Genomic DNA, 61772 nt, shown 5'->3' with positions numbered 1-61772 from the left:
GCTGCCATGGTGTCCCTGTTCCTAGAGTGTCCCTGTTCCTACAGTGTCCCTGCTGCCACGGTGTCCCCATGCCATGGTGTCCCTGTTCCCACAGTGTCCCCAGTGTCCTGTTACCACAGTGTCCCCACTGCCACAGTGTCCCCACTGCCACAGTGTCCCTGCTGCCATGGTGTCGCTGTTCCTACAGTGTCCTCATGCCACAGTGTCCCTGATCCCACAGTGTCCCCATGCCATTGTGTCCCTGCTGCCATCGTGTCCCCACTGCCGCGGTGTCCCTATTCCCATGATGTCCCCATGCTGCAGTGTCCCTGCTGCCGTGGTTTCCCAAATGCTGTGGTGTCCCTGCTGCCATGGTGTCCCTGTTCCCACAACGTCCCCATGCCACAGTGTCTGTTCCCACGGTGTCCCTGTTCCTACAGTGTCCCTGTTCCCACTGCCACGGTGTCCCTGTTCCTACAGTGTCCCTATTCCCACAATGTCCCCGCTGCCATGGTGTCCCCGTTCCCATGGCGCCGGTATCCGGCAGAGGCTGTTTTGCTGTTTTGCTGTTTTTGTGCCGCCGCTGGCAATAAAGCCGGGAGTGTGTCATGGCCGCGGTGCCCGGCAGCCCCTGGCAGGGGCGAGGCCGTGGGAGCAGCTCAGAGACCCCAAATCCTCCCCATCCCTGGGCTCGGGGCGTGGGAGAGCCCCCACAGCCACCCATGGGTGCGGGATTTGGGGGGGAACTCCCAGGGGACCTCGGGGAGGGGGGACCTGGCAGGGACCTTCCCCACATGGGCACATCAGCAGCTCCCGGTGTCCCGTTTGTCCGTGTCAGCCCGGCAGTGAGGCTTGGCTCTTTCCCCATCCTCCTCCTGCTGCTGCTGCTGCTGCTGCTGCTGCTGCTGCGTCCTTCTTTCTGTCCCCATCCCGGCTCCACCATCCCGGCTCCACCATCCCGGCTCTGCTCCATACGTGCCCTTCCCTGTCCCCTCTCCTTTCCTACAGCTGCTCCCTCCCTTTCCCTGTTCATTTCCCATCCCTGCTCCTTCCCTACAGCTGCTCCATCGTTTTCCCTGTTCCTTCCCCATGCCTGCTCCATCCCTTCCCTGCTCCTGCTTTACCTTTCTCACTGTTCCACGTCTGCTCCATCCCATCCCATCCCATCCCATCCCATCCCATCCCATCCCATCCCATCCCATCCCATCCCATCCCATCCCATCCCATCCCATCCCATCCCATCCCATCCCATCCCATCCCATCCCTGCTCCGCCCTGTCCTGCAGCCTCCCCTTGTTCTTGGCCCGGGGGACAGTGACGGGGGCAGGGGACAGCACACGGTGACACATCCCCAGGGCCGGGCACTTGCTGCTTCCTCCACTCCCTCATCCTCCTCAGCCCGGTCTCCAGCGCAGTGGGGATGCAGCCGCCAAAGGGGATCCCGGACCAGACGCTGCAGAGCGGGACCGGAGCTGACCGAGGGTGCGGGGACCCTCCGGGCCCGGTGTCCCCCGCTCAGGGTGGCCGGGAGCCCGCAGGGTGCGGGGTCCCCGCTCCGGGTGACGCTGATGTCGCTGCCGAGTGACTGTGATGTCCCGACCCCCTCTCCCGGTGCCATTTGTGCTCCGCGCCCGTGCGGCAGCGCTGGGCCGGGGATCCCGGCGGAGACATCGGGGTGTGGGGCGGAATCGGGGTCCCCCCGGTCCCCCACCGGTCCCTTGTGCTCCCCGCAGGCCTCGCTCGGGATCCCGGGCAGCTCCGGCGGCTCCGCGCCTCCAGCAGCGGGACGGGACGGGACGGGACGGGACGGGGGAGGGTCCCTGCGGCGCCCCCCGCCCGTTCCCTCGGCGGTCAGAGCGAGCCGAGCCCCCGGAGCCCGAGGGTGCGGGCGGAGCCACCCCCAAGCCCCGGGACACCCCCGGAGCGGCCCCACCGGGGGATGCCCGGCCTTGGGGGATGCCCGGTCCCGAGGGGATGCCCAGTCCCGAAGGGGTGCCCGGAGCCGAGGGGGTGCCAGGCCCTTGGAGGGGGATGCCCGGTCCGGTGGGGGTGCCCGTTCCCGAGGAGCGCCCGGCCCTGGGGAGGTGCCCGGTCCTGGAGGGATGCCCGGTCCCGAGGGGGTGCCCGGTCCCGGGGAGATGCCCAATCCCGAGGGGGTGCTCGATCCCTAGGAGGTGCCGGGTGCGGAGGGGATGCCCAGCCCTGGGGGGGATGCCCGGTGCCGGGGAGATGCCCGATCCCGAGGGGGTGCCCGTTCCCGAGGGGTTGCCCCGCACGGGGGTCCCCGCCCGCCGCCGCCTCCCCCGCCCCCGCCGGGGGGGTTCCGCCTGCCGGGGCGGGCGGGCAGGAGGGGCCGGGGGCGGGCGGGGGGCGGCTCCTCCTGCCCCGCTCCCGCCGCCCCCCGCCCCCCGCCCCGGCCCCGGCCCGGCGGCGGCGGCGGCGATGGAGCCCGGCCCGGGCCCGGCCTGAGCCGCGATGCGATGGAGAAGCTGGCGGCGGGGCTGGCCCGGCTCCGCTGGAGCCCCGCGGCGCTGCCCCTCGACGCCATCGTCAGCCAGTGCCGCCTGCCCACCCTCGTCTGCCTCGGGCAGGGTGAGCCCGGCGGGGAATGAAGTCTGGAGGGACGAGAAGGAGGAGGGAGGTTGGAGTGATGGGGAGGAGGAGGAGGAGGAGGGTGGGAGGAAGGCTGGAGGGACCAGGGGAGGGAGGGAGGGAGGATGGAGGGACGGAGAGTGAGGCTGGAGTGAGGAGGAGGAGGAGGAGGGAGAAAGGATGGAGTGATGAGGAGGAGGGAGGGGTGGAAGGCGGAGGGATGGGCAGGGAGGGAGGAAGGCCGGAGAGTGAGGACGAGGAGGGAGGGAGGTTGGAGTGATGAGGGAAAGGGAGAGACGAAGGACGAAGGGACCGGGAAGAGGGAAGGGAGGAAGTCTGGGGAGATGAAGAGGAGGGAGGGAGAGGGGAGCGATGAAGAGCAGGGAGCGGTGGAGGGTAGAGGGATGGGGAAGTGAGGAAGGCTTGAGGGTGAGGAGGAGGAAGCGAGGAAGGCTCGGAGGAAGGGATGGAGAGTGGAGGGATGAAGAGGAAAGTAGGAAAGACGAAGAGGTGAGGAGGAGGAGTGGTGACTGGAGAAGTGAGGAGGAGGAGGTGGAGGGAGAGAGGAAGGATGGAAGAGGCTGAGGGGATGAGGAGGAGGAAGAGCGGAGGGACCAGGAGAAGGAAAGAGCCTGGAGTGCTGAGGAGGAGGAGGAGGAGGGAGGAAGGTTGGGCCAGGTGAGCCCGAGCTGCTGTCCCGGCTCGGGTCGGGTCCTTCAGGGTGGGGGGACCGGGGCTGCCCCTCAGGGGGGTCCCTGCCCTCAGGGATGCGAGGGGGGAATTTGTGGGGCCCAGGCCCCCCAGCCATGGACCAGGACTTCCCCCACTGTCACCATTCCCGTGACTCTCCGGAGGTGCTGCCAGGGGCTGGGAGCCACCGTGTCCCCTCCCCGCCTGCCTGGGACACTGCCTGGCTGGGGGGGCCTGGCTGGGACCCCCCAAGCCCAGGCTGAGGGGGGAGCAGGGGGTGTGGGGTGTGGGGAGCAGGGGCGTGGTGGGGGTGAGGGAGCAGGAGGCTTGGGGCTGTGGGGGTGTGGGGATGTGGGGACCAAGGTATGTGGGGCTGTGGGGAGCAGGAGATGTGGGGTGCAGGGAGAGGCGGGGCGTGGGGTGTGGGGTTGGGGCAGGATTGGGTGTGGGAGCAGGTGGGGGTGGGACAGGTGGGAGCAGGGGATGTGGGGCTGTGGGAGTGTTGGGTCTGTGGGGAGCAGGGGATTTGGGGGTGTGGAGAGCAGGGCTGTGGGGCTGGGGAGCTGTGGGGAGCAGGGCTGTGGGGCTGGAGTGATGAGGGAAAGGGAGCAGGGCTATGGGGAGCAGGGGATGTGGGGCTGTGGGGAGCAGGGGGTGCAGGGTACCCCCAGCCTGGCCGTGTCCCCCCCAGATCAGGGCCCATCTGCAGGGGGTGCCGGGGGGCTGTCGGGGTGGCTGGGGGGCGTTGGGGGCCCTGGGGGCTGTCGGGGTGCCGGGGGGCTGTCGGGGTGCCGGGGGGCTGTGGGGTGCCTGGGGGGTATTGGGGTGCCGGGGGGCTGTCGGTTGGGGTGCCTCGGTTCTGGAGGGCTCCGGGGGGGGGCCCGCGCCGGCCCCGGCTCAATAAACTTCTTGTTTGCGGCGGCTGCAGCTTTTCAGGGGGGACAAAGAAATGGTTTCCTGGGCAACTGGCGCCTCTTGGCAGCGGCACCTGCTCATCCCTCGCTCCGTCCGTCCGTCCGTCCGTCCAGCGGCGCGGGGGGCGGGGCGGGGGGTGGCGGCGGTGACAGCCCTGTCCCCCGCAGGTGAGCGCGTGGAGGGGGTGACAGCGCAGGACGTGCTGCTGGTCCACTCGTGCCGGCAGTGGACCACGGTGACCGCGCACAGCCTGGAGGAGGGACACTACGTCATCGGGCCCAAAATCGACATCCCGCTCCAGTACCCAGGTGTGGGGGGGGCTGGGGACAATGGTGGCAGCGGGAATGGTGGCCCTGGGCCAGCAGAGCCGGGACCTGCCCCCCCTCCCATCCCCGGCCCGCTGGGGCTGCTCCAGTAAGGTCCAGTCTGGGGTAGGAGATGCTCTGGTTTGGGGGCTGCCCCACCCCTGGCAGAGCTGCAGAGGGGCTGGCAGGGATTGGGATTGGGATTGGGATGGGATGGGATCCTTGGGATGGGATGGGATGGGATCCTTGGGATGGGATGGGATCCATGGGATGGGATGGGATCCATGGGATGGGATGGGACGGGATGGGATCCATGGGATGCGATGGGATCCATGGGTTGGGATGGGATCCATGGGATGCAGACAAGGACAGCAATGAGATGCAGACAAGCACGGGGATGAGGACAGGGTAGGATGGGATAGAGCTGGGAATGGGAGAGAGATGAGAATGGGATGGGGAAAAGTGGCAGGGATAAGCTTGGCTGGGATGAGGATGAGGATGGGGACAGGGAGAGGGATGAGGATGGACTGGGAAGGAGTTGAGCTGGGATGAGGATGAGGATGGGGCCGGATTGGGGCCGGCAGTGCAGACGAAGGTGCTGAGCTGCCTCTGCCGGCAGCCGCCAGAGCCTTAATGACCCCTCTAAGTGCTCCACGGCGGTAATGAGTCCTGCTAATAAATAAATAATGGGAAATGGAGCGGGGGAGGGGTTAATCACGCGTCCCGCGGGGGCTGCAGGGGGCTGGGCAGTGTGTTAACAGCGATCGGGGGTCGGCCGTGCCCGCGCTGCCCCGGGATGTGGGGCTGAGCCGGCTCCAGCCTCGGGTGCCCCCGAGCCAGGCGAGGAGCTCTGGTGTCCCAGCTCCGCCGGCCGGGCGGGCGGGAATTAAAATTCCCGTCAGGTCCGTGCCCGGCAGCCGGAGCCGGTGGAGGCGGCGGCGCTGGGGCTGCAGCTGCCCCGCTCCCGTTCCTGACCTTTCCCCGTTCCTGACCTTCCCCGCTCCCATTCCTGCCTCTCCCTGCTCCCGTTCCTGCCAATTCCCTCTCTCGTTCCTGTCTCTTCCCATTCCTATTCCTGCCTTTCCCCATTCCCGTTCCTGCCTTTCCCCGTTCCAGCCCATTCCCCATTCCTGCTCTCCCCATTCCCCGTTCTTGCCTTTTCCCTCTCCCGTTCCTGCCCTTCATCATTCCCATTCCTGCGTCTCCCCATTCCTATTCCTGCCTTTCCCCGTTCCTCCTTTCCCCGCTCCCGTTCCTGACCTTTCCCCGTTCCTGCCTTTCCCACCCGTTCTTACCTTCCGTTCCTGCCAATTCCCTCTCCCGTTCCTGCCAATTCCCTCTCTCGTTCCTGTCTCTCCCCATTCCTATTCCTGCCTTTCCCCGTTTCTCCTTTCCCTGTTCCCGTTTCTGCCTTCCCCGCTTCCGTTCTTGCCTTTCCCCACTCCTGTTCCTGCCCTTTCCTATTCCCATTCCTGTCTTTCCCCTCTCCCGTTCGTCCTTTCCCCCTCCCATTCTTGCCTTTCCCGCTCCCGTTCCTGCCTTTCCCTGTTCCCGGTTCCCTTCCCGGTGTCCCACCCACCCAAGCCATGGGGTCACTGTGCCCTGGCATGGCTGGGATGGGATTTTGGGGGGCAATGGGCACCCCTGGCAATTTGAGCCGCTCTGGGCACTCCCAGGAACGCATTTGGGGGTCCCTGCAGCTCCGGGGGTGCATCCCATGTACCCCGTGCCTTGTCCCACCAGAAACCCCCCAGGGGCTGCTCTGGGGTCCCCTCGCAGCACTGGGACACTGGCAAAGCCCACGGGAGTGTCCCCAAAGATGGGGTGGGGACCCCAGGATGCCCCAGGGGTGGCTGTCCCCTGTGAAAGGCCCCAGGGGGGTGACAGCAGGTCCCTGTGATGAGTTGGGGACCCCAGGCTGCCCCAGGGGTGGCTGTCCCCTGTGAAAGGCCCCTGGGGGGTGACAGCAGGTCCCTGTGAGAATTCGGGCCCCCTCTCACCTCGGGAGTCCCCGCAGGGAAGTTCAAGCTGCTGGACCAGGACCGGGACCTCCGCGAGCCCGTGCAGTATTTCAACAGCGTGGAGGAGGTGGCCAGCATCTTCCCAGACCGCATCTTCGTCATGGAGGCCATCACCTTCAGCGTGAAGGTCCTGGGGACAGCAGGGCACGGGGCTGGGCCAGCGGGGAGGGGTGGTGGAGCACCAAGAATAATGGTGGGATGATGTTGGGATGGTGGTGGGATGTCAGGAATGGTGCTGGGACATCAGGGGATGGTGGTGGGATGTCAGGGATGGTGGTGGGACATCAGGGGATGGTGGTGGGATGTCAGGGATGGTGGTGGGACATCAGGGGATAGTGGTGGGATGTCAGGGATGGTGGTGGGACATCAGGGATGGTGGTGGGACATCAGGGATGGTGATGGGATGTCAGGGATGGTGGTGGGACTTCAAGATGGTGGTGGAGCATTGGGGATAATGGTGGTGGCATGTCAGGGATGCTGACGGGACATCAGGGGATGGTGGTGGGATGTCAGGGATGGTGGTGGGACATCAGGAGATAGTGGTGGGGCATCAGGAATAATGGTGGGATGATGTCAGGGGATGGTGGTGGAGTTTCAGGGATAGTGGTGGGACTTCAAGATGGTGGTGGAGAACAGGAGTAATGGCAAGAAGATGTCAGGATGATGGTGGAACTTCAGGGATGGTGGTGGGACATCAGGGATGGTGGCAGGACATTGGAGATGATGGTGGGATGTCTGGGATGGTGGTGGGACACCAGGGATGGTGGCAGGACATTGGAGATGATGGTGGGATGTCTGGGATGGTGGTGGAACATCAGGGATGGTGGTGGAATAAGGAATAATGGTGGGATGATGTCAAGGGATGGTGGTGGAGTTTCAGGGATGGTGGTGGGACATCAGGGATGGTGGCAGGACATTGGAGGTGATGGTGGGATGTCTGGGATGGTGGTGGAATAAGGAATAATGGTGGGATGATGTCAGGGGGTGGTGGTGGAATGTCAGGAATGGTGCTGGGATGTCAGGGATGGTGGTGGGAGATCAGGAGATGCTGGTGGGACATGAGGGGCACTGTTGGGGTGTCGGGGGCGCAGGGCAGGGCAGCGGGTGCCACCTTGGGGCTGTCGCGGGCAGGTGGTGTCGGGGGAGTTCAGCGAGGACAGCGAGGTTTACAACTTCACGCTGAACGCGGGGGACGAGCTGACGCTGATGGGGCAAGCGGAGATCCTGTGCGCCAAGACGGTGAAGGAGAAGTCGCGTTTCAACACCCTCCTGCGCAAGCTGGGCAAGGCGGCGCCGGCGGCGGGGGCGCGGCAGGTGAAGGGCAAGATGCCGTGCCTGATCTGCATGAACCACCGCACCAACGAGAGCCTGAGCCTGCCCTTCCAGTGCAAGGGCCGCTTCAGCACCCGCAGCCCGCTGGAGCTGCGCCTGCAGGAGGGCGAGCACACCATCCGCAGCATCATCGAGAAGGTGCGGCTGCCCGTCAACGTGGCCGTGCCCAGCCGGCCCGCCCGCAACCCCTACGACCTGCACGCCATCCGAGAGGGCCACTGCTACAAGCTGGTCAGCATCATCTCCAAGACGGTGGTGCTGTGCTGCATCCTGCGCCGGGAGGAGCTGGTGCCTTTCCATTTCCTGCTGCTGACCGACATGCCGCGCTTCCAGCTGCCCGAGGGGCTGCTGGCCGGGGACCCGCAGCTGGAGAAGCTGCTGCGGGACAGCGCCGCGTATTGCCACGACCGCTTCAACCCCGACGAGTACTCGCGGGCCGTGCGGGAGGCCAAGCCGGACTTGCTGGAGGAATGTGCGAGCCCGCGGCGCCTGCGGCTCTGCCTGCCCGCCTGCGGCCGCGAGGAGCTCAGCCAGCCCCTGCAGCGCCTCTCGCTCTGTGCCTGCGGCTCCGGGGGTCCCCGGGAGCCCCCCGGCCGCTGCCAGGCACCGCGGGGCCTCGGCCCGGGCACCCCGCGCCCGCCGCTGCCCGACTTCCCCGAGCCCGAGCGGGAGTACATGACGCCCGACTGGGCCGAGCCCGAGTTCAGGACTCAGGAGCCGCTGGAGATTCCCTACGAGGAGCTGTGGAGCAATGCCAGCCCGGAGGGCTGCTGCGAGCTGGGCAGCAGCGGCGGCCGGCCCGACCTCGTGTCCTTCGCGGCTGTCACCCCGCTGGGCTCCCCGCGCCGGCCCGGGGACGAGCCCCGCGGGGACACGCCGCCCCCGGTGCCCCCCAAATCGGAGGCGGTAAGAGCCCGCTCCTGCGCCCAGGGATGGGGAATGGCATGGCCGGGACCCTGTCAGCCTCTCCGTGGCAAGGCCGGAGCCACGGCAGGGCAGCCCGACCCCTTCCCTGTCCTCTGACCCTGGGGTCCCTCCCCAACTCTGCTTGGTCACCCAAACCTGCAGACCTCGCTTCCCCAGGGCTGCCCATCACCGATCCTCATTCCTCATGAGCCCCGGAATGATCCCAGGGCTCTCTGCACCATCGGGTACCTCAAGCTCTTGGGCTGCCCGGAACTGTGGGGTACCCGACCCTCTGGCCTTCCCTACACAAAATTTCAGGCTCCCCTTCACCACGGGGTACCCCAATATTTTGATCTCCTCGCACCACGGGCTGGGAGGGCCCCAAGTCTCCCCACTCGCACCCAGCGCGTTGTGGGCGGGCAGGACCGGCTGTCCCCGACCCCCATCACCCCCTCCAGCCGCGGGGATCCCCGGCTCCCCCCGGGCCCTGACGGCGCTGCCCCGTTCCAGGTGAAGGAGGAGTGCCGGCTGCTGAACGCGCCCCCGGTGCCGCCCCGGGGCAGCCGCCCCCCGGCCCCCTGCAGCCCCCCGGCCCCCCTGCGCTGCCCGAAGCTGGCACCCGTGCCCTCGCCCAGCCCCAGCCTCTCCTACTACTCCTCGGGGCTCCACGACGGGTGAGTGGCTCCGGGGACACCGGGGAGGGTGGGTGGGGGTACCTGAATCGCAGGGATGGGGACACCGGGGTGATGGTGACACTGCCCTCGCCCCCGCAGGTCGGCCCCGCGCAGCGGCAGCGCCTCGCCCTCTCCGGACGCCTACTCGCTGTACTGCTACCCCTGCACCTGGGCCGACTGCAAGGCTGCCGAGCCCCCCGGGCGGCCGCTGCCCCCGGCCCAGCCCGCGCCCAGCTCCTGCTCCGAGCCCTGGGCGTTCCCCGAGCCGGGCGCCGGGGCGGGCAGTGGCTGCTCCACGCCGCTGCTGGGCACCGAGCCCCCCCTGAAGCCCTTCCGCAGCTGCCCCCGCCTCAAACCCCCGCACCCCCAAAAGCGCTTTGCCCCCTTCGGGGCGCTCAACCCCTTCGCCGGCCCGGCAGAGTGGCCGGAGAGTCCCGAGTGGTCCAAAGCGGCGCCTTCGGCCCCGGCCGCTCCTTCCTCCTCCTCCTCGCCGGAGCCCTTCGCCCCCACCGAGGAACCAGCGGCTCCCCCTCGGCCCCCCAAGGGCTTGGACGGGGACGGCATCGTCATCCGGGGGGCGGCCCCGCTGTCCCCCGCCGTCCTGCGCGGGGCCGAGGGCGTCACCCGCCTGTACCTGGCCCAGGGGGTCATCGAGGTGCCGCCGGCAGCGAGGGGCGATGGGGCAGCGCCGCCCGCCGCCCCCCGGCCCAGCGGGGACGGCCCGGCCTGGCTGCCCCCCGCCGACCTGTCGGCGCTGTCGCTGGAGGAGGTGTCCAAGTGCCTGCGCTTCATCGGCCTCTCCGAGGACGTCGTGAGCTTCTTCGCCCGCGAGAGGATCGACGGCAGCATCTTCGTGCAGCTCAGCGAGGAGATCCTGGCCGACGATTTCCGCCTCACCAAGCTCCAGGTGAAGAAGATCATGCAGTTCATCAAGGGCTGGCGCCCCAAGATCTAGTGCCACGCCGGGGACCCCCTGCACGGGGAGGTCCCCAAGTCACCTGGAGCACGGCTCTGGGTGGCCCCGCTCCCGTCCCTCTCTGATGCTGCAGGTTCTCCTCTCTCCCACTGCCCAGCCCTCCCCAACTCCCCTTTTAACACTGGACAGTAATTTTGGCCCCAAAGGGCTGGAAAACACTGGATTTTACGTCGACTGGTTTAACTTAATCCTTGTGGATTAGCATAATAAATGTACGGGAGAGTAATGAGCCCCCGGAGAAGGCCCTTGCTTGGGGAGGAGGGGAAGGGGGGAGGATGGATGCTCTGAGGGGTCTCCCCTCCTTGCAGACCCTTCCCATCCCTTGGGGAGGGATTACCAGCCCCGTGCCTCCCCCAGCACTCAGCAGACGCAGATGAGATGATGTCTTGGCCCAATTCTGGTCTGGGAGCTTTGAAAGACACGGAGAGGTGACATGAAAAGCAGCAGGGTTCAGCCATGGCCCAAGGCCTGCCAGGGAGCAGGAAAATGGCAGGAAGCTGGAAAGGAAGCCAGGGAGGGGGGGCCAGGCCAGTGACAGGTGCCCAGAGATTTAAAGCCTTTTAGTTTAACTTGATCTCTCCCCACGGGGGGGCCCTCTGGCCTTTGGCTGCTCGATCTGCAATTACAGGCAGGTCCATCTGCCAGGATCACCTGCCAGGATCACCCCGAGGCAGAGAGAGCTGGAGGCTCCTCACAGCCCCTGAGCGATGGCAGAGGTGACACTGCTTTGTCCCACACTGTCCATGCTGCCCCTCCATGGACCCACACCATGGACAGGACCCAGGGCCTGAACCAGTCAATCCCCACTCAAGCTGTTCCCTCAGGGAGATGGAAGGAGAAGCAGGAGTCCAAACCCAGGAGATGGGGCTTTATTTTGGTGGCTGTTGATGGAAAGGCAAGGCCTCGGCTCCAGCCACAAGCTGGATGCTACTGGCCAGGCTGGGAGCTCTGGAGGCAAAGGCAGCAGGAATTCCCTCCCCCAGCACGGAGCCCCCAGGCCCAGGCTGGCATGGGACGGACGTACCCAACACACAGTGGCTGGTAAGGCACTTGAAATGACTACAAGCCATGAGGCAACCTCCTGCCCCCCTCCCTCCTTTCTTCTTTTTTTCCTTCCTTCCTTTCTTCCCTTCCTGCCCCGGGAGCTTTGGAGATTAACCTATGGAGAATGGGGTGTAGAGGGGAGCTGGGGCCCGGCTGGAGGAGCTGTCGGGGTGTCACCAGGCCACCTCACTGGTGGAACTTCCTGCTGGGGCTGTTGGCGTGGTCCAGCAGGAGCTGGCACGGTGTGAACTGGCTGCCGTACACGGCCTCGTACTTGCGCAGTTTGTCCACGAGCTGCCGGGCGCCGTACGAGTCGGCGAACCTGAAGGGACCTGCGGGGACAGGGACATGGATGTGATGGGGACATGGTGGGGACAGAGCTGGGACAGGGACATGGATGGGACAGGGCTGGGACAGGGACATGGCTGGGACAGGGACATGGCTGGGACAGGGATACAGGGCTGGGACGGGGACACGGCTGTGACAGGGACATGGCGGGGACAGAGCTGTGACAGGGACATGGCTGGGACAGGGACACAGGGCTGGGATGGGACACGGCTGTGACAGGGACATGGCTGGGACAGGGACATGGCAGGGACAGAGCTGTGACAGGGACATGGCTGTGATGGGACAGGGGGGACAGACTGGGACGGGCATGGCTGGACAGGGACATGGATGTGACAGGGACAGGCTGGACGGGACAGGCTGGACAGGGACATGGGGCACGAGCTGTGACAGGGACATGGCTGGGACAGGGACACAGGCTGGATGGGGACATGCGGACAGGACACGGATGTGACAGGGACATGGCAGGGACAGAGCTGGGACAGGGACATGGCTGGGCCAGGAACACATCTGGGACGAGGACAAGGCTGTGATGGGGACACGGCAGGGACAGGGACATGGTGGGGACAGGGACACGGCTGGGATGGGGACATGGTGGGGACATGGCTGGGACAGGGACATGGGGACAGGGCATGGCGGGGACACGGCTGGGACGGGACATGGCTGGGACAGGGACATGGCTGGGACGGGGACATGGCAGGGACAGGACATGGCGGGACGAGGACAGAGCAGAGACAGGGACAGAGCTGGACAGGACATGGCTGCAACGGGACACATGGCTGGACAGGGACACGTGGGACAGGACACATCTGGATGGGATGGGACACAGCAGTGATGGGACACGGCGGGGACGGAGACAGAGCTGTGACAGGACACAACATGGGACAGGGACATGCTGCGATGGGGACACGGTGGGACACACGGCTGGGACAGGGACACATCTGGGACAGGGACACAGCTGTGACAGGGACATGGCTGGGACAGGGACATGGCTGGGACAGGGACATGGCTGGGACAGGGGCATGGCAGGAACACAGATACAGCAGGGACAGGGACACAGCAGGGACAGGGAAGAGGAAGCACCAAGGTGCCCGGAAGAGTCCCAGCACCCAGAAGCAACGGCTTTGTCCCATTCATCCTTCTCCACAAGAGACCCCCCAGTGTCTCATCAGGGACTCTGCTCCCTGCTCACCTGAGCTGGGGAGGGCTGGGGACAGGCTGGGACATGGATAATCACGGAATCATGGATGGTTTTGGTGGGAAGGCATCTCAAATCCCATCCATTCCCACCCTGCCAAGTCTCACCCCCTCCCACCGTCCCAGGCTACTCCAAGCCCCAGTGTCCAGCCTGGCCTTGGGCACTGCCAGGGATCCAGGGGCAGCCACAGCTGCTCTGGGCACCCTGTGCCAGGGCCTGCCCACCCTGCCAGGGAAGAATCCCTTCCCAATATCCTGTCCAACCACGGGAAGCCATTCCCCATTGTCCTGTCCCTCAGGCCTTTGTAAGCAGTCCCTTGGGGCTGCTCCCTCAGTTCTGAACATGGCTCAAGGAGGGAAAGCACCAGGCACGTGGCAGAAGCACCACCTCAGGTCCAAGAGCCCTTGGTGAACTTCAGCAGCAGTGTCAAGAGACAGCATCAGAATCATGGACTTATTTAGGGTGGAAAAGCCCTTTGGGACTACTGAGTCCAAACATTCCTCAGCAGTGCCAAGACTACCACTGCCCCATGTCCCCAAGTGCCCAGAGCTTTTAAATCCCTTTTTAAATGGAGAGTTTACAGCTGTGCCAGGGCTGGACAGCCTGGAATTACTCCCAGTATCCAACCTACACCCTCTGTGATGCAGCTTGAGGCCATTTCCTCAAGCTGCAGCTCAAAGCTGGCCTTGCCACGAGGCTGCAGCCCATGGGGAGCTCTGGAGCCCAAAGCTCAGCCCAGAGCACTCACCTCCCAGGCAGGGGGGGAAGCCCAGGCCGAACACAGCCCCGATGTCCCCCTCCACGGGGTTGCTGAGGATGCCCTCCTGCAGGCACATGGCGGCCTCGTTGACAAACCGTGTCACCAGGCGCATCTGGATGTCCTCGTCGGAGCAGCTGTGGGACAGAGGCCGTGAGAGCTGGGCAGGGACAGCACACAGAGGGGACACAGAGCCAGGCCAGGGGTGGGAATGGCCTCCCTGGGATGTCCCAGTCCATGTGAGGATCAGGGCTAAGCCCTGGGAGTGTCCTGAAGCAGGCACTAAGAACCAGGGAATGGCTGAGATTGGAAGGGACCACTGGGGCTCCTCTAGTGCAGGGTTTCCTGGAGCATGGAACCCAGGATTGTGGCCAGATGGATTTGGAATAAAAGTAAGGGCTTGATCAGCCTCTGTGTTCAGCCATGTCATGGAATCACAGAATGGTTTGGGTGGAAGGGACCTCAAAGCCCATCCAGTGCCACCCCTGCCATGGCAGGAACACCTTCCATTATCCCAGGTTGCTTCAAGCCCCAGGGGATTCAGGGGCAGCCACAGCTGCTCTGCCCACCCTGTGCCAGGGCCTGCCCACCCTCACAGGGAACAATTCCCAATTCCCAATATCCCATCCAGCCCTGCCCTCTGGCAGTGGGAGCCATTCCCTGGCTCCTGTCCCTCCATCCCTGTCCCCAGTCCCTCTGCAGCTCTCCTGGAGCCCCTTCAGGCCCTGCCAGGGGCTCTGAGCTCTCTCTGGATCCTTCTCCCATCCAGGTGAGCACCCCCAGCTCTCCCAGCCTGGCTCCATATCCCTCAATGCCACCTGGTGCCCCTCGTGCTGCTGCTCAGAGCACAGGGAGCTGGGCAGAGCAGGAGCCCCAGCCCTCCCTCACACACAGGTACTCACACATCAGGATTTGCTGGCACCCTGAACTTTTCCAAGATCTCATCCATGCCAGAATTGAGACTCCTGTTCTTCACTCCCTCCTGGTACACGTAGAAGCCTTTCCCTGCCTTGCGACCTGCAGGGATCACAGCAGCCAAGTCAGCTCCTGCACGTGTCCTGTTTCCTTCTCACACCTTGGACCTTGTTTTGTGCCTGCTGTTCCTGCTCCTGGACAGATCCTCCCAGCACTCTGCACTCAGAGCACTGTCACAGACATCTTTTATGAAAAATCCTTTCCTTAGGATTTTTCCTCCTGAGAAGCTGAGAGGCCTCAGGAACAAAATGTGAACAATGATTATCTGCTGCTGTGGAATGCAACAGGTGCATCTGGGATTGGATGTTGGGTCCCATGTTGGATGTTTGTAATTAATGGCCAATCACAGTCAGGTGGCTTGGACAGAAAGTCTGAGACAGAGCATTTGTTATTCCTTCTTATTCTATTCTTAGCCAGCCTTCTGAGGAAATCCTTTCTTCTATTCTTTTAGTACAGTTTTAATGTAATATATATAATAAAATAATAAATCAGCCTTCTGAAACATGGAGTCAGATCCTCATCTCTTCCCTCAACCAAAACCCCCTGTGAACACCATCACAGAGCACAGATCTGCTGCCTCAGCAGGGGCACAGGGAAGGGACCTTGGCAAGAAGCTGCTGCTGTGCCAGGCCCTTTCTCTGGTTCCACAGGACCAACAGCAGCACTGCCTCTGTGGGAGGGATTCCTGCCCCATTCCCAGAGCTGTTCTCCCCCTGCTGTTGCCTTCCCCGGAGCAGAGGGGACGCCCTTTAGCTGAGAACACCTCAGCAGCTCACCTAAGAAGCCTTTCTGCACCATGAGCTTGAAGAGGTCGATGCTGCCCCCTCCGAAGCGCTGCCCAAAGGCCTTGCCCAGGTCCTCGGCCACGTGGGTGGCCACGTCCACGCCCACCTCGTCAATCAGCGTGGCCGCTCCCACCGGGAAGCCGAAGGCCGTGGAGATGGCATCCACTTTCTTCGGGTCAATGCCCTCCTGCAGGAGAGGAGATGAAACCGTGAGATCTCGGGGTGAGGTGGGGCAGAGAGCCCAGCCCTGCAAACAGGGGCCAAGAGCAGGCTGGGGACAGCCACAAACCCAGGGCTGGTGACACACATCCTCTCCTGCCCACACCCAGGCTGAGCCCACCCCTGCCCTTTCCATGATTATTTGGGGAACGCTCACCTGGAGAACTCGGACCACCTCGGACAGCATTGGCCCCAGGCACCTGGTGGTGTAGAATCCAGGCCCATCCTGGGAAAAGCAGTGCAGGGAGGCAGGTGAGATCTTGGCAGCACCACAACTGTGGCTCACAGCCCAGGCTGCACTTCAGACCCCCCAAACCCCATCTCCTACACTATGGTACTGACTGCTAGAATAGGTTTGGGGTTTTTTTTTCCCTGTAGAGCTCAGCAGTATTTGCAGGCTTCCATGAACTTACTCCCTGCAAGTTCCCATCCCAGTGTTTTTATTTGAATTAGTGCCTGCAGGTGCAGAGCAGGCTGCTGCTGCACCAAACCCAACAGGCTGGTGAGGAAAAGGGTGCTCAGCACAAGGGAAACCAGCATAAACCAGTTGTTCCACCTCTGCTGGTCCCACAAAGTGAGGAAGCAGCAGATGAGCTGCAAACTGCCCTGCAGGGAGGCAGCTGAGTGGGGATGAGGCTCAGGGAAGCAGCTCTGTGGCCCCACTGGTGTTTGGAGATGCCCAGAGCACTTTCTGACAAGCCAGTTTCCCCAGCACTACAGGAAAGACATGCTCAGCATTCTGGCAACCTCAGAAATCAGGAAAAAGACAGGGACACTTTCCTCTGTCCCAGGTTGCTCCAAGCCCTGTCCAATGGACAATTCCAGGAATGGGGCAGCCACAGCTCCTCTGGGCAACCCGTGCCAGGGCCTCCCCAGCCTCACAGGGAAGAATTTCTCCCTAATATCCAATCTAAATCCACTTTTCCATGTATTCCTGCCCCTCTCCCCCAAGATTTAAGCCAGGCAGAGGAGTTGCTGCTCACTGACCCTCTGTCCTTGCAGCCTGCCAGGGAGCTGAGGTGGTGACAGCCCTGTGCTGTCTGGGATGCCCTGGAAGCTGTGTGGGACAGCAGTGCCAGCTCCTCGTGCTGGCCCTGCACGTGTGCCTGCTGCCTTTCCATGCCTGCCCTGAAGGACATGTGAGGATCACCTGGGCACTTGCCCCTTTCTGACTTGCCTTTTCACTTCTCAGAGGAGCAGGCAATGTGTCCACAGACATGTTTCACCCTCCCCTCAGTGCACAAACCCTTTTATTTATTACCCAGCCCCAGCAGGGTCCCCTCACCTTCACCACGATGACCACTTTGCCCTGTTTGAGGCCAACATCAACAGCACAAGCAGCTGTGTCCTGGGAGGTTTTCTCTGTGGTGATGATTTCCAGCAGCTGCATCTTGTCAACAGGGGAGAAGTAGTGCATCCCAATCACCTGGCAGAGAGAGGAGCTGGGTTCAGAGGGATTCTGGCTCCCAGAGCAATCAGCTGGGTGAGCTGAGTGCAGAGGGAAGGCCCTGAGCACACTCTGTACCCCTTTATGACAGTTCTTCAATTCCCTTCTCTCCTTGGTTTTCCAAGGAGAGAAAACCAAGGACACAGCACATGCCCAGGAGCTCCTGCCTTTGAGGATAAAGGTACAATTTTTACAGGACCACTTCAGTCAAATCTGCCTGGGAAATGAGGGGCATGGTGTGACCTGGAGGGACACCAGAGCTGGCAGTGCAGCCCCACCCAGTCTGCTGGGCTCAGGGAGTCCTTGCAAGCTGCCTGTGAATGTCTGTGGTGAGGAAATGAATTTAAGGATGAAAAGGCTTCTATCCAGGAACTCATTAGAGAGGGAAGTGCAGCCTTCCCCCGGGAACAGCGTTTAAGTGCAGATTATCTCAGTGTGCCTCCCTGTGTGAGTGTGACCATGCCATCAGCGTGTCACCTTCATGCCTCCTGGCAGCCACACTTGGCACCAAGCCCTGGGTAAGTCACAGGCACCTTGCTGAGTTGCAGGCTGCAAAACTAATTAAAGAAAATGTGCTAATTAGTTAACTGACTTCCTATGAGTTTCCCCCTAAGAGTCATTGTACAGGCAATTTAAACAGCAAGAGGATGTAATTTGTAAGGATGAACAAATGAGGCTCAGTTGGCAATTTGGATGCAACAGAAGTCCCACAGCAAATGAGGAAGAGGCTCAGCAGGGTGACAGGAACCTCCAGCAGGTCACCTCACCCTCACAGGCACCACAGGTACCCCTGGCAGGGCAGTAGGATCAGTGCTCCTGCTCAGATGGACTGAGGCTGCAAAAGCCCTGCAAGGTCACTGAGTCCCAGCTGTGCCCAATGCCCACCTTGTCACCAGCCCAGAGCACTGAGTGCCACATCCAGGAATTCCCTGGACACCTGCAGGGATGGGCACTCCAAACCTCCCTGAGCAGCCTGTTCCAATGCCTGACTACTCTTTACAGAAAGAAATTCCTCCTGATATCCAAGCTGAACCTGCCCTGGAACAGCTTGAGGCCATTTCTTCTCATCCTGTCCCTGCTCCCTGGGAGCAGAACCCAAACCCCACCTGGCTCCAACCTTCCACAGCTTCTCTGCCCCCAACACTTTCTGATGTGTGCTGCCCTGCCCCACCAACATCACCCTTGGGGTGAATCCACCTTCTCCTCCTCACCTGCCCCCAAGCTCTTTGCTCAAAGCTGGCCCTGGGAGCAGAGGATGAGCTGTGCCATGTCCTGAGGAGGGAGCAGAAGGTCTCCAAAGCAAAGCCACCTCACTGAGGACAGCTCTGTGCAGGGCACGTGGCCTTGGGGACTCACCTTATCAGGCCTCTTGCTGGCAGCAGCAATCTGGCTGATGGGGAGGGCAGAGGTGTTACTGGCGAAGATACAGTGAGTAGGGATCACCTGGAGGGGACAAGGGACACACAGAGTGAGCAGGGATCACCTGGAGGGGACAAAGGACAGTGAGCAGGGATCACCTGGAGGGGACAAGGGACAGTGAGCAGAGATCACCTGGAGGGGACAAGGGACAGTGAGTAGGGATCACCTGGAGGGGACAAGGGACACACAGAGTGAGCAGGGATCACCTGGAGGGGACAAAGGACAAGGGACACACACAGTGAGCAGGGATCACCTGGAGGGGACAAGGGACACACACAGTGAGCAGGGATCACCTGGAGGGGACAAGGGACACACAGAGTGAGCAGGGATCACCTGGAGGGGACAAGGGACACACACAGTGAGCAGGGATCACCTGGAGGGGACAAGGGACACACACAGAGTGAGCAGGGATCACCTGGAGGGGACAAGGGACAGTGAGCAGGGATCACCTGGAGGGGACAAGGGACACACAGTGAACAGGGATCACCTGGAGGGGACAAAGGACAAGGGACACACACAGTGAGTACGGATCACCTGGAGGGGACAAGGGACAGTGAGCAGGGATCACCTGGAGGGGACAAGGGACACACAGAGTGAGCAGGGATCACCTGGAGGGGACAAGGGACACACACAGTGAGCAGGGATCACCTGGAGGGGACAAAGGACAAGGGACACACACAGTGAGCAGGGATCACCTGGAGGGGACAAGGGACACACAGAGTGAGCAGGGATCACCTGGAGGGGACAAGGGACAGTGAGCAGGGATCACCTGGAGGGGACAAAGTACAAGGGACACACAGAGTGAGCAGGGATCACCTGGAGGGGACAAGGGACACACAGAGTGAGCAGGGATCACCTGGAGGGGACAAGGGACACACACAGTGAGCAGGGATCACCTGGAGGGGACAAGGGACACACACAGTGAGCAGACATCACCTGGGAATGGGACAAGGGACAGTGAGCAGAGATCACCTGGAGGGGACAAGGGACACACAGAGTGAGTAGGGATCACCTGGAGGGGACAAGGGACACACACAGTGAGCAGAGATCACCTGGAGGGGACAAGGGACAGTGAGCAGGGATCACCTGGGATGGGGACAAAGGACAAGGGACACACACAGTGAGTAGGGATCACCTGGAGAGGACAAGGGACACACACAGTGAGCAGGGATCACCTGGAGGGGACAAAGGACAAGGGACACACACAGAGTGAGCAGGGATCACCTGGGATGGGGACAAGGGACAGTGAGCAGGGATCACCTGGAGGGGACAAAGTACAAGGGACACACAGAGTGAGCAGGGATCACCTGGGATGGGGACAAGGGACACACAGAGTGAGCAGGGATCACCTGGGATGGGGACAAGGGACACACACAGTGAGCAGGGATCACCTGGAGGGGACAAAGGACACACACAGTGAGCAGGGATCACCTGGAGGGGACAAAGGACACACACAGTGAGCAGGGATCACCTGGAGGGGACAAAGGACACACACAGTGAGTAGAGATCACCTGGAGGGGACAAGGGACACACAGAGTGAGTAGGGATCACCTGGAGGGGACAAGGGACACACACAGTGAGCAGGGATCACCTAGAGGGGACAAAGGACACACACAGTGAGCAGGGATCACCTGGGATGGGGACAAGGGACAGTGAGCAGGGATCACCTGGAGGGGACAAGGACACACAGAGTGAGCAGGGATCACCTGGAGGGCACAAAGGACAAGGACACACAGAGTGAGCAGGGATCACCTGGGATGGGGACAAGGGACACACACAGTGAGCAGGGATCACCTGGAGGGGACAAGGGACACACACAGTGAGTAGGGATCACCTGGAGGGGACAAGGGACACACACAGTGAGCAGGGATCACCTGGAGGGGACAAGGGGCTGTGGCAGCACACAGGACCGTGCAGAGCCCTGGGAGATCAGGGAGCCCTGGCTAACGAGGCAAACTGGGTTTGCTCATTAGAAATTAATTGGAAAGCTGTAGCTCAAGTCAGCCAGCTCTGATTTGCCTGAACTCTCCCAGGTCTGCAATATCAGTCCCAGAGCTCCCATGTTTCTGGGAGGCCTCTGCAGCCACAGAGACACTGCAGGGAACACCCCTTTCCCTCAGTGTGCCCTTGGATAGAACAGAGGGACAGCCAGTGAAGGACTGCAAGGTGTGGAGACACCCAAGGACATCACTGTCACATCAGTGTGCTCAGACAAATGGAAGCTTTTCTGGAGCACTTTTTTATGTCCCATTCAGCCACCAATTCCTTAACTGAGCAGGGAGTGTCCCCAGTGAACAGAAAGGCTGCTCTGGATGCTCATCCATGTCCTGGTGTAGCTGATGTGTACCCAGACCCAAGTGCAGCACAAAGGGCAGGGGACAAACCCAACAGCACAGCCCAGGACCCTCCACCAGCCAGGGCCCCCACCCAGGGGCTGCTCAGGACTGATACTCACAGCCTCCACCTCCTTCAGCACTTTGTGTTTGACACTGATGTCCTCAAACACGGCCTCAATGACCATGTCTGCCTTCTCAAAGCCCTTGTAGTCCAGCTGGCCCATCAGGTTGCTGAGGATGGAGTCCCTCTCAAACGATGTCAGGCTCTTCTTCTTCACCTTGCCGTTCAGCCTAGGGAGGGACAGCTCTGTCACAGCTCCTGAGTGTGCCAGCCAGGCTGCTGGAGGTGCACCATGGGAATCCCTCCTGTCTCCCCCCAAAACTCCATCTCTGACCCTGCAGGACTGTCACTCTGTGCTGTGACCCCTCCTTCCACCTGGGAACAGGAGAGTTCTGTTCCCACAGCTCAGCTGAAGGTCAGTCACTGACATTCCTGATGACACACAGCTCAGTACTATTAGTGCAGAGCCAGGAGAACATGGAAATAAACCCAGAAAGAAAACCCTGGAATGCCTTCCCTGCCTTTAGGCAGCCAGGATCACTCTTTCCTTAGCTCTAGAAGTTACTGCTGAATCTTAGATCTCTACCACAGCAATATCCCAGCACACTGCATAGGACAACATTAAAATAAAGCTTTTCTGTGACATCCAGTGGCTCCTCCAGCAGAACAGCAGTGTCAGGAGCTGCTGATGCTGACAGCACAGGAGAACTATGACTAAACCCAGCCCAGTGGCACCAGAGCAAACCCCCTGAACTCACATACCCCTTGTAGACCTGCTGCTGGCCTCTGTCCAGACCCTTCTGTGCCGTGTCCTTCAGAATGGTCTTGATGCCCTTATCCACGGAAACCTGGGCGATGCCAGCTCCCATCAGCCCTGCTCCCAGCACTGCCAGAGTCCTGCAGGGAAGGAACAAGGGGACACCTTCAACATGGACAGGGAGAACTCCCATCACTGCTGGCAGAGTCACACAGCTCCTGTCATCCACCCAGGCACCACCTGAGTGAGGCCACACAGCAGTGAGGCCTCCAAACTGCAGTGGGTCAGGCTCTGGAGGCTGGAAACTGCTCTGATCACAGCTCTGCAGCTCACTCAGTCCCAGGAGCCTTTCAGAGACCCCCAACTGCTCCTTCAGGCATCCCACACTGGCACTTACTTGACCTCTTTCTGAGGATGCCCAAACTTGTTCTTCTTGCAGTGCACCTGCCCGTGGTAGAGCCCCATCAGGGCCTTGGATTCCTTGGTCACTGCAAGTTGGCCAAAGCTCTGCAAGAAAGGCAAGAAGGAAGAAGAGGTGTTGGCATTAAACAGCTTTCTCTCTCTTTTATGCCAGCACACAAAAACATGGCAAGGGGGAGACAGGCCCTGTGTGACTGCACAGGTGAGCAACCTGGATAGAAAAGGGACAAGGGCCCAGGTCACCTCTGAGGAGAGGCAGCTTCTGGGCTCAGCACAGCCCAGCCTGCACCACCTCCTCCTCCCCAACAGCACAAGGATGTGGAGCTGCTGGAGAGAGCCCAGAGGAGGCCATGGAGATGCTACAGGGGCTGGAGCCAGGCTGGGAGAGCTGGGGGTGCTCACCTGGATGGGAGAAGGATCCAGGGAGAGCTCAGAGCCCCTGCAGGGCCTGAAGGGGCTCCAGGAGAGCTGCAGAGGGACTGGGGACAGGGATGGAGGGACAGACCCAGGGAATGGCTCCCAGTGCCAGAGGGCAGGGCTGGATGGGATATTGGGAATGAGGAATTGTTCCCTGGCAGGGTGGGCAGGCCCTGGCACAGGGTGCCCACCCTGGACCCCTGGCAGTGCCCAAGGCCAGGCTGGACATTGGGACTTGGAGCCACCTGGGATAGGGGAAGGTGTCTCTGCCATGGCAGGGGTGGCACTGGATGGGCTTTAAGGTCCCTTCCACCCAAATCATTCTGGGATTTGATGATTTCAGTTCCTCAGGACTAGACTTAGGTTTGAAATTTGAAGGAAAGGACTGGACTTCCCTGACATGAGACCCTTCCTCCCCCACATACATCCCACATTAATTGGGGCCCCTGTTCCCACAGATCCAGGTGGAAGCACTCTGTCCTCAGGCTTTGACAAAAATCCTTACAAACAGGTCAGTTCTATCTGACAGCAGCAGCCTGATCCTATTTCCAGAGGATCACAGGCAATAAAATCTAAGGCCTGCATAACCTCCCAGCACTCAGCAGGAATGTTCTGAGGAACACAAAGCATAAGCACACACAAAACAAAAGTTGTCTGAGCCAAGTCTGCTAAGAAAAAGCAGGGAATGAGGTTTGGAGCAGGCTGCACCTTCCTCCACCACTGTCCTGCCAGTTAAAAATACCCAAAACAAAGCCTGGAAGAGAATCTGCAAACTCCTGTCCTGGGGGAGAGAGTGAGGCAGTAAAAAAGCCACAACACTGACACTTATTATTCTTCAGGGGTTCTGGGAAGATCTCCATCCTGCTGCTGTTCTGGGGAAAAAAACCCATTCATTCTTTGCTGCAAGGAACAGAGTATCCCAAGGCTTTTATTCAGCACCAGCCCAAACGTGGCTGGAATGCACAACCAGCAGCGATGGGGCACCGCTAAGGTGGCAGCCACAGCTCTGACCAAGCCTTGGCACCAGAAGGCAGCAAAAAGAGTTACAAAGCACATCAGGGAAGTGGGAGGTGGATGGATTTCATCAGCATTTAAGGGACAATGACCTTGGGGACGACCCAAATACAGAGATAATCAGATGGACACGTGGGGTGCTGGGGATTCAATCCTGCAGAGCTGGCAGTGCCCAGCTAAGCTCACCTGTGACTCTGTGCACAGCCAGAATTGCCACTGTGGCACCAGAGATAACAAATTTGCACAAGTGTGGCAAAACAAGGACCAGTGAGGAAAAAATAATTAGGGACAGGTTGCTTATTATGGCAGAGAAATGAGGATGGTTAAGGGAAACAAAGACTCTGTGGTGTGTGGGGAAGAAATGGGATAAAGCAGGGAAGACACTTGCCTGCTCCAGCCTTGGATCTGCCCACCACAGTCTGGCCTACACCCTCAATTAAACTCTAATCCAGTTCTCCCTGTGTCCCAGCAAAGCTCAAGCAGGTCTGGATGGTGTTTAGGACATGAGGCTCCCCCATCCCTGCAAGTGCCCAAGGCCAGGCTGGATGGGGCCTGGAGCAGCCTGGGGTAGGGGAAGGTGTCCTGCCCAAGGCAGGGGGAGGATGGGATAGGCAGCAGGCTGTGATGAACCTTTGGTGGGGTAAACACAGATCCTGAGCACACCTGATACCTTGGGTTTTTAAGTTTTTCTGTTCTGTTTTGGTGTACAGCTTTTAGCTTTGTATTAAGTGTCACTGGGATCTTTTCACAGGGTAGTGAAGACAAAACAATCCTGTTCCAACTGGAGATTCAAGGACAATCTCTTCAAACTTCAGGCCCAAAGCATGAACAACACGAAAAGAGGAGGGCAGGCAAGCAGGCAAGGAGGATGAAACTTCATCATTTGAAGCTATTAATTGGGCAGTTAACTCCTATATGCAAATGGACAAAAACTTATAAAAGTGTGACCAAGCTCTCTTTTGCTCCCATCTTGGAGCCATCTGGGTACTGCCTTGGAAGGCACTTCAATAAATATCCTCTTTATTCCTCTTAACTCTGTCTGGCCTCTGTTCCAGCTCCTTAAAGCTCCACACCAGGACCTGATCCCTGCCAGCATCTCCTCTCCTTACCTGGGATTCAATGAGGTATCCAGCATCTCTCCCCTGATCCAGACCAGTTTTTACAACCTAATCCAAAAGCAGAAAAGACACAGCACAGTTCAGTCATGCTGCAAACACATATTTTAACAGGATTCCCTGTTGTCTCCAGGATTCCCAAATTTCAAGGCACATTTCAGACTCCCTGAGTCCTGTCCCTGCTGCTCTGTGTCACCCTGTTCTTCTAGCACAGGACAGGTGAGGAGTTAACCACCAGGTTCATTTTTAGCCATTCCCTGTGGTTTTAGGGACTGTGCTCCTGTAATGTCACTGCTCTCAAATCATTCACAGGTTTTAGAGGAGTCTGGGCAACAACTTCCATAGTGAAAAGTCATTCTACAATAAGGATTCATTCACAGAGTGAGTGTAACAGGATGTGTGTGTAACATAAATCCTTTTATGTAATAAAGTAAAAGCTAAAGTATTAATGTTAATACTCTATATATACTATGGATGTAGTTAGTGCTGTGAAAATCATAGCAATTTCTATTTTTATGGTGTCTAACAGGTCTCCTGAACTCTTCAGAGACTGTACAGAAAACCTGGCAAAACTGCAGCTGAAAGTCTCATGGACAAAATATTCCAGCTAAGCCTTCCCTCAGCTGGGATTCTGCTCTACCCCTCATTGGTACCAACACCCATGAACTGGTGATCATATTTTGGGCAGTGATTTTGAATTCTACCCCACAGCCAGCACTCCTCAGGACTGATCTCTGATCATATTTTGGGCAGTGATTCTGAGTTCTACCCCACAGCCAGCACTCCTCAGGACTGATCTCTGATCATATTTTGGGCAGTGATTCTGAGTTCTACCCCACAGCCAGCACTCCTCAGGACTGATCTCTGTGAGGATCAGGATGTTGGCTTGACTCAGAGGAAGGATCACCTTCCCTCTGCCTGTCCCACATTTTCCCAAGATCCTGCAGCCCCTCCCACCTGGCAGGGGAGTTACCTCGATGATCTTCAGAGGAGCAGGGTAGAGCCCTTTGGTTTGCTTTTGAACTTTGCTCTCCACTGTCTTGTAAACTTGCTGCCTGACGAAGGGAAGAGCCATGGCATAGTCTGTGAGCCCTGCAAGGTGGGACAGAACAGGGGTCAGCACAGTGCTGTGCCTGCCAGGATGGTAAAGGAACACAAATGTGAGTATCTGCACTAGAAACATGCACCTGAAACCCAGGCAGCAGGGGCTGCTCAGAGGGTTTCTGGATTGTTCCATGGACAAGTCTCATTGAGGGCTGAAGTGTCCTAACACAACCTGAGCCCTGGGAAGCAGAATTCCTACAGATGTCCCCATTTCTGGGCTGTGCTGTCAAGGATCAGCATGGAGCAGTCCCTTGTACCTCTTCCCACCTGAGTTTGCCAGCTTGGTACAGAACTTGCCACCAGAACTTTGCAGATGGACAATCCCTGGAGGAACCTGCTGCCTCCCACTCCTTAGGGCCTGCCTGCCTTCCAGCAACCTCAGGAGCCACCAGCCCAGATCTGCAGGGCAATGTTCTCTCTACCACCCCACATTACTCAAGAGATGATTCCAATGTGAAATAATTTCATTTTGAAATGGAATTAAGTAGGAGCATGAACACATCCTGGAGAAGCCAAGCTGGATTACACTCACTGCTGTCCCTTGGGATTTCTCCATGCTGACTTACTCTGCATGAGCCCTTTGGATCTCTTGGCAGACACAGTCTTGTTGGCCAGACCCCTGGCAAAGCCAATGGCCACCTCCTCCAGGTACTCGATTGTCCTTGCTTCAGGAGCCTTCAGTCCTGGCCCTGGGGAGAGCAGAGAACACAGCACAGGTTATCCCTGAGGGATGAGGGTGCAGGGAAACCAGGAGCAGACACAAAGTGATGAAACTTTGGATGCAGGGAACCAGGAGCAGAGACAATGTGATGAACCTTTGGATGCAGGGAAACCAGGAGCAGACACAACATGATGGGCCTTTGGATGCAGGGAAACCAGGAGCAGACAGAATGTGATGAACCTTTGGATGCAGGGAACCAGGAGCAGACACAAAATGATGGGCCTTTGGATGCAGGGAAACCAGGAGCAGACACAAAGTGATGAAACTTTGGATGCAGGGAAACCAGGAGCAGAGACAATGTGATGGGCCTTTGGATGCAGGGAAACCAGGAGCAGACACAAAGTGATGAACCTTTGGATGCAGGGAAACCAGGAGCAGACACAAAGTGATGGGCCTTTGGATGCAGGAAACCAGGAGCAGACACAAAGTGATGAACCTTTGGATGCAGGGAAACCAGGAGCAGACACAAAGTGATGAACCTTTGGATGCAGGGAAACCAGGAGCAGACACAAAGTGATGAACCTTTGGATGCAGGGAACCAGGAGCAGACAGAATGTGATGAACCTTTGGATGCAGGGAAACCAGGAGCAGACAGAATGTGATGAACCTTTGGATGCAGGGAAACCAGGAGCAGACACAAAGTGATGAACCTTTGGATGCAGGGAAACCAGGAGCAGACACAACATGATGGGCCTTTGAACTGCTCCCACTCCATTCCCTGCTCCTGTTTGGCTTTTCTGGGTTATGACCAACAGGGGGAAGGCTCAGAAGGGATCATATGAGGGCTCCAAGGGATTTACACAGAGGGCATTGTGCAGAAAAGCTGGAATGCCAGCTGCCTGTGGGAGCAGGGACAACTTACATCCAACTCTGCAGTCAGACCAGGGACCTTCAGGACACCTCCATGACCTCTCTGCAGGTGCCCTCAGCTCCTGACCATCTTTTTGCCACTTGTGCCCTTTATTCCTCAAAGCTTCCCCTTGACATGACTGCAGGCACCCAGAATCCTGAGGGAGCTGAGGTTTTCTGCCTCCCCTGCCTCTCCTCTGTGTGTGTGCCACCATGCTGTGCCAACACTGAGCTGTTAAACACACAGCCAGCATTGTGGAAATCTCTGTACTGGAGTCAATGTCCAACCAACCCCAACCTTTGAACTCAGTGCACAAAACCTCCCTCTGGCTTTAGCTCTGTAACACCTGGCCTAACTTAAAGCTGTCCCACAATGAAGCAAGCCACCACAAAACCAGTTTTAGCAGCTTCTGAGGGTGGGTTGCACAATTTCCAAGCGCAGGAATCCTCATTTCCAGACAATTGTATCATCAGGACAGGAGGACACAGCACAGGGCTGATCAGGCAGCTGTGAGATGCTGCCAGAGGCAAACTGTGAGTCATTAATGACAGAGCAGGGCCTGGTGAAGCTGCACAGAGTCACCAAGCAGACCCTGGAGCTAAATGTGCAACCTGGGGCTGAACAAACCTGGGGAAATTACAACCCTGCAGCTGGGCAGGGCCATTCCCCTTCACCCAAACTGCTCCAAACACACCCAGACACTGCAGAGCCCTCAGAGCTAAGGAAACACCCCGACAGAGGAGACAGGTAAAATCCAAATCAGAAACTCCCTCCTGTTTCATCTCCCACTATTCTCCTCCTCCACAAAAGGCTGAAGTCTTTCAACTGTAAGGTTTTAATCCTAGAAACTCAGAATTTTTTGGTTGGGAAGGGGATGTTAAAGGTCATATAATCCTCTCCTGCCATGGAAAGGACACCTTCCACTGTCCCAGGGTGTCCCAATTGTTCCATGTCCCAATGTTCAGCCTGGCCTTGGGCACTGCCAGGGATCCAGGGTGGGCACCCTGTGCCAGGGCCTGCCCACCCTGCCAGGGAACAATTCCCAATTCCCAATATCCCATCCAGCCCTGCCCTCTGGCACTGGGAGCCATTCCCTGGCTCCTGTCCCTCCATCCCTGTCCCCAGTCCCTCTGCAGCTCTCCTGGAGCCCCTTTAGGGGCTCTGAGCTCTCCCTGGATCCTCTCCAGGTGAGCACCCCCAGCTCTCCCAGCCTGGCTCCAGCCCTTGGAGCTGCTCTGTGGCCTCTTTGTTTCACCTCTTTGTGACACAACCTGAAGGTTTTCACCCCAGCAGCTGCTCCCTGCTCAGGGAGCCTCTCAGCAAGGAGGAGATAAAGCAGCACAAACACTCTGACAGCTCAGGGAAGCTCCCTGTGGAAGTTTCCCTGGCAGAATGTCAGAGCCAGTCCAAGGAAAAACAAGCCAAACAAAACACAATTGATTTTACAGGCAGCAGACAAAATATAGCTCAGAGCTGCTGCATAATCTACATTTCAGCAATGCCCAGGGGGTTTTAGAGAATTCACTGGAAAAACCCAAGAGCAATTGGGAGTTCAGAGCTCAGACTTCACCAGCCTCTAAATTCTCTTTTTCTCTTTTCACCATTCCAGGCTGAGACCTTCAGCTTGATAACTTGATATGCTACAAGATGTCAATCCCTGATTTCCAGTAGCTTGGATACATTAACAAGAGCTGGATTCTGATACTCCAGCTGAAGAAAATTGCTGTTTGTTTCAGAGTCTGAGCTGTGAGAACCATTCACACTGAGTGGCTGACCCCACATGTGTGGGTTTGCTTTACCTGCAGTTAATTCCCAGTGTTTTGCTGTCTCCTAACCCAGGAGCTGTGCACTCCCATCTGCTTTCTTTTATAAATGGCACATGCCAGAGCTGGATTCAGGGAATGCTGCAGAGCTCCCTGCTGAAGGAGAACTGACTGCATGCCCTGAAATTGATGGTGTGTGTCTCCCTGCAAGCTTTCTGTCATCAGTTAAAGCATCACCCCAGGCAGAGCTGCTTCCCCACAGACAGAGTGAACAGGAGCCCTCCTGGCACTGGCTGCTGTTTGGATAACAAGGAACACATCCAATGTTTGCATGTCATTTGTATTTCTGTGTTCCTCCTACGTGCTTCTCTGGGCTGAGCCAGGATTCCCAGCAGCTCCTCAGAAAGCTCACGTTTCCTTTTAGCAAACTGGGCTAATTGTGGCTATAAACAGCCACATTTGCTAACTCTTAAAAAACAATTCACTTCTAAGCAAGGATCAAGTGGGAAAGTTTATCCAGGCAATTTTAACTCCAGCCTGAGGACCATGGATCTGTTTTAGAGGAATGAGTACAGCTAAAGATAAGCTGAGGATATCTGGGTATCCTGGGCTGATCCCCCAGTGTGGGCAGCAGGAAAGGGGGGATTCTACCCCTGTGCCCCCTGTGCCCAGGTGAGAGCCCACCTGCAGAGCTGCCCCAGCCCTGGGCAGCAGCACAAGCACCTGGAGCTGCTGCAGAGAGCCCAGAGGAGGCTCCAAGGTGATCGGAGGGATGGAGCAGCTCTGCTGTAGGAAAGGCTGCGAGAATTGGGATTGTTCAGCCTGGAGAAGGGAAAGCTCTGGGGTGACCCAACGGCAGCACCTGGAGGGGCTGGCAGGAGGGATGGAGATGGGGACAGGAGGGACAGACCCAGGGAATGGCTCCCAGTGCCAGAGGGCAGGGCTGGATGGGATCTTGGCAATGAGGAATTGTTCCCTGGCAGGGTGGGCAGGCCCTGGCACAGGGTGCCCATCTGGATCCCTGGCAGTGCCCAAGGCCAGGTTGGACATTGGGGTTTGGAACAGTCTGGGACAGTGAGAGGTGTCCCTGGCCCTGCCATGGATGAGCTTTAAGGTCCCTTCCAACCCAGAACATCCCATGACCCAGCTGAGCACTGGCCTGTGGGACAGCATGGACACCAGGGCTTCCCTGGCACTGCTCAGGGTGGGCAGCAGCAGCTTTTTATTAATTTTATTTCCTTCAGCACCACCAGTGTGTTCTGGCTATGCTGTGCCTGAGGAAACCATGCTCAGCACCCTCCAACTCCATGGCAGTGCCAGCTGCAGCAGTGGCTTCCATTCTAACTCCTGAGAGGGGCTGCTGGCTCCTCCTGGGAGGCTCTGGAGGGTTTGGTCCTCAAACTCCTCCATTTCCACCTTCCAAGAAAGCTGCCCTGGTGAAAGAACTCTGGGAGCAAGACATGATTCAGCAACACCTGGAATCCTGCAGTTTGCAGGGAATTTCTCCCCCCAGCTGGCAATTCTGAGTGCCCAAGCCATGGGGGCTGCAGCTGCAGCTCCTGTCAGGGATTCCCATCTGCAGGCTGCAGAAACACAGCCATCACTCATCCACTGTCCTTCCATTAGGGCTGCAATCTGTCCTCTGACATGATACATGAGTAATGTGGGCTCTTATCTGGGTAATTAGCTTAAGGAGGAGAGCCAGCAGGCCTGCCCTCCATGCTGACCTCTCCTGTTCACTCAGCTTCTGCAGCAGCCTCACATTTCAAGGCCCCTGTGCTTGTAAGGTTGGAACAGGGATTTCTGCTCCCTTGCAGAGCAGGACAAAACCTCTCCGTGTATTTTGGTGAGGAGAGAGGTTCCCTGACAGGCAGCAGCACATCAAGGAACTGAGGAACCCCATGTCTGACCTAGTGGTTCCACCAGCTGGTCAACCAGCCCCATCTTCTTGGCTCTGTCTGCACGGATGTTCCTCCCAGTCAGCATCATGTCAAAGGCAGCAGGAAGTCCCACCTAGAAAGGGCAGAAAGAAGATTTCAGAGTGGGAGTTTGCCAGGCAGAAAGGGCTGTGGGGTTAAGTTTTCCTCTTACTCACCATCTTTGGCAGCCTCTGAGTACCCCCTGCTCCGGGCAGGAGACCCAGCAACACTTCAGGTGTTCCCAGGACTGTTTTCCTGTCCTTTGTTGCTACTCTGTAGTGACAGGCAATGGCAACCTTCAAATGGAAGAGACAAGGAAAGGTTTTCCTGGGAAAGAAGAACCAGGCCCCCATCACACAGCTCTCTCCCACACACTGCCTCAGCTCTCCTCATCCCCCTGCCCCAGTTCCTTCACCAAGTGCCCAAATTCCCTCTGTGCTCCCTGATGGCTTCTGGGGGATGACAGCCAGCAGGAGTGGCATCAGGCCATGAGAATCCCCCCTTTCCTGCTGCCCACACTGGGGGATCAGCCCAGGATACCCAGATATCCTCAGCTTATCTTTAGCTGTATTCATTCCTCTAAAACAGATCCATGGTTCTCAGGCTGGAGTTAGAATGGCCTGGATGAACTTTCCCACTTGATCCTTGCTTAGAAGTGAATTTTTTTAAAGAGTTAGCAAATGTGGCTGTTTATAGCCACAATTAGCTCAGGTTGCTGAGATGAACATCAAACTCTCTGATTTTTAATCTCACCTAGACCATCAAGGGCTTAATTAATTCACTAATTCACCAAGATCACAGTCCCATCTACAGATGATTCCTGGTTTATCCCTGGACTGCCAAGATGAGTCAACACAGTGGGTGTAAAAAAAGCATTGAGAAATCAGCACAAACTGAAGAGACTCCTTTCCAAGATTACACTGCTTTAGTAACAACTCTGCTCCAGGAATCAGCAGAGCCTTGCTGTTTACAAAACCCTGGATGGGGATTACAAGGCAGAAGATGCAGGCAAGGTGCTGGAGTGGAGCTGCAGGCAGGGTGGAGCCTGGCTGGTCCCCACACTCAGCCCCACAAAGAATGGAAGTTGCTGGGATACAAGGCTCCCTTCATCTGAAAAGCAGCAATTTCCAGGCTGAACTCTGCCAGCAGCATTGATGCAGACCCAGTGCCTGCTGGAAACAGCCAGTTTTCCCTTGGACACTCATCTCAATATTAGCCTGGCCCACACAGGTGCAGATTTGATTTGCTCCCTTTCCACAGCAGCAGCAGAACTCGCATGGCAGAGCCCTGAAGCACAAGCAAGCCATTAACTCGCCACAAACTCATTTACATGATGTAATGAGCCCTCATCAGCTCCCAAACTCATCCCACAGCACCAGTCCTGCCTGCATCGTCTGGGGAAGCAGAGAAGCAGCAGTGTCAGCTCCCCCTCCTGCTGGGAGCCCCAGCATTGCCCAGTACCTCCAGCCCTCCTCCCAGGCAGCTGCCACTGATGGCAGCAACCACAGGCTTTGGAGACTGCTCAATCTTTTCCAGCATCTTCTGTCCATCCTGAGAGAGCTGAGTCACTTCCTGAGCAGTCTTGCAGGCCTCAAGCATGCTGAGGGGAGGAGAGAGGTGGATGAGGATGGGAAAAACATTTTTTGTCAGTTTTCCTGACAAAACAGCAGGAAAATGAGAGATTTTGATGAGTTTGTCCCTGTTTTCCTACAATCTCCAGTGGCTGACAGGCAGGCAAGAGCTGTTTAGGCCCCAGTTTTGGATCAGACAACACAGGGAGACTAACTGAACCCAGCAGGGCCAGGCCCTGCATGCTGACACGGGGTTTTCCTGAATGGGATCCCTTGTGCCAGGGCTCTGGAAGCCTTTGGGAGAGCAGGAAGGGTCGTAGGAAGCCTCAAAGCATTTGCCAGGAAGGGCAGAGGAAAGAGCCCAGAATCACTCCAAGAGGAGCAGATGGCTCTGATGCCACACTGCCAATTAGAGCCTCCCTGTGCTAATTATTCTCCTGGAGGTTCCCAGCCTTTGCCAGGCAGGAGTGATTTGGGATGCTGGAGGTGCTGAGGCCAGGAGACACCTCTTAACCACAGCCTGGCCTTTGCTCTGCTCACCTCCTTCCCTCCTGAACAGGGAGTGAGCATCTGTCCCTGGACAAAGCCAGCCAAAAATGTAACAAGGTTTTGGAGGGTCTATTCTTAATTTACTTTCTTTCCTCAGAGCATTCTGGCTTTTAAAATCTTTAAACAATTATTCTGTCCTGTCAGTGTCAGCACAAGGAGCCAATGGCATTCCAGGGCCCAGTGGGCACCCACAGGATCATCCCACAGCCTGGAAAAGTTACCCAGGCAGCTGGGAGGCTGCTCAGCACAGGGCAGAGTGCCAAACCCTGCCCAAAGCAGGGGCCAGGCTGGAAGGCTGCCAGGCACTCCAACCCAGCTCAAACGAGTCCTGCATGTGAATGATCCCCTCTTGTTGTGCCCAAGGACAATGCCCAGCCCAGAGCCAGGCTGGGTTTCCTTGGCTGCAGGAAGGAGTGACCAAGTGCCACAGCCAGGAGGGGTTTAGGGACCCACCACCTCCCTCTTTGCTCAGATCCTCACTTCAATTCAGCAACTCTGAAATCCTGAGCACGGGGATTTCATTCCCAGCCTGTGCCTCACCCCAGGAAGGTTTCAGGGACAGCTCCAGCAGCTCCTGAAGCCCAGTGCTTACTTGAGATCCGCTCCAGCAATGAAGGAGCCTGGCTTGGAGGAGATGAGCACGGCGCTCCTCACGGTCTCGTTGGCCCAGATCTCGTTCATGACGTCGGTGAACTCTGCACTCAGCTGCTTGGACAGGGTGTTCACCTGGGGGCAGAGCAGCAGCTCAGCAGGAGCTCACCTGGAGCCCACACCTGCTGCAAGTTAATTCAGCCCTGCCCTAGTGCTGAGTCTGTGAGGGTTTCCAGGACAGGTGAGAGATGAGAATCCCAGTGTTGAATTTGTGAGGGTTTCCAGGACAAGGTGAGAGATGAGAATCCTAGTGTTGAGTTTGTGAGGGTCTCAAGGACAAGGTGAGAGATGAGAATCCTAGTGTTGAATTTGTGAGGGTCTCAAGGACAGGTGAGAGATGAGAATCCTAGTGTTGAATTTGTGAGGGTCTCAAGGACAAGGTGTGAGATGACAATCCTAGTGTTGAGTTTGTGAGGGTCTCAAGGACAAGGTGAGAGATGAGAATCCTAGTGTTGAGTTTGTGAGGGTTTCCAGGACAGGTGAGAGATGAGAATCCCAGTGTTGAGTTTGTGAGGGTTTCCAGGACAAGGTGAGAGATGAGAATCCCAGTGTTGAATTTGTGAGGGTCTCAAGGACAAGGTGAGAGATGAGAATCCTAGTGTTGAGTTTGTGAGGGTTTCCAGGACAGGTGAGAGATGAGAATCCTAGTGTTGAGTTTGTGAGGGTCTCAAGGACAGGTGAGAGATGAGAATCCTAGTGTTGAGTTTGTGAGGGTTTCCAGGACAGGTGAGAGATGAGAATCCTAGTGTTGAGTTTGTGAGGGTTTCCAGGACAGGTGAGAGATGAGAATCCTAGTGTTGAGTTTGTGAGGGTTTCCAGGACAGGTGAGAGATGAGAATCCTAGTGTTGAGTTTGTGAGGGTCTCAAGGACAGGTGAGAGATGAGAATCCTAGTGTTGAATTTGTGAGGGTTTCCAGGACATGGTGAGAGATGAGAATCCTAGTGTTGAGTTTGTGAGGGTCTCAAGGACAGGTGAGAGATGAGAATCCTAGTGTTGAATTTGTGAGGGTTTCCAGGACAGGTGAGAGATGAGAATCTGACTCTATGTTCTCAGAAGGCTGATTTATTATTGTATCATATCATAGAATGCTATACTAAAACTACACTAAAGAAAGAGAAGGATACAGACAGAAGGCTTAACAAGAATGAATAATTAAAATTTTGTCACTGACTTTTCAGAGTCACAACACAGCTGGCTGTGATTGGCTATTAAGTTAAAACAATTCACATGTTTAGATAAACAATCTCCAGACCACATTCCAGAGCAGCAAACACAGGAGAAGCTCTCATCTCCTCAAGAGAAGAAATCTTGGCAAAGGGATTTTTCAAGAAATACAACAGTGACACCCTAGCACAAAACTCCCTCCTGGATAAAACCCTGCAGAAGGTCATCTTTAATTGGGGAGTTCCCCTTTAACCTTCCCAAAAGTGGCCCCAAACATTGATTTTATGAACTTGTAAACTGGTTGGGTTTTTTTTAATATAATCATAGAATCACAGAATGGTTTGGGATGGAAGGGACCTTTCAAGGTCATCTCATCCAACCCCCTGCAATGAGCAGGGACATCTTTCCCAGACCAGGCTGACAACAGCCCTCCAGCTTTACTGAAAGGCTGCAAAAAGCAGAACAAACCCAGCCTGGGTTCTTTAGGTACCACCAAATCCTCACATAAAATAGAATATTTCAAACCTGAGACTGCTGCAGCTCCTCAAAGGAAAGGAATATATTAAAAACCCCTTCTGGTCTGCTACAATTAATACAAGATTTTCATAGCAGTAGTAGTTCAATCTTTATATCTTGTATAGTATCAGAGCAGCTCAGCTGCTTTGCTTTAAATCCAGGTTTTTATTGCAAGCTCTATCATTGCTCATAAAGAGCATTTCCATCTGTGAGATGACACCTGAAATTCACTACAGGTTATGAGACTCCAAAATGCATTTTTAGATGTTTTCCTTAGATGTCATTTACAGAGTTCCTGCCTCCTGATACCTGAACAACTGCAGCTGTATTGACCTAAAAAATGACAATTAGCTTCTATTTATACTGTGTTCATGATAATAGAATCAAAAGTATTTATGGATTCCAAATTACTGAAGTAGGGACATTCTTTAACTGACTTGAATACAAATTACTGAAGTAGGGACATTCTTTAACTGACTTGAATACAAGAACTAAGCAAGAGTAAATTTTAAAGGTTTTCCTTAAGATTTGGAACTCAACAAGACCTTGTGCCTGGGAAAGAAACAAATTAGCTTAGCACACCCAAAGTACTCCAAGAGGCATCTCCAGATCTCTCACCAAAATCCCCAAATTTTCTTTTCCTACTTTTCCTTTGCTCCTAATTCTGTAAGGCTGCAGGTCAGGGAAGTTCTTAGCCCTAAATGGGAATTTTCAATACCTTGGAATTTGGTGTGTTGAAGCGCACGACAGCAACATCCCCTTTGATATCACAGCTGACGTGGGTTCTGTCTGCAAGCAAACACAGGGGGGGGCTCAGCTCCTGCTCCAGGCATTTGAAGGGAAAAATGGATTTATAGAAAAGCTTCACACTTACTCTGGAGGGCACTGGAGGCGGAGATGTTACGGCAGGCATAACCTGAGGAAAAGATGGCACAGGTGTTAAAGGAATTCCCAGCAGCCTCAGCCTCTCCCAGCTCCCCTGGCCTGCCAAGGACAGATTTTGGAAACTCTGGGCACGAGCCAGTTCCTCCCCTCACAGCCTGATCTGTGCCCCACCAGAGTCCAGCAGTGCCAGCAGTGACCTTCCAGCACAGACCCCACTCTGCAGTGCCCAACTGAGAGCAGAAAAATGAAATCCCTCTTCCCAAGCAGCTGGCAGGGGATGGAGCAGGTGGCACAGGGAGTTGGGCCTTGATCATCCTCATTCCAACCTCTTCCTGTGCTAAACCAGGGAATTTCCTGCAAAGCAAACACAGCTGGCCAGGGTATTTCTGTAAAAACACACTCTGGTGCCAGCAAATGGGGCCAGTCCAAGGTGACCACACAGATCTCAGGGTGCACAACTGGAGGGCCACACAAAATATTTATTCTTGCCTCCATCTATCAACAAAATACTCAGAATCACAGATTGGTTTGGGTGGGAGGGATCTTAAAGCCCATCCAGTGCCACCCCTGCCATGGGCAGGGACACCTCCCACTGTCCCAGGTGGCTCCAAGTCCCATCCAGCCTGGCCCTGGGCATTGCCAGGGATTCATGGTGGGCACCCTGTGCCAGGGAACAATTCCTCATTCCCAGTATCCCATCCAGCCCTGCCCTCTGGCACTGGGAGCCATTCCCTGGCTCCTGTCCCTCCATCCCTGTCCCCAGTCCCTCTGCAGCTCTCCTGGAGCCCCTTCAGGCCCTGGCAGGGCCTCTGAGCTCTCCCTGGATCCTTCTCCTCTCCAGGTGAGCACCCCCAGCTCTCCCAGCCTGGCTCCAGGGCCTCCTCTGGGCTCTCTGCAGCAGCTCCAGGTCCTTGTGCTGTTGGAATCCCCAGGGCTGGAGCAGCTCTGCAGGTGGGGAGCCATTCTCCTTTGTCCTGTCCCTCCAGAACCTTGTCCAGGTCATTCTCCAGCTCTTGGATCCACCTCCACTAATGCCATGCAAAGCACATGAATACATCTTCTTTCAGAGCCCTCAGACCACAAATGAGCAAGTGCTGCCCACAAGTTTCTGACTCCTAAATCTCCTTTTTCTGCTCAGAAATTCTGTTTGGTCCCGCGATCTCTTCAAGCAACCCTGATCTTGACCCTGAGGATCCCCAAACTCAGATCCAGGCTGAGTCCCTGCCAAAGCTGCCTTAAGCCTGAATTTCAGTAAAAGTGTTGCTTCCACATGGATCTATCCAGCAGCCAGCCCACAGCCAATTGGCCAGGGGAGGGCTCTGCTCCACACTGATAAAGCCTTCAGGAATGGAACATTCCCATTGCCAGCAGGGAGAATAACACAACAGCAGGAGAACAAACTGCAAAGTGTGCCTCCCCAAGGGTGTCCCCCCCTGCCACAGCCCCGTGACAAGGGCTCAGGGCTGCACTTTGGCCTCCTTTCCACCTTGTCCGGGGTGCTGGCACCAGGGACTGACCTTTGCTCCCATTCCTGAGCCCAGCATAGGCACTGTGATGCCGTGGGGATGGAAATTCAGTGTCACAGCTCTGGGGTGCCTGTGTGTGTGTCATGTGCCCACAGCAGCATTTTATAAACAAAGAGCGAACCAGTTCCCACTCCAAAGCTCCTCAGCAATATTTAATACCCACATGTGATAGCTCCACCCAGCAATAATTTCCCTAAACTCTTTGTGTACTCCTGAAAATAAGCACCAACATTCAATTCCCACAAACCAAGTGTGGGCTGACAACAATTCCTCTGGTGAGAGATGCTGCCCAGCAGAACACCACACACCTTAAACAGCAATATTTCAACCCAATAAAAGCCATGCAGCCTCTTTAAAGAGAAAGCAAGGGCTGAACTGGCTCCCTGGATTAATTAATTCAATCCTTGCAGCAAGCTGGGATAGTGGAAGGTGTCCCTGCCCATGGCAGGGGTGTGGAACCAGATGAGCTTTAAGATCCCTCCCAGCCAAACCAGTCTGGGATCCCAGGTTTTTTGTTCTTTACATGGCTTTCCTTTTCCATACCAGCTCCCAAACAGATTCCTTCCATGAAAACCTTCAGCCTTCAATTCCACTCTGCCTTTCCATTCTCACAAAACAGAAGAGATGGAGTAGGAAAAAAAATAAATCAAGAGCATGACGGCACAAATCTCACTCCCCTTGAATACAAACTCTTTAGGGAGAGGTGCTGTCAGCAGTGCACCAGCTGTGAACACTGGAGTGAGGTTTCTGTAGCCTGACAATGGTTTATTTTAACTCCAGCAAATTTGTGGAAAACATCTTTTGGCAGGAAGCAAAAGCAGCTCCCTGTCCTGGTCCCTGCACATCTGCTTTAGGTGTTGATCCCTTCAGCACTGCAATGGGAATGAGCCAAAACCAGAGCCAGAAAATTCCTCCCAAATGCTGCAGGAAGCAGAAGCCCAGCCTCAGACTGCCACCGTGTCCCAGCCTCAGACTGCCACCATGTCCCAGCCTCAGACTCCCATCATGTCCCAGCCTCAGACTGCCACCGTGTCCCAGCCTCAGACTCCCACCATGTCCCAGCCTCAGACTCCCACCATGTCCCAGCCTCAGACTGCCACCATGTCCCAGCCTCAGACTGCCACCATGTCCCAGCCTCAGACTGCCAGTCCGCTCAGACTGCACGTGTCCCAGCCTCAGACTGCCACCATGTCCCAGCCTCAGATCCCACCATGTCCTCAGACTCATTCCAGCCAGAGCCACTGTATATCATTCCTAAACCATCAGTAACTCCCACCATGTCCCATCACTCATTCCAGAGTTAAAGCCCTGAAAATCAGTTCCATCTCACTTCTTAGCTCAAAGACTGTCCAGCACCAGGACACCAACACCTCCTCAGGACTTTGGATGCACCAGAGAATGGACAACAGCCACCCCACAGCCCAGCCTGCTCCTTGCCACTTTCTCCTCTCCCTGCTCCTGCCTCAGCTGCCTCCCTGCCCAGCACTTCCCACCCTTCCACTCACCAGGACGTGGCACACGGCTTGTACTGGGAACAGCCTCCATGGCTCAGGGAAAAGCCTTTTTCCAGTCCTGGAGCAGCCCAAATCCCAGCAGGATGGACAGGACAAAGCTCAGGCCACCTGAGCACAGAGCTGTGACCGTGAGATGGGGAGCTCCTGGCAGACTGAGCTTCCCAAGCCACCCTGGGAACCTGGTGGCACAGGGATGTGGCCCAGCAGGTACAGCCAGCCCTGGAGCTCAGCTGGCTCCTGGCTGCTCCCTGCCTTTGGGCTGCCCCCAAGCTTTGCATCCACTTCCCAAATGTTTTGCAAGGCAGAACGAGGGTATTCATTCATTATGAGCTGGGACAGCGTCCTCACAGCAGCTCCAGGGCTGTTTGTTGTGCAGAGCTTTACCAGTTAGAACAAGAATTCCAACCAGCAGCAGCCTGAGAACTCCCTGGAGTTGCCACAAGTCTGCTCCTCAGAGATTGCAGCACCCTGTCACGTACAGACCTGCTCCAAGGCTGCACGTAACAGCTGTGATCCCAGAGCCATGGGATTTTCACCAGGATCCTGGAAACATGGGATTGCTCACAGGATCCCGGAACCATGGGATTGCTCACCAAGATCCAGAGCCATGGATTGCTCACCAGGATCCGGAACCATGGGATTGCTCACCAGGATCCTGGAAACATGGGATTGTTCACCAAGATCCCAGAACCATGGGATTGCTCACCAGGATCCCAGAACCATGGGATTGTTCACCAGGATCCCAGAACCATGGGATTGCTCACCAAGATCCCAGAGCCATGGGATTGCTCACCATGATCCCAGAGCCATGGGATTTTCACCAGGATCCTGGAAACATGGGATTGTTCACCATGGTCCTACAACCATGAAATTGCTCACTATGGTCCCAGAGCCTTGGGATTGCTCACCATGGTCCCAGAACCATGGAACTGCTCACCATGGTCCCAGAGCCATGGGATTGCTCACCAGGATCCCAGAACCATGGAATTGCTCACCATGATCCCAGAACCATGGGATTGCTCACCATGATCCTACAACCACGAAATTGCTCACCCTGATCCCACAACCATGGAACTGCTCACCATGATCCCAGAACCATGGGATTGCTCACCATGATCCCAGAACCATGGGATTGCTCACCATGGTCCCACAACCATGGAATTGCTCACCATGATCCCAGAACCATGGAATTGCTCACCGTGGTCCCAGAACCATGGAATTGCTCACCAGGATCCCAGAACCATGGAACTGCTCACCATGATCCCAGAACCATGGAACTGCTCACCATGGTCCCAGAACCATGGAAGTGCTCACCATGGTCCCACAGCCATGGAATTGCTCACCAGGATCCCAGAACCATGGAATTGCTCACCAAGATCCCAGAACCATGGAATTGCTCACCGTGGTCCCACAACCATGGAATTGCTCATGTTGGAAAAGAGCTCTCAGAGCACAGAGTCCAGCTCTGAACCACGCCCAGGTTTAGGTTTTGATGAAACACAGCTGGATTTTGGGTCAACACCATCAACACCAGACTCTGAAGCCCTTCAAAGTGCTCAAATATGAGGTTTCCAGAGCTTCCCAGCCAAGCCCTTTGGTTTTCCCAGGGCTCTTGGGGATTCCTGCCTTGGTAGCCAGGAAGCACCAGTGCAGCTCTGTGAAGAGGCAGGAGAGAGCCACAGCCCTGCCCGAGCTGGCAAGGGAGATGCCCCACACAAAATCATGGAATCCCAGGATGGTTTGGGTGGGAAGGAACACTAAAGCTCACCCAGTGCCACCCCCTGCCATGGCAGGGACACCTCCCCTGTCCCAGGGTGTCCCAATGTCCAGCCTGGCCTTGGGCACTGCCAGGGATCCAGGGTGGGCACCCTGTGCCAGGGCCTGCCCACCCTCACAGGGAACAATTCCTCATTCCCAATATCCCATCCAGCCCTGCCCTCTGGCACTGGGAGCCATTCCCTGGCTCTGTCCCTCCATCCCTGTCCCCAGTCCCTCTGCAGCTCTCCTGGAGCCCCTTCAGGGCCTCTCCTGCCCCCTGGATCCTTCTCCTCTCCAGCCTGAACAATCCCAATTCTCTCAGCTGAGGGATCATGGAGCACCTGCAGCCACTCTTCCCCAGACAAATGGGATTACAGGGTCACAGGGATGACAGGGATTCCCCCTTCCCATGGATCCCCTGCCTGTCTGGAAGGCAGCCACAGGATCCAGACTGCCAAGGGCACGGGGACACCCTCTCCTTTCCAAGCAGGCTCTCGGGGCACTGGGACAGGCACGAGTGTCAGGGCACAAGGACACTCTCTCCCTGTGGCTCAGCTCACGTGCAGGGACCATCCTGACTGGAGGGAGTGTCCCCCCCTCAGTGCCAGGTCACAAGGACACCCCAGAACCGCTAAGAGATTCCCACGGTGTGTCCCTGTGCAAGGACTGGCACTGCAGGATGTCCCCTATGGTGGCACACAACCCCCAGAGACCCCAGGACATGGGGGGACAGACCTTGGGGACCTGCCAAGGATCCCCTGGGTGACCCCCAGGCCGTGGGGACAAACCCCTCACATGGGGCACAGACACACGCAGGGACACCTCCCACCCCACAGCTACCCCAGGGATCTCCTGTCCCGGCCCCAATCCTCACAGCCCTGGGAACTCCTCACGGCCACACCACCCGCGGAGCCCTTCGGGACACCCAGACCCACCCAACCCCTGCTCCAGCACCAGGAAATCCTCTCTGGGACACCCTGTTCCTTATCCCTTCAACACCACCCCGACCCTCGCCCCCTCAGCGTCTCCTCTGCCGTCACCTCTCAGTGCCTCCTCACCGTCCCCCCAAAACTCACTCCTCAGCGGGCCCCATCCCACGCCAGTCCTCACTCCCCGAGCCTTCAGTGCCCCCTCGCTGTCCCCCTGCCCCTCAACACTCCCCTTCCCTCAGTGTCCCCTCCGTGCCCCTCCGTTATCTCCGTCCCTTTCCCCTGACTGCCCCCATCCCCCGGTGCTCCCTTCAAGCGGGGAACACCGCACGCCAGCCGCTCCCGCTCCCCGCCGTCCCCTCGCTCACCGCGGGGCGGGGTGTGCCGCGTCGGGCCGGCCCTGGCGGCGGCCGGGAGGCGGCCGAGGCTGCCGATGGCTCGCACCGCCGCCGCCATCTTCGCCGAGGTCGAATGAGGGAGAGGCCGCCGGGGGCCTGCCCGCGCCCGCCCCGCCCACGGCGCCCCGCCCGCGCCCGCCCCGCCGCGCTGCCGGCGCGCTTCACCGCCGCCAACACACCGCTGCCTCCTTCTCCTCCGCTCTTCGCGGTGTCTCGGGTGTTTTCAATCCGCGTAGAGCCGGAGCGGATTGCGGGAGAAGCCGGGGTAGGGGTGAGAAGCGGCGGCAGAGGGAGAGGTATGGGTCAGGCGTAAGGCGGTCAGCCCGGAGAGTGGGAGGGACGCGGGGCCCTTGGCGAGTGGCGGCGCGGCGGCGGCAGAGCAGGGTGAGGGCGGAGGTGAGCGGCGGGAGCGGACGGGAGGGGACAGAAAGGGACAGGAGGGGACAGAAGGGCACGGAGCGGTCACGGGCACCGTCCTGGGTGGACGGCAGTGTGGGAAGGGTGAGAGGAATCGGGAGTCAGTCCCGGGGAAAGGAGTGGGGGTCAGGGGTAGGCGGCTCAGTCCGGGCTGGAGCAGAGGGTCGGGGGTCGGTCCTCAGTGGGCGGGGGAAGGATGAAGGGAGGCCGGGGGGCGGTGCCGGATGGACGGGGAGACCTGAGGGGAGTCGGGGGGCTCGTTTTGATGGGTGGGGAGCAGTGAGGGGTGTCGGGGAGCGTTCCCAGATGGACGGGGAGCAGTGAGGGGAGTCGGGAGGCTCGTTCCGATGGACGGGGGAAGAGTGAAGGGAGTCAGGGGAGTTCGTTCCGAATAAAAGTGAGGGGAATCGGAGGGCTCGTTCCGATGGACGGGGGGAGCAGTGAGAGGAGTCGGGGGACTCATTCTGAATAAAAGTGAGGGGAGTCGTGGGGCTCGTTGCGGGAGGGAGTGAGGGGAGTCGGGGGGTTCTTTCCGAATAGAAGCGAGGAGATTTGGGGCGTTCGTTCCGGGTGGATGGGGGAGACGTGAGGGGAGTCGGGAGGTTCGTTCCGGATGGAAGTGAGGGGAGTGAGGGGTTCGTTCCGGTGGACGGGGAGGAAAGAGGGGAGTCGGGATGTTTATCCCAGATGGAAGGGAGGGGAGTCAGGAGGTTCGTCTTGGATGGATGGAGAGTCAGGGGGTTCGTTCCGAATAAAAGTGAGAGGAGTCAGAGGGTTCGTTCTGAATAAAAGTGAGGGGAGTCAGGGGGTTCATTCTGGCTGGATGGGGTAGGGAAGGGCTGGGAAAAGATGAGGAGGGTCTGATCTTTGGTCCCGGATGGATGAAGACACCGAGGGGTTGGTCCTGGGCGGACAGGAGGGGTCAGGAGTAGGCCCTGAATGGACGAGGGGAGTTTGGGAGTGGCTGAGAGCAGCACGGGTGTGTTTGGGGTGGGCACTGGGAGTCCCGGGGTGATGGTGTTGTGCTGTGAAAGTGTCAGGGTGTGTGCGGATGGGAAGGGAGCAGAGGCTGTTCATGGAATTGAGGATTATCCTAGGTTGGAAGGGATCCCTGAGGGTCACAGAGCTCGGCTCAGCTGTGGAATCCAGGCAAATCCAGGCTCTGCAAGGAGCTTTGCCCTGGTGGTTTGTGCGGGCAGGGCTGAGCCCTTGAGGTGCCAGGGGAGCACCAAAAATGAGGGGGTTGGGGGCGTTTGGGGGGTGCAGGAATGGGGATGTACCAGGAGGAGATGGCTGTGCAATGTGGGAGGAAGGAGGAGGTTACACCTGGGAGAAATTTTTGTCAGCTGGGTAGGGAAAATTTAGGGAAAAGCCTCATTCACGTGTGGGGAGATTGGCACAGATGGAGGAGGAGCAGGATGCCCTGGAAAGGTTTGGTTTTGGGTTCTTTGTTGGCAGGAGGAGCCTGGGGCTGGGAAAGGGCACATTCCAGGTGTGGAGCTGCAGCTGGGAGGTGTCAGAGGGGGTAACTGGCAGCTTGTGCTGAGTTTTGGGGAGCTGCAGAGGGCTGGGTTTGGGACTGTGGGTGTCCCTTTGCCCCTCCATGGGAAAACTTTGTGCTTGGAAGAGAAAGTGCCAAGATTGAACCCCAGAGTGTGACAAAGGGAGATGAATGTTGGCATGGATCAAACAAATCCTGGAGCTGTGAGGGCCATCCCTGGGCAATAAAACCTGCAGATGAGGGTTTGGGGAAGCTGCAGAGGGTTTTTGGGGGTGGAGGACCTGAATTTGCCACAGGGATGCACAGGAGGAGCTCCACAGGCTGGCACCAGGGGCTGACGAGGGGCAGGGGTGCCAAGGACACTGCTGGTGTCAGGAGGTGCTGCTGGCAGCAGGGCTGCCTGGGCACTGGGACAATTTTCCAGTGGGAAGTGGAGGAGCAGCAGTTGCTGGCAGGGAATTGAGAAGCTCACTGGGCAGTATTTATTCACAGGCTCTGAGCGTGCTGGGAGGTGATTCCTGTGCTGCTGCTGCTGCTTCTGCTGCCCTTGCAGAGTGTGCCCCTCACCTTGCTGGCTCTGTGTGAGGCAGGCAGGACCCTTCCCTTGGGATTGTTGTGGACAGAGGAGCTTGGACTGAGCCCAGCCTTTCCCTAGATCCCAAAATGAGTTCCATGCTGAGCTCTGCCCTGCGGAACCTCCCCGTGTCCTCAGCCTGGGCTGCTGGGGCCTGTGAGTATCTTTGGCTTCCATTGGTGGGCATAAACCTCTGGGTGAAATGTTGGGTTTGGAATGGATGCTGAGATCTGAATCTGTCTCATTCTCACCTTTAAAAGGCTGTCAGTGTTTATTTTTTAATCCAAATTACATTGTTGCCTTGTTTGTCTCTTCCTCCATCATATGGGGAGGAATCTTGAGTTAACAGAAAGTGTGTCAGGTTTCTGGACAGAGTAAATCACCCAACACAGGTGGTCAGGTGTCCTACAGTGACATTATTTGCTTTTTCTAAGCCTTCTTGCAGAGACTAGAACAGTTTCTAACATTTTCTGGCATTTTTTCCCCTTTCTTATTTTCCAGTTACTCGATCACTCAGCTGCTCCTCGCAGTTCCAGTCTGCAGGTAAGGGGAAAACACCAGAATCTCAGTGGGCCTGTGCTACACAGGGCTGTTTTGGAAGCTTAAATCTTAGAAATGGTGCAGAATGCAGAGTGCTTCAGGTGTTCCTGAAAAGCTGCAAGCAAGGAAAACTTCAGGCAAAGCAGTGTTTGCAGCAGAGTCCTCTCATCCCCTGAGTGCCCTGGCTCCCAGCAGCCATTCCCAGTTTTTAGTCACAGTCCACAGGGAGTGTTTGGGGTGATCCATGCTCTGGGTTCACTGTGGGGGTTGCTCAGGTGACTCAGGCTTTGGGATTTTGGGAGCAGGCCTGGACAGCAGCTCCTCATCATCCCCTGGGCTTTGGGAAAAGCCTGAAGGAATCTCCAGACAGTGCTGGAGTTTTGTCCTGGCACTGGCCTGTGGGATGGTGCTGGGTCGTGACATCCCTTGTCTTGAACCTTGCCCACTGGGGAGAGAATTTCTTCCCATTAGGAAGAAATTCTTGGTTGTGAGGGTGATGAGGAACAGGCCCCATCCCTGGAAGTGTTCCAGTCCAGGTTGGATGGAGCTTGGAGCACACTGGGGTAGCAGAAGGTGTCCCTGTCCATGGCAGGGAGTGGCACTGGATGAACTTTGAGGTCCCTTCCTACCCAAAGCATTCCAAGATTCCAGCTCAGGTGTCCTACCTTCCCTGCCTTTCACTTACACACCAAAAAAGGCCATTTTTCTTTATTTTCTAGAAATCTTTGCAGGATCTATATGAAAACTGCTGATATTCTTGTCACCATCACTTCTCTCTTCACAGCCCAGCCAAAGACTAAGAAGAGCCTGGCCAAAAGTGGGGTGAAGAATGTGGTGGTGGTGGAGGGTGTCCGCATTCCCTTCCTGCAGTCTGGCACCACGTGAGTATCAGAGAGGAGTGAAACCCAGAAAACACCCCCTGACTTGCTTAAAACTCAACTCTTTCTGTGAAAAAACCTCACTTGTTCATTTTAATGGAGTTATTATTGGGCCTGAAGGCTCAGGAGGTGCCCTGAGTTGGGCTGCTGCAGTTATTGCAGTTTATTTGGTGCAGGAATGTGGTTTGAAGAAGGTTGTCCCTGTGTTTGAATCCTGGGAAGAGTAAGGATGTATGGAGCATGTTTAGAGGAAGCAGTTGGAGAATTTATAGCAGATGAAGCAACAAGTTTGACAAAACTGGCAGGACAGGGGCCAAGAATCTGCTGTAGGCTCTTCTTCCTGGATTGTTGTGCCACCAAATCACAGCTGAACTAGAATGACACCTGACTGTTAGGATGGAGAAGGGATTTCTTTATCCCATCCCTGCTGCTTTTCTGTGGGTTTAGTGCAGGATTGCAGCCCCTCTGCCATGGAGCCAGGCTGGCAGAGCTGGGGGTGCTCACCTGGAGGGGAGAAGGATCCAGGGAGAGCTCAGAGCCCCTGAAGGGGCTCCAGGAGAGCTGCAGAGGGACTGGGGACAGGGATGGAGGGACAGACCCAGGGAATGGCTCCCAGTGCCAGAGGGCAGGGATGGATGGGATACTGGGAATGAGGAATTGTTCCCTGGCAGGGTGGGCAGGCCCTGGCACAGGGTGCCCACCCTGGATCCCTGGCAGTGCCCAAGGCCAGGCTGGACATTGGGATTTGGATCCACCTGGGACAGTGAGAGGTGTCCCTGCCATGGCAGGGGTGGCACTGGATGACATTTAGTGTCCCTTCCAACCCAAACCAATCTGTGATTCCTTGAAATGTTTGCTCAGTGGAGCATTTCTGGTCCATCCCCAGTTCTTGCTGCTCACAGGAGAATTCTGTCCTGATTTCTGTACTGACAATTCTGCACTGATTTCTCACACCTCTGAGTTTCTTCCTCTGCTCTTCACCCTCCAGGTATGCTGATCTGATGCCACATGACTTAGCCAGAGCAGCACTGCAGTAAGTAAATGGAACACTGGAAGGGCTCAGAATTCTTGTTAAACTGCTGAGGTTTCAGGGTTGCAGAGCCAAAGCTCTGGGCTTGGCTCTGAACAGCTCAGGTGCTTTATTTTTCCTGGCCTCCCTCCACAGTAGTGGGTGGCTTAAGCAGTGGGGTTTGTGTTGTTTTTGGGGTTTTCAGTGGGTTGCTGTTGATGCAAAGAGATGCTGATGGTGACAAATTTTAGGGAATTTGATTCCCAGCTGTAGCTTTCCAGACACAGACATCAGAGCTGCTCACATCTGGTGGGCAAAACAACCTGGTCAACCCAGAGGAAATGAAGTGACAACAAGGATATTGAGCTAATTCTGTAACCCTCCTGTTCTGAGAGTACAATTAGCAGTGGGTTTGTTCTGTTGAGAGGCAGAGCAAAGTGCTCTGGAGAAGAGAGAGGGCTTGGAGAAGCCTGGAGCTGGCTGCCCCTGGATCCCTGGCAGTGCCCAAGCTTGGAGCACCCTGGGACAGTGGAAATGTCCCTGCCATGCCTGGGGTGGCACTGGATGAGCTTTGAGGTCCTTCCCACCCAAACCATTCTGGGATTTGATGATTCTGTGAGCCATTTTATGCAATGAGAGGTGTAAGGGCTATAAAGTAATTGCTTTAATGAAGTTCTGTAATGATTTATTGTGACATTATCACCAAGATTGATTGCAGCCCACAATCAGCTACACTTCCCATGGGACCCACATGCACATGAGGTTTCTTCTGAGGGGGGAACAGAAGCTGTGGCTCTGCTGTTGCCCTGTTCTGCAGCCAAGCTGGCAGGAAAAGGATGTTGGAGAGGTTTTTATTTATGTGATGCAAATTCCCTTTGTTTTGATCCTGTCCTTAGGGGCCTGCTGACCCGGACCAGTGTCCCAAGGGATGTTGTTGATTACATTGTTTATGGCACAGTTATCCAGGAGGTGAAGACCAGTAATGTTGCCAGAGAGGTGGGTTCTGTGCAGCATTCCCCTGGGAGTCTGAAAATGACAAATCCTTGCTAAAAAATGATTTCCCATTATTATTGTTTATATATGATTTGAAAATATGAAGTAGTTGTGTAGTATTGTCTGTTAAGTGAGTTCCTGGGACTATAAGGAAAGTTGTTTGGTGATTCTCTGCTGCCTGTTGAAATCTGCTACAGATTTATTTTAGCATAATTTTTTATCAATATTTCATATTTCAATGCTGTGAAGCCCCTCCTTGATTTTTCCCTGCAAGGGAAAGTTTTGTTGAGGGTTGCTGATCCCTCAGCTCCTAAACACCAGCTGGATTGAGCACTTCCCCAATATCCTGGGAGGAACAGAGTGTGCTGTGAGGGTTTGTTTTCTTGTGGTATTTATTGACTTATTTATTTGAGCTGCCTGCTCAGACACAGCATTCTCAGGATTTGAAGCAGAGCAGCTTTGCTGCCCTTTTTTCCAGCAGCCAGAAAACACAATTCCTGCATTATCCTCAGGAGTCATGTGCCAGGCAGCAGCCTGCTCCTTGCTAACCTGCAGCCTCTGCACCTGGAGAAATGCAGGATGTAACCTGGGCTCCCTGTGCAGCCTCGTGAGTGCAAGGCCTGCCTTTGGTCACCTGCCAGTCAGATGGGGCTGCAGGGTAATTTTAACTTGGGAACAACTGCTGAACTTTCAACCAGTTGGCCACATCCCAAGTAGGGAAGGTCTCTGGGCTGCTGGGATGAGTCACTGCTCTGCAGTTTGCTGCTCTCTGTGAGGCCGCTCAGCCTTGTGCTGAGTGGTCTAAATCACCCTTTCACGTGTTGCCTTTGCCAATAAGGTGGAGCAAAGTTGATGCTGAGTAGTTGGAGGCTCTTTTGATGTGTTTTTTTTAAAAATGTGGGGTGTGATTTGTTTGTCTCTTTATTAAAAAACGTGGAGAGGCAGTGACTGTTCCCAGTGCAGCCTGCTCCAGAGTTTGGGAGGGGAAGAGCTGCTGTCATATTTACTGGATGAAAACTCCACTTCTTTGTCTTCATCTCCACCTGGCAAGATGTGCTGGGCAGGCACAGCTCTGCCTGGGAGCAGCAGCTGTAGGTTTAACATCCCCTCTTGTTGTTTTAGGCTGCCTTGGGAGCAGGATTCTCTGACAAAACTCCAGCCCACACCGTCACCATGGCCTGCATTTCCTCAAACCAGGCCATGACCACAGGTATGTGGGCTGCAAGAGCAAGCTGTGGGGTTCAGAGGGAGCTTGGGAATTCTTTTATAGCCTTTATTCAACTGGCACTGCTTGTGAATGTAAAAAAAAACAACTGAAGAAATGCTGGAATGGAAGGAAAAATGGGATTTAGCGTGGGGAAAAGGAGACTCAGGGGGAATCTCATGGTTCTGCACAACTCCCTGACAGTTAGGGGCAGACAGGGAGAAGTTGGGCTCTGCTCCCAGGGAACAGGGACAGGATGAGAGGGAACAGCCTCAAGCTGGGCCAGGGCAGGGTCAGGATGGACATCAGGAGGAATTTTTCCCTGGAAAGGGTGGTCATGCACTGGAAGGAGCTGCCCAGGGAATGGTGGAGTCCCCATCCCTGGAAGTGTCCAAGGAATTCCTGGAAATGACACTCAGAGCTCTGGGCTGGTGACAAGGTGGAGATCAGGCACAGGTTGGATTTGATGGTCTGGGAGGTCTTTTCCAGCCTCAGTGATTTTGTGGAGGTTTTTTAGCCAACAAAATACAACATGAATTGAGTGTCTGCTGTAGGCCTGCAGCAGCATCTCTGCCAAGTGTCTGTGTTTGTTTGGGAGGTAAAGACTGACCATGGTGAGAAATTTGCTCATTTTATCTTTGGCTTAGCCTAACCAGGGCTAAAAAATGGAGACACAGCTCAGACTGCTGGGGCTGTCCTTCCCTCCCTGCTCTGTGTGACAAGGACAAGTGGCAGCCAAGTGACAGCAGCTCATGTGTAACCCAGCCATGGCCAGGGGCTGCAGGAGGAGTGCAGGAGTGGCCAGGGCTCTGTTGGGGTGCCTGTTTTCAACTTCCCTTTTTCCCTGTTGAGGTCAGGATTGAAGGCACTCCAGAGAATAGTTCACATCCAGACTCAGGTGTTTTTTATTTCTTACCTATGTCACAGTCTCACAGCAGTGAGTCCTGCAGTTCTTCACTAACAAGGCACAAAATGGCCAACTATCTCTTGGGCCAAATTATCCAATTAAGAAATGACACCTAAATTATTTTCACTTTTAACCCATTAACTAATCAGTCAAAGTCTGCAATGTGGACTTTTCTGTCCAGTTACAAAACACCACCCAAACCCATGGAGAAGAAGGAAGAAGGTAAAGAAGGACAACCTGCCTTCACCCTGAAACCTCCATTTTGCCCCATATATATGACTATATTCTAAAACCCCAAGATCTGAGTTTTCCACCCTGTGATTTCACACATTTCTACCCCACTCCACACCCACAATCCCAGTGCTCTCAATCAATTCTGGAAGCTTTTCCACGGCCTCAGGTCAAATGCAGTGGTGTCCTGGGGGTCAGAGTGTGTCAGCACAGAAAGCCTGAAATTCTCAGCACAGAAAGCCTGAAATTCTCAGCACAGAAAGTCTGAAATTCTCAGCACAGAAAGCCTGAAATTCTCAGCACCCAGAACTCCAACAAGGGGGTGAGTGTCCCTGTCCTGGCAGTGTTCCTGTCCCTGCCCTGGCAGTGTTCCTGTCCCTGCAGGGGTGGGGATGATTGCAGCTGGCCAGTGTGACGTGGTGGTGGCCGGCGGCGTGGAGCTCATGTCCGACGTGCCCATCCGCCACAGCAGGAAGATGAGGAAGACCATGCTGACCCTGAACAGAGCCAAGACCCTGGGCCAGAAGCTCTCCCTCATTTCCAAAATCCGCCCTGACTACTTTGCTCCCGAGGTATATTTTGGTTTTTCAGGCATTTAGATGTTTGGTGAACTGGTTTGGAGGGTGGGAACAGCCCTTGATGGGGAGGATTTAAGATGGGTGAGGTGGCTCCTGGGGTTCACCATGATCAATCTCTGTCCTTTACTTCGGGTTAAATCACTCATTAATGCATCTCACAGCATTTGGGCCTCTGCTTTTTCTTCCCACGTGTTCATCTTCAGTGAACCCAACTTAGTGCAAAACCTCCTTCTGCAACTCCTGGACAAACTGTGCTGCAGATGACAGAAATAGAAGGTTTTTTCCCATAAATATAAAGGTTATTCTGAAGTGTCAGAAGCATTCTAGGGTTAGAGGAATTTTACTAGATAACAGCAGTAACCCCCTTAGTATTAGGAATATCCTCAGTATATGAATTTGATTAATTTGATTAAACATGCTTTATGATTCCTGTTCCTGGCCAAATCCTGCCAGGGGCTGGATGTGTTCACCTCCCCTGAAGAGCAACCACAGGGCTGTGTCAGGAGCAGGGTGAGCCACTGCTCTGTCCTGGGGGGTGAATTACAGCATGGTGAGGATGGAAATGGGCAGCACTTCCCTCCTTTCCCCCCTGAACTCTCCACATGGAAACTGCATCCCTGTCATTGCCTTTAGTGAGTGCAGCAAGGCCCAGGTTAAGTGTGGCAGAGCTGACATCCCAAATCCCCATAAGGTACAAAAATTTCAGCCTGAATGCATGCAGGGATTTCCTGTGTGCTGCTGGAAGAACTAAAACTAAGCCAAGATCACCTCTGGGCTCTGCTTTTGGATGAGGAGGTGTCTCACAACAAGTTTTGAGGTCCCAGGATGTGGTGTTTGAGCTGAACCCAGAAGGTCTGGTCACCCTTTGTCATGGATTCTCTGTGTCTTGGTTTGAACAGACAAGACAGGTGTCTGCTAAGGAAGGCAGGAGCCTCCCCTGAAATGGAAAATGGAAACCCTCTTCCTCTGAATTATAATTTTGAAATTAAGGGGCTCTCAGGCAAAGATAGGGGAGCAGGAATAACAGTTCTTTACTAGGAGAACTAAAAAAAACCCAAACAAATGTAATAGTACAAACAGAAAAAACCTACTGACAGAGTCAGAATGTGATCTGCCCCCTGTGTGTCAGGGTGGTGTCCCAGCCCCGTGCCATGGGGGGCTCAGCCCTCCTGCAGTGCCAGCTGTGGTTCTGTGTAGTAAACCCCTCAGGTTTAGCCAGGGCCCCTTGGAGAATAGAATGCTGACACAGCGGCAAAGAAGTTTCCTGTCTCCAGGGACATCCGCCTTGTACCTTATCCCTATAGCCATGGAAGGCAATATTGTGTTAAACCCTACCATTGGTCACTTATGGTCACTCTAACACCTTTGCCATTGGTCAGGATTGGATCCAGGCCAAGGGTATAAAAGTAGCACACTGTACCCCTACTAACTGGGAAGAAGAAGAGCTGAGACCCTTCAGGGACCCCTACAATAAAGCCATACTCGTGGAACAGCCAGCGTCTTCTGCTTCTCCTCTCTCTACCGTCTGCTAGAGCCTTAGGCCAAGGGAAAAGCTACCCAGCAAGCAAAGCTGAAATCACAAGAACTGCCTAATCACTAAGAGCTGAATATTCCCTGCTTGCTAGGGCCTGTACCGTGGCCTTGGTCTGAGAGCGAGCTGGCTTCTGGCACCCAGTGCCCTTGGGGACTGAGCTCTGGAGCTGTAACAGCTTGCATAGGATACGACCAAGCAAAGCTCATTTAGTTCTGCAGCAGGGATCCTGCACAAGGAGGGGAGTTTTCCTCTGCAGCTCCAGGGAACAGGGCCAGGCCAAGGGGAAGCTCAGCTCTGTGTGCTCCCAGGAGGGTTTTGTCCCACCTGTGCTGACTCTCCCTCCCTGTGGCAGCTCCCAGCTGTGGCAGAGTTCTCCACCAGCGAGACCATGGGGCACTCTGCCGACCGCCTGGCCGCCGCCTTCGGCGTCTCCCGCCTGGAGCAGGACGAGTACGCGCTGCGCTCGCACACGCTGGCCAAGAGAGCCCAGGACGAGGGGCTGCTGCAGGATGTGGTGCCCTTCAAAGTGCCAGGTGACAGTGCCAGGGCCCAGCTCCTCGCTGTGCAGTGGGGGCCAGACTCCAGGGAGGCTTGCGGTCCGGGTCCGGTGTTCTGTCCAGGGTGTTTGCCCATGCCAAGCGCTGGTTGGAGGTTTACAGGGATGGCTGAAGTGTTAGGAACAGCCAGAACCTATACCGTCCGTGGAAGGATCCTTGTCACCCAATTCCTTTGCCCATGACACCTTCCACTTTCCCCAGTTCCTCCCCCCAATGTTCCCAACCTTTCTCCTACATTCCCATTCCTTTTCCCCATATCCTTCCAATTCCCCAACTTTCCCCACAATTCCTTCGCCCAGATCCTTCCCCAATTCCTTTCTCCCCAATTCCTTCCCCCCAATATCCTTCCCCCCAATATCCTTCCCCCAATATCCTTCCCCCCAATATCCTTCCCCCCAATATCCTTCCCCCCCATATCCTTCCCCCCAATATCCCTTCCCCAAATATCCTTCCCCCCCAAATCCTTCCCCCCCATATCCTTTCCCCCCAAAATCCTTCCCCCCAATATCCTTCCCCCCAATATCCTTCCCCCAATATCCTTTCCCCCCAATATCCTTTCCCCCCAATATCCTTCCCCCCAAATCCTTCCCCCCCAATATCCTTCCCCCCAATATCCTTCCCCCCCAAATCCTTCCCCCCCAATATCCTTCCCCCATATCCTTCCTCCAATATCCTTTCCCCCCAATATCCTTTCCCCCAAAATCCTTCCCCCATATCCTCCCCCAATATCCTTCCCCCCAATCTTCCCCATATCCCCCCCCCCAATATCCTCCAATCCTTTCCCCAATATCCTTCCCCCCAATATCCTTCCCCCATATTCCTCCCCAAATCCTTCCCCCCAATATCCTTCCCCCCAAAATCCTTTCCCCCAATATCCTTTCCCCCCAATATTCTTCCCCCCAATATCCTTCCCCCCAATATCATTCCCCCCAATATCCTTCCCCCAATATCCTTCCCCCCAAATCTTTCCCCCCAAATCCTTCCCCCATATCCCATATCCCCCCAAAATCCTTCCCCAAATCCTTCCCCCCCAAATCCTTCCCCCCATATCCCATCTAACCCTGCTGGAACCTGACATGCAAGGGATTCTCAGAACTTTGGGCCTGTAAGCCAAAGCTTAGAATTAAACACAGGATTTGATCTGAAACCTTAGAAAAAGCTTCAGAACTTAAGTGCTAAAAGCAAGAATGTGGATTTATAGTTTAAAGCAGAGACACGTTAAGCTAAGTAAAGGAAAATTTAGAGTTTTAGGGTTTAAGATATAGAAAAATAAAGTAGTTACAAAGGTAAACAAGGAGTTTAGAATGCAGTACTGTGGGTTTGTGTGTCAAAACGTGATTGGCTAAGAAAGCTTCCACTGTAGCGTGAGTCCATAAGATGAAATATTTAAGAATTGGGTCAAAAACATAAATATCCTTGTTGGCAGTGTTTTATTGGTCAATAACTCCTTGAAAGGTCTTGTGACCTTCTGAGCCTTGCAGTGAAGATGTGAGCAGAACTCACCTTTCCTGCTTATGTAGAAGATAAGAAAAATAAACCACATCATCTAAAAAGCTCAGAGATCCCCTCTCTAACTCATTCAAAACTCCTTCAAAAATTCCATCTAACCCTGCCCTCTGTCTTATCTTTACTTATATGAATTTTTTCTTGCCAACCCCTCATCTGTGTTAATGAGGTGACAGAGCAAGGAAAATCAGGACAGTTGGCCATGGAATCTCCTTTCTCTTCCACCAGGCAAGAGAAACCACCTCTATACCCCAGAATATCAACAACAAACACAAGCCCAACAAAATCCCAGTCTGGTAACTCAGATGCTGGATGGGAAGAGCTGGAATGTGGCAGGTTCCAGTTCACCAGGGCTCACACTCCTTGCTGGGAGGTGAAATAATTGGGGAGAACCTTGAAACCTGTGCTGGTGTCCCCATCACCCCCAGGAGCCAGGGGACACACTTGGCAGCAATACCTGTTCATTTGGGAATTCTAACTGGTATCCTGGAGAAATATTCCTTGTAGATCCATGGTTCCATGTGGTCTTTATGATAAAATTAGTACTTTTTCTTAACAGGCTTATTTAGCAGTTGGATATATTTGGGTTTTCCCAGTGCTCTTTATTCCTCAAACTCAGCATGCAAATGTAAACTGATTTAAGGCCAGTTCTTCATTTAGGCTTTTTAACCTAAATTTAAATTCTTTTCTCAGCTGGGTTTCCCATGTGGTAATTTTTCCTTCCAGTAACCAGATGGCAGCACTTTGTTTTTGCTGTCATCTGAGGAAAAGTGAGGTAGCTTCAATTTTTAAGTGCTGTTTTTAGCCACGTTAAGTATCCTGATGCCACAAACACATTTTCCTTTTTTCCCTCCTCACGCTTGTCCTGAACCCCTGAAAATCAGAACAATTTTCTGATTTTTTTTTCCCCCTGGAGTCCTGATGATGAAATCCTTGTGCATGGCTGATTTTTGTAGTTGAAATGTACTTTTTTTTCCCTTCACCAGGCAAAGACACAGTGACCAAAGACAACGGGATCCGCCCGTCCTCCCTGGAGCAGATGGGAAAACTGAAGCCAGCCTTTGTCAAGCCCTATGGAACAGTGACAGCAGCCAACTCCTCCTTCCTGGTAATTCCTGTTCCCAGCACTGTCAGCCAGAGGGGAGAGCTGTGCACCTGACCCTCTGCCTCCCTTACTGGTGTCATCTGGGAATGAATCTTTTAATTTCCAGATTTTCCAGGTTGTATTCTGGTGGATTTGGGTATTGGATAGTTTCATTCTCAAATCCATAACAAAACCCCTGAAGTTTTGGGATGTGTGACCTGTTTGCTTCTCTGTAGCTGCTGCAATGAGGGTCAATCCTTGAAAAGCCCTTGGAGGGATTCTGTCCCAGATGGGGTTGGTGATGTTGTACAACTGGAGTCAGTGGGTTTAATCTGAACTTCACAGATTCATGGAATGGTTTGGGTTGGAAGGGACCTTAAATCTCATCCAGTGCCACCCCTGCCATGGGCAGAGACACCTTCCACTGTCCCAGGGTGCTCCAAGCCTCATCCAGCCTGGCCTTGGGCACTTCCAGGGATCCAGGGGCAGCCACAGCTCTGCAGGGACAGACCCAGGGAATGGCTCCCAGTGCCAGAGGGCAGGGCTGGATGGGATACTGGGAATGAGGAATTGTTCCCTGGCAGGGTGGGCAGGCCCTGGCACAGCTGGGGCTGCCCCTGGATCCCTGGCAGTGCCCAAGGCCAGGCTGGATGGGGCTTGTGATGCCTGGAAATAGAACACAAACTTTGCCAGACAACATTAGAATGACAATATAAAAACAAACCTTTTCTTGAAAGCCTTCAGGTACAGAATGTGGCAAAAATCCACATTCTGAGTTAGATTTATGCCATTCCATACAAGGTGGGGCAATTAGAATATCCAGCCAATATTGTCCAATTAGAGGAGCAGTTGGTTAAGTGATTTCTCCCTGCCTTCTGCCCCATGGGAGCTCTCCCCATCTCCTATCCTACCTTTATCATGTCTGTGATTACATTGTGCAAAATAAAATCTCCTTGGAGGAGTACAGGAAAAACTAATCAATATTTTAGAAATGCATCAATAAGAGTTTGTTCACTGCTGGAAAGGCACTGGAAGTTATACCTAAGGATTTAATAGTCTACAAAGCTACAAATACATAAAAAGTGAAAACTCTGAGCACTTGGAGCAAAGGGAGGTGTCCCTGCCCATGGCCCAAGGAACTGGATGTGATTTAAGGTCCCTTCCAACCCAAACCATGATTTGATGTGCCAAACACACAGTAAGTGGATTTAATAATAACCCACATTTTTGTCATGTTGTGAGCCTGGGGCTTGTATCATCCCAGAATTATTCTCATTTTTGGGATGGGAAGGGAGGACAGCTGAGTGTTTGGGGTCACCAGCTTGTCCCAGGCCTAGCAGGGCCCTCAGGCTCCTCTGTCCTGGGTGGAACAGGGAATTGTGCCTGTGGGCTGTGAGGAGGTGCTTCAGCACTGTGTGTGCTGGCATCACCAGTGACCACCCATCCCTCCAGCCACTCAATCCAGCAGCCTTGTCCTTTGGTCCCTGTCATTGTGGGGTGTCCTGGAGGCTCTGTTGGTTTCAGGTCCTCTCTTTCTGGGGGCTCTGGGGCTCGTTGTGTGCAGGTCCCTCACCCCTCACCTTTCTCCCTGCCTTTCCAGACCGACGGAGCGTCGGCCATGCTGATCATGTCTGAGGAGAAGGCCCTGGCCATGGGCTACAAACCAAAGGCCTACCTAAGGTAGGAGGGGCTGCTCCAGTGGCCTCTGCTCCTGCTTCCTTTCCTCTCCCTGGCACTCACAGCCCTTTTCCTGCACAGGGATTTCGTGTACGTGTCCCAGGATCCCAAGGACCAGCTGCTCCTGGGGTAGGTGGAGATGGAGAGCATCCCCCCACAGCCCCTGCTCCCACAACAGCCTTCTCCTGCCATGATGGGGTTTTGGGAAGTGCCTCAGGAGATGCTGAATCTCTCTAGGTGTTCACGAGGTGGGAGAGCAGCAGTGGCAGGAACACCCAGGATTGCTGGGGCCCCTCAGCAATAGTTCTGGGGGCTGTGCCTCCCTTGGGCAGGGATGGGCCATGAGCCCAGAGAGAAGGATGTGACTGTGGAAAAGGGGGCATGGGGCTCACAGGGAACACAGATGCCAGACTGGTGTGTTTTCCCTCCTTCAGCCCCACCTATGCCACCCCCAAAGTGCTGGAGAAGGCCGGGCTCAGCATGAGTGACATCGATGTGTTTGAGTTCCACGAGGCCTTTGCTGTAAGTGCTCTAAAGCTGGGATGGCTCCCTGTAGCCACCTGCCTTGGGTTGTTCCCAATGTCACCCTCTCCTCCCTTGCAGGGCCAGATCCTGGCTAACCTGAAAGCCATGGATTCAGACTGGTTTGCAAAGAACTACATGGGCAGGAGGTCAAAGGTAAGGCACACTCAGGACATTTTCCTGCTTGTCCTGCCCCTCCAGGCCTTGTCCCCTCTGCAGCTCTCCTGGAGCCCCTTCAGGCCCTGCCAGGGGCTCTGAGCTCTCCCTGGATCCTTTTCTTCCCCAGGTGAGCACCCCCAGCTCTCCCAGCCTGGCTCCAGCCTTGGGAGCAGCTCTGGGGTCTCCTCTGGACCCACTTTTCTCTCCAATTCAGTGAAACTTTGGGGTTCCTGGGCTCCCTCCTGCCAGTGCTGGTGCTGCACAGCCGAGCTCTGGCTCTGTCCTGTGGGGGGCAGTGATGCTCCTTGAGCTTGGCTTAGCAAATCCCAGTTTATGCAGTTTCTTTGGGACGTGAGATTTCCTTGGGCTGCTGTTCCCGTTGTCGGCAGGAGGTGGAGATCCAGAGCCGCTGTGGAGATCCAGAGGCACAATCCCTGAGAGGAGGGTGGGGAGGGCAGTGAGAGGGGCTCAGCCCTTGCACAGTGCAGGGCTCCCCTGAGGGGCTGCAGGTGAAGCAGGACCCTCCTTTGGGGTGGTTTCATCCCCTCATCAGCCATCCTGAGCTGCTTTAGGCTGGCTGTTGGGATTAGGGGGGATGAGGTGTCACCCCTTCCAGCCAGGTGACATCGAGTGTGTCCCTCTGTGTCCCTGCAGGTTGGAGCCCCTCCCCTGGACAAGTTCAACACCTGGGGGGGCTCCCTGTCCCTGGGACACCCCTTTGGGGCCACCGGCTGCCGCCTGGTCATCACTGCTGCCCACAGGCTGAAGAAGGAGGGGGGCCAGTACGGCCTGGTGGCTGCCTGTGCTGCAGGAGGGCAGGTAATGGTGCTGTGCCCCAGCCTGGGAGAGGGCAGGAACAGCAGGGCTGGTCCTGCTGGGACTCTGCAATCCTGCCTGGTGAGCCAGCTCTGGGTGCTGCGTGTTCAGAGCTGCCCCCATCACCCCTCAGTCCTGTCCCTGTTCCCTGGCTGTCCCCTCCTGGCAGGGACTTGTGCAGAGCCACAAGGTCCCCCCTGAGCCTCCTTTTCTCCAGGCTGAGCCCCTTCCCAGCTCCCTCAGCCTCTCCTGGGGCTCCATTCCCTTCCCAGCTCCCTCAGCCCCTCCTGGGGCTCCATTCCCTTCCCAGCTCCCTCAGCCTCTCCTGGGGCTCCATTCCCTTCCCAGCTCCCTCAGCCTCTCCTGGGGCTCCATTCCCTTCCCAGCTCCATTCCCTTCCCAGCTCCAGCCCCTCCAGGTCTCTCCTGTCAGGAGGGGCCCAGAGCTGCCCCCAGCACTGGAGGTGCCCCAGCAGTGCCAGCACAGGGCATGGGCACTGCCCTGGGCCTGCTGCCACCCCAGAGCTGGCACAGCCCAGGGGCCATTGGCCTCTGGCACACCTGGGCACCCCTGGGCTTGTGTCCAGCTGCTGTTTCTCATGTTCTTGATAGGAGTCTGTGTCAATAATAATTAGTCCTGTCTGTTAATGAGCCATTCCTGTGCTGTTTTGTCTCTCTGTCCCCAGGGTCACGCGATGATCGTGGAGCTGTACCCTCAGTAACAGCCCTGGCAGTGCTGTCCCTCACCCTGTGCCTGGCGATGCCATTTCAATGCACTAATAAATCCTACACCCAATCCTTCTTGGAGAGGGGATTTGTGGCCTTTGTCAATCCCTTTTAGCTACTCAGCCAGTAATTTTTATGTAATGAGCACGCTCTATTCCACTTCCAGGAGAGGAGCAGTTAACACAGCTCTGAGTCTCTGCAGGCTCCTTGTAACTGTCTGATCCCTCTGGTAACCCTTCAGGATTTCTCCCACGGGGGAACAAAAGTTATTCCAAAGCTCTGGACGGAGAATTAAGTTTGGAGATCAGGAGCATGTGAAGCAGTGGAGGTGGAGGGGCTGAGAGGGGAGGTGATGCTGTGGGAGGAGCAGCTCAGTGGGGCAGTCCCAGGGGCTGAGCTGGGCTCTGAGGGGGCATTTGGCTCCACACTGTCCAAGTGCTGTTGGAATGAGCAAATTGCATTTGACAAATGAATGTCACTGATGGAACTGCAATAAATCAGGACAAAACCCACTTCTGGCTGTTTTCTTTCCCTCCCTTCACCTGAAACGCTTTGGGGACTGTTCCTGTGGTGGAGGCTGAGCTGACACCAGGTGTTGGCTCTCTGAAATCCTGGAATCACAGCTGGTGTGAGTGGGCAGAGGCTTGGAGAGGTCACCTAACCCACCCCTGCCATGGCAGGGACACTTCCACTGTTCCAACCCCAATGTCCAGCCTGGCCTTGGGCACTGCCAGGGATAGCCACAGCTGTGCCAGGGCCTGCCCACCCTGCCAGGGAACAATTCCCAATTCCCAATATCCCATCCAGCCCTGCCCTCTGGCACTGGGAGCCATTCCCTGGCTCCTGTCCCTCCATCCCTGTCCCCAGTCCCTCTGCAGCTCTCCTGGAGCCCCTTCAGGCCCTGCAAGTGCCTCTAAGGTGTTGACAAACTTCAAGTGTGCAGGGCTGTCCTTTGCCCAAGCTTTGGGAAGATGAGATTTTTGTTCTTTTAATTTCCTCATTATTTTCTTCACTTGTTCCTCATGGCTTGGTGATGCTGAGGGTGGCTGCTCTGACCTGCCAGGGAGCAGAGTTTCTCCTAAATCATCTCACAAGCACCTCCGAGTCCTTTTTCTGTCAGGAGCAGTTTCTGCCACCCACCAGCTGCTGCCTGGCTCTGCTGAGATAAGGGATGGGTGCAGCACCGGGGCCGTCCTGTTTATTCTTCCTTGGAAATCTTGTGCAAGAGCACTGCTCCAGGGGACAGGGGAGCTGCCAGAGAAAGGCTGGGATTGCTTTAGAATCACAGAATCTTAGGATGTGTGAAAAACGCCAATCGCTTGTTTTTAAAATTTTTAAAAGTTTAATAGTAATAAAATGGTTAGGACAATATGAGACAATAAAAACAGAGTTACAGACGTCCGGGTACCTTTTCTGGGCATCACGAGCCTGAAAAAGGACCCTGGTTAACAAAGATTAACCCTTAAAAGCAATAGCCTGTTGCATATTCATACACTTCATACATGATGCATAAATTCCATTCAAACACAGGATTCTGTCTGGTCAGTGTCAGCTTCTTCCTCTTAATTCTAACAGCGCCTTTGAGGCAGAAAGAAGTTCGTTTCTTCTGATAAGAAGGCAATAAATTCTTTCTCTTTGAAATATTTAGGTGTCCTGTGGCTGCTATCTTGCTGCAAGTCCTTTCTTTTCAACAAAGCATCTTACATGGCATAGTTTCTATTTTAACAATTTTTATAACCTAAAACTATATTTAACACAGCGCTTAAGAGAATTAACACAGCATCACTTTCTAACACAACACATATAATATTCATTTGAATATTTGCGAAAAGCCAATCATAAA

At 55.7% G+C, this 61772-nt stretch overlaps 3 protein-coding genes across 7 annotated transcripts; 2 read left to right on the top strand and 1 right to left on the bottom strand.

Moving 5' to 3' along the window:
* Positions 1–2377: 2377 nt before the first annotated feature.
* GAREM2 (GRB2 associated regulator of MAPK1 subtype 2) lies at positions 2378–10618 on the top strand. 2 transcript variants are annotated; one of them, XM_064709992.1, is made up of 6 exons: positions 2378–2570; positions 4343–4483; positions 6498–6628; positions 7633–8739; positions 9250–9413; positions 9513–10618. In XM_064709992.1, exons 1-6 carry the CDS (start codon positions 2459–2461, stop codon positions 10366–10368), a joined length of 2511 nt encoding a protein of 836 aa, XP_064566062.1. In that variant the 5' UTR covers positions 2378–2458; the 3' UTR covers positions 10369–10618. The 2 variants fall into 2 exon arrangements, with proteins under 2 accessions (XP_064566062.1, XP_064566063.1); XM_064709993.1 differs by lacking the exon at positions 2378–2570 and adding an exon at positions 2913–3248.
* Positions 10619–11242: 624 nt separating this feature from the next.
* On the bottom strand, positions 11243–42631 carry HADHA (hydroxyacyl-CoA dehydrogenase trifunctional multienzyme complex subunit alpha). The gene is made up of 20 exons (XM_064709994.1): positions 42488–42631; positions 36382–36423; positions 36226–36296; positions 33768–33901; positions 32517–32655; positions 31232–31351; positions 31047–31149; positions 26369–26491; positions 25672–25790; positions 24693–24749; positions 22130–22239; positions 21738–21872; positions 21034–21205; positions 18516–18602; positions 16998–17138; positions 15870–15938; positions 15485–15680; positions 14636–14750; positions 13725–13870; positions 11243–11765 (listed from the first exon to the last, which is right to left on the bottom strand). Exons 1-20 carry the CDS (start codon positions 42573–42575, stop codon positions 11620–11622), a joined length of 2313 nt encoding a protein of 770 aa, XP_064566064.1. The 5' UTR covers positions 42576–42631; the 3' UTR covers positions 11243–11619.
* A 36-nt stretch (positions 42632–42667) lies between these two features.
* On the top strand, positions 42668–60441 carry HADHB (hydroxyacyl-CoA dehydrogenase trifunctional multienzyme complex subunit beta). 4 transcript variants are annotated; one of them, XM_064709999.1, is made up of 16 exons: positions 42668–42782; positions 44928–45165; positions 45511–45552; positions 46334–46430; positions 47416–47460; positions 48333–48432; positions 49552–49639; positions 51156–51343; positions 53236–53416; positions 55933–56054; positions 57631–57710; positions 57789–57836; positions 58142–58229; positions 58311–58385; positions 59043–59207; positions 59890–60441. In XM_064709999.1, the coding sequence occupies exons 2-16, from the start codon at positions 45099–45101 to the stop codon at positions 59923–59925; spliced, it is 1422 nt and encodes a 473-aa protein (XP_064566069.1). In that variant the 5' UTR covers positions 42668–42782; positions 44928–45098; the 3' UTR covers positions 59926–60441. The 4 variants fall into 4 exon arrangements, with proteins under 4 accessions (XP_064566069.1, XP_064566067.1, XP_064566065.1 ...); XM_064709997.1 differs by having other exon boundaries at positions 42679–42813; XM_064709995.1 differs by having other exon boundaries at positions 42776–42913.
* Positions 60442–61772: the final 1331 nt, after the last annotated feature.

Source organism: Zonotrichia leucophrys, chromosome 3 (genome assembly GCF_028769735.1).
Source record: "Zonotrichia leucophrys gambelii isolate GWCS_2022_RI chromosome 3, RI_Zleu_2.0, whole genome shotgun sequence".
Classification (NCBI taxonomy): Eukaryota; Metazoa; Chordata; class Aves; order Passeriformes; family Passerellidae; genus Zonotrichia; species Zonotrichia leucophrys.
Note: the sequence above shows the minus strand (reverse complement) of the source record. Positions and strands in the feature narration are given on the sequence as shown.

What these genes read in the sequence shown, in the direction of transcription:
- GAREM2 (XM_064709992.1), top strand. Translation starts at nt 2,459, where the DNA reads ATGGAGAAGCTGGCGGCGGGGCTGGCCCGGCTCCGCTGGAGCCCCGCG. An exon ending in CCTCGTCTGCCTCGGGCAGG is followed by an intron (nt 2,571 to 4,342) that starts GTGAGCCCGGCG and finishes TGTCCCCCGCAG; the next exon opens with GTGAGCGCGTGGAGGGGGTG. An exon ending in CCATCACCTTCAGCGTGAAG is followed by an intron (nt 6,629 to 7,632) that starts GTCCTGGGGACA and finishes TGTCGCGGGCAG; the next exon opens with GTGGTGTCGGGGGAGTTCAG.
- HADHA (XM_064709994.1), bottom strand. Translation starts at nt 42,575, where the DNA reads ATGGCGGCGGCGGTGCGAGCCATCGGCAGCCTCGGCCGCCTCCCGGCC. An exon ending in AGGTGGTCCGAGTTCTCCAG is followed by an intron (nt 15,681 to 15,869) that starts GTGAGCGTTCCC and finishes CCTCTCCTGCAG; the next exon opens with GAGGGCATTGACCCGAAGAA. An exon ending in CTTCCCCCCCTGCCTGGGAG is followed by an intron (nt 11,766 to 13,724) that starts GTGAGTGCTCTG and finishes CTGTCCCCGCAG; the next exon opens with GTCCCTTCAGGTTCGCCGAC.
- HADHB (XM_064709999.1), top strand. Translation starts at nt 45,099, where the DNA reads ATGAGTTCCATGCTGAGCTCTGCCCTGCGGAACCTCCCCGTGTCCTCA. An exon ending in CCAGTAATGTTGCCAGAGAG is followed by an intron (nt 48,433 to 49,551) that starts GTGGGTTCTGTG and finishes TTGTTGTTTTAG; the next exon opens with GCTGCCTTGGGAGCAGGATT. An exon ending in AAGGACCAGCTGCTCCTGGG is followed by an intron (nt 57,837 to 58,141) that starts GTAGGTGGAGAT and finishes TCCCTCCTTCAG; the next exon opens with CCCCACCTATGCCACCCCCA.